Source organism: Sitophilus oryzae, unplaced genomic scaffold (assembly GCF_002938485.1).
Source record: "Sitophilus oryzae breed Bouriz unplaced genomic scaffold, Soryzae_2.0 scaffold_54_pilon_pilon, whole genome shotgun sequence".
Taxonomy (NCBI): Eukaryota; Metazoa; Arthropoda; class Insecta; order Coleoptera; family Curculionidae; genus Sitophilus; species Sitophilus oryzae.
Window position 1 is genome coordinate 727766 of NW_022147140.1, and position 72089 is coordinate 799854.

General features: G+C 36.1%; 5 protein-coding genes across 5 annotated transcripts; 1 reads left to right on the plus strand and 4 right to left on the minus strand.

The window, feature by feature from the left end:
- Positions 1 to 3640: 3640 nt before the first annotated feature.
- On the minus strand, positions 3641 to 4072 carry LOC115886984. Its single transcript, XM_030906312.1, has one exon. It carries the CDS (start codon positions 4070 to 4072, stop codon positions 3641 to 3643), a length of 432 nt encoding a protein of 143 aa, XP_030762172.1.
- Positions 4073 to 5624: 1552 nt separating this feature from the next.
- On the minus strand, positions 5625 to 15398 carry LOC115886957 (GDNF-inducible zinc finger protein 1-like). The gene is made up of 5 exons (XM_030906285.1): positions 15173 to 15398; positions 14836 to 15049; positions 11431 to 11652; positions 7513 to 7722; positions 5625 to 5852 (listed from the first exon to the last, which is right to left on the minus strand). Exons 2-5 carry the CDS (start codon positions 14886 to 14888, stop codon positions 5651 to 5653), a joined length of 687 nt encoding a protein of 228 aa, XP_030762145.1. The 5' UTR covers positions 14889 to 15049; positions 15173 to 15398; the 3' UTR covers positions 5625 to 5650.
- A 37002-nt stretch (positions 15399 to 52400) lies between these two features.
- LOC115886985 lies at positions 52401 to 54499 on the minus strand. The gene is made up of 2 exons (XM_030906313.1): positions 52521 to 54499; positions 52401 to 52469 (listed from the first exon to the last, which is right to left on the minus strand). The coding sequence occupies exons 1-2, from the start codon at positions 54135 to 54137 to the stop codon at positions 52401 to 52403; spliced, it is 1686 nt and encodes a 561-aa protein (XP_030762173.1). The 5' UTR covers positions 54138 to 54499.
- Positions 54500 to 67619: 13120 nt separating this feature from the next.
- LOC115886987 lies at positions 67620 to 68285 on the minus strand. Its single transcript, XM_030906314.1, has one exon. The coding sequence runs from the start codon at positions 68283 to 68285 to the stop codon at positions 67620 to 67622; it is 666 nt and encodes a 221-aa protein (XP_030762174.1).
- Positions 68286 to 69747: 1462 nt separating this feature from the next.
- LOC115886988 lies at positions 69748 to 70815 on the plus strand. The gene has a single exon (XM_030906315.1). The coding sequence runs from the start codon at positions 69748 to 69750 to the stop codon at positions 70813 to 70815; it is 1068 nt and encodes a 355-aa protein (XP_030762175.1).
- Positions 70816 to 72089: the final 1274 nt, after the last annotated feature.

The window sequence follows — 72089 nt, forward strand, 5'->3', positions numbered from 1 at the left end:
TGGGGTAGGGCCCGGAAACCGGTAGTGAGAGCAGGTTGAATTAATTTCTATATTAGCTGTTCAAGGCAAGAAACTTTTATATAATTTTATTATAATATTACTTTATTATAATATTACCATACAAAGGTAGTTGGTAAATTGAACAGGTCAGCACACTCAGCTACAGGCGAAAAAATACCCAGCTACAGGCAAGAAAATATTAATAATAATAATAGCCCCCGTATACACATCGGGACAGGTCAACTCTGTGTATAGGATTTTAACGTGTAAGACAGTGATGTAGGCAGCTTAATGGCAAATCAAATGTATTAAAAAGAGAAAAAAGTTGGGTGGGTATGGGTGGGAACATTTCTTCTGAGCGGTATTGCCAGATTTTGCATCAAAATTTCAAACCGCATAAGTAGACGTTTCAAAAAAATGTGGCATCTAGGGTTGGATCTGGATTTTCAACAATTAGTTACTCATTTTACTACAACTGTAATAGATTACATTTAGCTTAAATATATTATCTTCATTTCAGTAGTATACATTTTTAACATAGTTTATTTTATTCTAATTTCTTTAAGACTACGATAATATACTGGTCGGCAAGAGAAAATCTTGGGTCGTTTATTTTAGTCATCATTTACCTACATATCTAGAAGTGAATCGCTATGACAATCTTGTAAGTCGGGGAGAGAAAATTATTACCTATCCACTTAATCCGGAGCTCAACTTCATACGCTGGGGAAAATTCTTGCTCTTTTCTCTTTGTTCATTTATACAAACACAGAGTCTATAGACTCTGTGCACGACAATCGGCACCCAAAGCCGTGTGTACATTATCGGTTATATCATTAAATAAACTAACCAAAAAATATACTGTATTACGTAGTAAATAGTGCAAATTCTATTGTCGACCTTCTAATCAGTATTAAATAATAATGGAGTGAGCTAGTGTGAAGTGAGACATTAAATGATTGATCTTTTTGTTAAATTACGTGGTATAACTTAACACAATGATGAATCGTTTAATGTTTCATATACACCTCCATAATTATTTAATCTGTAATCATACTGATTACATTGTTCAACAACAGAATTTGCGCTTTTAGTACGTTTTGGAATTAATAGATTATCTGTCTTATTATGCAACTAAGGATATACGTGTCTACGTAATAGTGCATCAGCATCTCTCTCAATATATCGTATTGTACTGAACACGTTGACACACGAGAATCAGCAACCAAAGCCGTGTGTACGCTTCATTAAATAAACTAACCAAAAAATATGCTCTATTACTTAGTTACGTACATCCTCAGTTACATAATAGGACCGATAATCAATTAATTACATAATGTTGTAAATATCACAAATTCTATTGTCGACCGATCCGGATTAAGTGGATAGGTAATAAACTTCTCATTTTTCTCCCGTATTTTATAGTCTTTTCTCTTTCAGTATATCGTATTGTACTGAACAAACGTTGACTTTATTCTTCATACACACGACAATCGGCATACAAAGCCGTACGTTGTACGTTTTATTAAATAAATTAACCTTTTTGTTTATTTATTGGTTCGTTTATGCTTTATTTAATGATTGATATTATTTTGTCAAGTTATACCACCAAGTGCTATAAACTAGTACAAAATTAAAAAACTTAATTTTAAGTAAAGTTCTTTGAAATATATCTGTATTACTATTATGAATGAAAACTCTTATCCATTTTTAATTTGGAATTATATTAATTGCCATGTGTCATGTTTTTATTATTATTGTCAATTTTCTGCGGATAGCTGATAAATTAATCTATTGTCAATTCAATATGATTATATTATGATGTTCAAATACCATTTTGTTATTCATAAAAACGGCCTTTTTATTACTTCTCTGTCATACTGATCCATCAATAAATATTTCTTACGTGTTGCAGCAGACCAGCAAAATTTATTAATTTTATGGTCCTTTATATTTACTCATCCCTGATTCCATCCAATTATGGCCGCTGATGAAGCGGGAGGTAGACGTTCGCTTTCGGTCATAGGCGTACTGAAAACTAAAATTTCTTATCCTCGTATTCAGAATTATAAATAGCAATAAAAAGGATAAAGATAAGTAAAACTTTATACTGATAAGTTTGCTGTACCAATATTAAAAAAATTGGTAGTAGGAAATATTATTTCATAATATTATGACATGATAATGTTATAATGTAATACTATAAAGTAAAGTAAAAGATTTGAAGTTAACATCTCCTTTTTGCTGCCAGGGCTAATTTGGACGGGGCCTACTTTGTTTACGCGGAATCCGAACAGCGGTCCTCGGTCAATGACCGAGCAAGTGTCTAAATCGACTCTTACTCACGAGATATCCGATCTCATCCGGCCTTGAACCGGCGTGAATGAGCAGTGTGTGTCAAAATATTTTACACTTTTGCCTTTATTGGACAACAGCACGATACAGAGTTTCGAACTGGTCACCCGTCTATCCACTAGTATCGCCTTACGTCGCTTAACTTCGGTGTTCTAATGGGAACCGGTGTTTCGACGTAGCTGGACCGTTGGTTGCCCGTAATACTATAGCTACAACCGTTATAACACTAGTTATACCACCCCGCATAAATTCAGTATTATTATAAATAAGTAATTTATTTCACACCCCTTAAAGTGTAGCACAATTAGAATCATAAAAACGATGCCACTTAAAGTTACATAATGTTTATAATGTTAATTTTAAAGGTCGTTTTACATAAAAATTGTTTATCTGTTTTTATTTATGATACAAAACCCGCTTGATCATAAAACTTTTTGATCATGTCGATGAGTTTTTTTATATTGAGTATGTATGGGGCTTAAGAAGCAGCGTGGTGAAGGCGTTGTTCCACTGTTTGCATCTTAAACATTGTCAGCTGTCATAAAAAGATTATTATTAAAATTCTAATAAATTAAATTTTTACAGAATTCATAAGCAAAACTTTTAAACTAAAATTGGCTGTAATACTAAATCTAAATGAAAATAAAATATTAGTACGCCTATGACTCAAGAGTTTGGTTTGGTTTGGTGGTGACACGTGCGAAGAGATATGCATGGCTTCCACATTTCGAGAGGCGGGGTGAGACAAATCAAGTGGTGGGAGAGAATATGGCCGTAGATGCCAGGTCTAGGAAATATTCCCTAACATTAAGGTTTCTATCCAGGAAATACCTTTTTAGAAAGCATATTTTTGGACACAATTTAGTGTGTGTATTTAATTTGTTTTCTCAAACTTGGCATTTCTAAAAGTATCATCAGATAAATATTTTAAAAGAATATTTTTTTGTTGGTTGATTGACCGTGCCAACCAGGCTTCAGGAAATTTTCAAAACTTCATCTGGCAACACTGACAGTATCGAAGTCCTAGAACGGTAGACAGAAATCAAATCAGTCGGATTTTGAAAGGGGTTGGGTGTACATCATTCTACAATATATTTACGATTTTGAAGGTTATCCATACATCTCGAGACGTTTAATCTTTTAACAATAAAAATAATTAAACGTCCGGTTGTATCTATACTGCTCATGTTTTTGTTGCTGTTTCAGCATAAGTTAAAACAAGCATTAAAAAAATGACTAAAAATCAACTTTAAAAAAGGACAATTAGCAAAATAATTATAAAAAATTAAATCAAAGGTTCAAAAATACCTCCCTGTTGTGCTTCGCAATAGCCAAGACGGTTATAAAACTCTGACCTAACTTTAGCTAACATAACAGCGGGGATATTTTCTAACGACTGAACGATTTTTAATCGCAGCTCGTCAATATTCATGGGTCGTTCATGGTTATGGCCATAAATGGAGTTTTTTACATATCCCCACAGAAAGAAGTCATTGGGCGACAAATCAGGAGAACGTGGTGGCCAATTAATTGTGCCTTGTGTGGAAATTAGCCGATTGGGAAATGTGGTTTGAAGGAACAGATTTACGTTCCGCGCGTTATGCGCAGGACAGCCATCCTGCTGAAACCACACTTCCTCAAAATTGATTGGCAAATTTCGAACTGCTGGTACAATTTGGTTTTGTAGCATATCCAAATATTTGGCAGCTGTTAACATACCATCAATAAAAAAAGGCCCAATGATATGATTTTGCAGCATGCCAGCCCAAACATTTAGTTTTTGTGGATATTGTGTCCGCAGTGCCATACTAAGGTGCTTATTTTCTCGAGACCAATAACGTACTATCGAAGGATTGTGGTAGCCATGTAAGGGAAACGAGCTTTCATCTGAGAATAATATATTTTAAAAATAAAATTATTCCGATCGGCTCTTTCTCTTACAGCCTCGCAAAACTCAGACGTCTGTTACAATCTGCGGGAAAAATTTCTTGCGTGGTACTGATTTTGTAGGACTTATATCCATGCCTTTTTAAAACTCTGCGCACCGTTCGAGCATTGCAACCAACTTGTTCGGCTATATTTCGGCTTGAACAAGGTTCGCTTGTTTCGACAGCGGCACAAATATTAATTTCCTTGTCGGGAATTACCTTCTCTGCGCCTTCCTTATTGTCACAATTTCTGCACGCCGCAATGCAGCCTGTTTGCTCAAATTTATGAACAATGTTGCGTACAGTTGTGGCATAAGGCACAGGGCGATCTTGAAAGGTGAACACATAACGCCCAATGACCTCTTCCACACTTGAGGAAATGTAAAACCATTTAACGATATGCACCTTCTCTTCGGTCGTATAAATAGCCATTTTTGAAACACTTAACGTACACACCGAAACAGCTAGGCGAAAAGAATGATGCAAAAATAGTTTGGATCTCAGGTGATCTATTTCCTTTCCCCACCTTTTCATCTACATAAAGGTGCGTATTCACTATCCGAACGAACGAATGCTACTATCCAACGAGCGAACGTCCAGTCTTGTTCGCGCGGTTCTATAATTCTCATTCGTTTGCGAACGTCTTTGATATACCGAATGGAAACAGATGAGGGAGCGAACCGAATGGCGAACGGCCGCATGCATTCGGTTTGCTGTCCAAATATACCGAATTTCATTCCTTTGTTCTTTCGGATAGTGAATACGAACCTTAACATAAAGCACCGCCCCTCTCAATGCGTTCTCCCACCATGCTTATGCTTTACTTGCCCACACCCGTAAAAACCGGCAACACTGTATCGGTCGCACCGGCTTCTCGCCGGCCCCTTTGATGCTGTCTCTCTGTCTGTCAACCGGTCATTTATATTATTCTCTGTCTTACACGTTAAAATCCTATACACAGTAATCAAATGACCAGGTCGGTATAGCGTTTAACGCCTTGGGAGTAGCAAGGTACAGCTTGCCATACTAGAACCGTTCGGTATACAAGGAAGGTAATGTGGCTAGCACTACGCTTCAACCGCCTATTATTACCGCAGTATTGTGAATCCCAAGTACTCATTTAAGGCTGAGTCGACCTAGGTACCCAAACTATTTTTATTTTAATAAAAATAGTCGGCTGATGAAATGCCGGGTGTGGGATTCGAACCCACTACCTTGAGATTGGTAGACGAGAGCCTGTACCTCTACGCTACCGGGTACCTAGGAAAATAATATTATATCATATATATTAAAAGAAAATATTATTTATTAATAAAAAGTAGGTATTAAATTCATCATTATCAATATTTCTTATATTACCAATTAATTTACCTGGAATGAATACGACGCTTGAGGTGACGTTTTAAGTCGTATTTTCTGGAAAACTTTTTATCGCACTGTGTACAAACAAACATCTGTCGTTCTTCCGGTGCCAAGTGAAGTTTCTCGTGTTGCCTAAGTGTTGAAATATCTCGTGTTTGGTAGCTACACGTGGAACATCTATGGACATTTTTCTGCGATTCCTTCATTCTAATAAAAGAATTTCTTAATATTACAGCTTATTGCTTGAGCCGAAAAAATTTGATATCATGATCTATAAGATTTTCTCCAATGTTTTTCACAAAATATGCGAGCCGAGAGAGCACTAAGGTTAAAATGTTTCATAGATTTACAGATTTTATTTATGTTTCATAGGTTTCTAGTTTTTTAAATAAATTACTCAAATCCCTATTCCAAAAATAACATAATGCTGTCATAATCTATACTAAGTGAAGGGTCCAGGGGAAAAACACGATAAGCGCCATTTTACTAATTTTACAGAAGAGCACTGAACGGCCGGCGGCTATCAGGTTCTTTCCGTGTATTCCATATTTCTACTAGGCATATATCATAGGATTTAACAACTTATTTCCCTGCAGAGTTTATACATTTAGTAGGGACCAGTTCTTCTAACAGTGCCATACTCTATACGGAGAATCGGCTACCTCTCGCATCTACTTGCGATGTGTGTCATCAGTGTTTCACAAGTACACGGGACCTAAAGTTTATCGCCGAATCCGAACGGCACTATTTGAGAGGCTGTACAGGGTGGGTCAAATGGGACGCTTTCAAAGGGAAACACCCTTTTCTATAGGAAATAGACAAAAACTAATATCGGTGTCTGGAGCTCAATTCTGATCAAAAACATGATGGTGAAAACTGCAAATCGATATCTGGTACCATTTCGGAGTTACGGGGTGTTTCTCAAAAATGTGCGTTTTTAACAAATCTTTGTAACTTTTTTGTTTTTAACAAATCTCTGTAACAATTGCTGGTCACAGTTAGAATTTTTTGCATTACAGCCGGCGCGGCGCCTTTTAGAGCCTGCTTATTCAAAGTGGGCGAATTTTTATAAACTCTATCTCTATATCAAGAACAGGTATCAAGCAAAATATCAAGTGTGCTATATTTTTAAACGGTTGTAGAAAAGTTTAAACTATTTTCAATTAATTAAAAATATACAGGGTGTCCCATATAAAAAATCATTTTTTCTGTTGATAACTCTTAAATTATTAATTTAAAAAAAACTATATTTAAACCATTAAATTCTATGTAAAAAGGTACTTTGGAAATATTTTCATAAAAATACAAAATTTTCTATAGCAAAAAGGTTACAGCAATTTGTTAAAAATGTACATTTTTGAAAAACACCCCGAGACTCCTAAACGGTAACAGATATTGATGTGCGGTTTTCACTGTCATATTTTTGATAAAAACTGAGCTCCAGACACCGATATTAGTTTTGATTTGGTTTGGTTTGGTTTTATTGGAGATAGATTGCTTGTTTATTGGAGATAGACATCCTATAGAAAAGTATGTTTCCCTTTAAAAGCGTCCAATTTGGCCCACCCTGTACAAGGCAAATATAGTCAAGGTGATTTGTCATTGCGTTCCTTGAGGTGGCGGCTCGCTAGACGCTTTATTTAGATAAATAGACATGTTTATTTTAAATTAATAACGCGACCGTACTAGCTGGGGATCGACACACTACCGCTGAAGCTACGGCCGGACACCAACCAACCAGTTAGACCTACTGTAATATTGTAAAATCCTAAAATTAAGAAATAGGCGCTTATCAAGTTTTTCCCTTAGACCCTTCATTTGGCTTTTGTATCAAAGTTTTTATTTATTATGTTAATAATAAATTTACCTGGTATCAGTATGATCATCCGTAAGATGACGTCTTAAGTTTCTCTTTAACGTATATTTTTTCTCACAGTGCGCACAAGCAAACATCTGTCGTTCTTCCGGCGCCAAATGAACAAGATTGTGTTGCCTAAGACCCGACATATCTCGTGCTTGGTAGCTACATGTGGAACATCTATAGACCTTTTTTTGCAATTTATTCAATTCTTTAGCCCTAATAAAAGAATTTTTAATATTACAGTCATGTAACTCTAAAAATCGGGGTTGATCAAACATAACCTCACACATCTACCCATTAGAAGTCACAGACGATTGCTAAACAAAAAGGCATCTGCTGGATTTGTGTCTATGAAAGGAATGCGGACAAAAAACATTTAAATAAACAGCAATATATTTTATACGTCGACTTGACGAGTACGTCACCGCAAATCGCTCCGCCCACTCATTTTATTGGCCACTTGCAAATTTGTCGAATTTTTATTGATGGGACGCGTCGTCTAATTTTTTACGAAAAACATCGAGAGAATATCGTTTCCCCTCTCACGGATACCGCGTAGCTACAGAACGGACAGACGTACTGTACGTGCAGATATTCAGGGTAGATGCAGTCCGGGCATAAAATTAACGTTCAAAAACGTTTTTAAACAAAGGCTATACTTCTAGACAAAGACATTCCAGTCTGGTTCGAAAATAGTCGCAAAAGGAAGAACAATTTTATGGTGTGACGTCACGTCCGAATACACCCTTATCCTCAATATCTGATCGCAGCCAAGATTTTTGTTAAAAAAAAAATTGAACAGAATCATCCATATATTATGTTGACATTATAGCTGCGAGGATATTATTAGAGCCTTACATCTACGAAAGTTTACAGTGTCGCAGAAGTTTTAGATAAAAGATTAAGGTTTCCTATATTTGATAAAGTATTATTTTTTAATTTTATATAAATGTCACAATACACCAAAACACTTTACTTTTAAAAACTGGACGTGTTTTTCACTAACCATGATACCATTATTAACAGATGATTAAAACTGTGATGTAAGATTTAATCATCTGCTGCATGGTTAGCGAAAAGCGCGTAGTGTTTAAAAGTAAAGAGTCTCAAAACACCAAAGGTTCCAACCCCCAACCCCCATCTATAATTTATATAAATGTGCCAATTTTCAGCCATCTAGATGAAAAAAATTGTCGTTAATTTCAACCAGCCGATTCTCGGGGCAGACGCCAAAAATAACTGATAAAAGACCGTTTGTCACTCAAATATCTATCTATTATTCATGAATTTACAGTTGAAGGTTGAAATTTTTGGTGTTGCAACAGCAAAATAAAACATTAAATCACCACAATATACCAAAACGCTTTTACTTTTACACTGGACGCGCGTTTCGCTAACCATGTAGCATGTTACAATCTTTACATGAAATCAGAAATATGTTGGGCAAACTAGAAGATCAATATTAACTAGATTTAAAGAACATATAGCTCAGATAAGACACGGTAGACCGAATAAATCTTGCGTTGCTGAACATATTGTTATTACAGAACATTGTATAGATATTAATAATTTAAAATTAGTTAAACAAGTCTCAAATTACAGGCAATTAGATGCTTATGAGAACGTCAAAATTAACAAATGTAAAGATAGTATGAACAGAGACAATGACCCAATTCCTTCCAGTTCTCTGTTCCTACTGCTCTAGTTTCGGTAACTAATTGTTACGCCCGGTTAGTTTTGACTCGCTTGGTTAGTTTTTGCCACGCCCACTCAGAACCAACTGAGCAAGTATATAAACGCTCAATTTTGTAGACATTAGTTTAGTTTTAATCATCTGCTGGTTATGCTAACATGGTTAGCGAAATGCGCGTCCAGTGTAAAAGTAAAAGTGTTTTGGTGTATTGTGGTGATTTGGTGTTTTATTTTGCTTCATAAATTTAGATTAATGTAAATAAATAAATATTTTATATGCAAAGTTAAATTTTGCCGCAAAAAATTGCCTTGTGTGATGCAAACTACGAATAATTCGTCGATATACCGGGTGCGTTTCAAAACTGTTTCACCCCTATAACTTCTTTATTTTTTCAGATAAAAAAACGAGATTTGCATGGTATGTTAGTATATGACATAAATTAGGATTGATTGACTCATTCAGTTTTTTTTCGGTTACTGCCTTTTTCACCGGAAATGACTACAACTTTTAATTTTTAAATGGCCCCCTCGGTATTTTTTGCTTTATTCAAAAGAAAATGAAACTCTGAATAATATGACATATCATATGTCAACTTTTAAAATTTTCGCTTAAAATAATCGTATTTTAAATTTCAATCTAGAGTGTCATGGCTGTGTTAAAATCACTAATTTTTAATCAAGGAGCATTGGAAAAATAGATTTGATCATCTAATGTTTTTAGTATCTTGTCCTGGCCGGTTAAAGAAGATCCAAATCGTATTTTTAAGCATATCTCATTTTTTTCAAATGGAACGAGGGTGGCTTATTAGCAATTTGGAAAAAGCATTTTTTACAAATAATTTAGTACCACACACTTGGTATTTCGAGTCAAATGGTCCTTATGAACCGCATATTACCATTCCAAATAAACATCATCATTTTCTATCAAATAAAGTAAAAAATACCGATTGTGCTATTTAAAAATCAAAAGTTGTAGTCATTTCCGGTGAAGCAGGAAGTGACCAAAAACAATTGAATACGTCATTAAATCCTAACTTATGTCATATACGAGTACTAACATACCAAATATCGTTTTTTATCTGAAAAAATACAAGTTATAGGGGTGAGCGACTTTTGGGACGCACCCGGTATAGCGGGTGCACAGCTATATTCCACAGATTCCAGATCATAAAACAGGAACAAAGTGGCTGATGCTGATGCCTGGAATAATATTAAATCAAAGTTTAGCGTGGAGTGTTCGGTTGTCGAATTAAAAAAAAGAGTCTTTGATGGCAACGTTTCGCCAGTTGTTTAATAAAGTGAAAGCTAGTTTGAAGTCGGGTGCTGATAGGGATGAAGTCTACAAACCTGCGTGGTTCGCATACCAAATCATGGCCAATTTCCTACAACCAGTTTATTCTCCAAGAGACACAATAAGTACAGGGTGGCTCGAATTCGACGCTCATCATTGGGATTTCGGAAACCGTAAGAGATACAGGATCGGTTAAATGGAGGCAAAGTTGCGCAATTTGATGCTCAATAAAATGCCGTATTGCATTATGAAAAATTCGGAATACTTCCGAATATATTCGAAAAAAAAACGGAATTTTAAATTTTGTTTTCTATTATTTCCTGGCTTTATTTGTTAAGATAACTTAAAATGAAAAACACATTTTCGTGGCCACTTTTACTGCTCTGTAACTCTGTGTGATTAAATATTGACTCTGACGTTTCGGCTTCTGGCGACCATCATCAACTTAATTTTTTTTAAATACGGACCTGATTTTTTTTCAATTTAATTAAATCCTTTCATCACTCTTAAAACACTATATATAGACACTTTGATATTTGGCGACGTTTCGTACAGAAAATTCCATCACCAGAACATTTTATGCAAAAAAAAAAAATGCAATACGGCATTTTATTGATGATCAAATTGCGCAACTTTGCCTCCATTTAACCGATCCTGTATCTCTTACGGTTTCCGAAATCCCAATGATGAGCTTCGAATTCGAGCCACCCTGTACAGAGATAAGTCATACATTTATGTATTATTTCTTGCAACAGCACTGAAAATCAAGACGTCGCGCGGCGGCGTTGCTCTACTACGGGAAATATTTGTCATTGGACGCATTTTTACAAATAACGTAGCGTGTGGGAAGGTGGCCGAAGCCGCAATACATAATTCGAATGTTCGCAAATTCACCAAAAGGACGTAGTGTCTGGGACCGACTTTACACAAAATAAATTTACCTGGAATCAATATGATTATTCTGAAGGTGGTGTTGTACGTTGGTTTTTGATGTATATTTCTTGTCACAATGCGCACAAGGAAACTGCTGTCGTTCTCCCGGTGGTAAATGAATTTGCTGGTGTTTGTCAAGACTTTTCCTAAATATTGTTTGAAAGTCACATAGGGTACATATATAGACCTTTTTCCTTCCATCGAACTTTTTACTTCGAACTTCTTTCGATCTAATAAAAGTAATAAAAATATTTAAATATTACACTCTTATCAAACAGGGTTCCTAAAAAATATAGCCTCACGAATAATAACATAATAAGTAAGAAACGGCTAAAGACGAAAAAATTTAGAACTAAATCACCCCATATGCTGATATTATTTTACCCATATGCTTATAGTTACCCTCCAATATATTTATAATAAATGCCCTATTTTATGTCCAAGAATCCAAAAATGAAATAAAATACCAGGTGTTCCATAAGAAAAAATATAACTTTGGTATGGATGTTAGTTCTGACACACCCTGTACATTTCAAAATAATTTTAAATTATGCATATTGCCTTCCCACATATTCATAAAATATTTTGTTTCTACATCTTTCCGTTTTCGTATAATCAACTGAGGCGAATGAGGTGCGCCACCCTGTATGTATAGGGTGGTCCGAATTGTATTCGGGAAACGTCAGCAGCATATTATGCAGATAAAAATAAGTAAAAAAGTTTGTTACAGTTGAGGGTTGGAACCTTTGGTGTTACACAGCGAAATAAAACACTAAATCACCACAATACATCAAAACACTTTTACTTTTACACTGGACGTGCGTTTCGCTAACCATCATCAGCAGATGATTAAAAACTAAAAAAGTTTTAGTAAAAGTGTTTTTGTGTATTGTGGTGATTTAGTGTTTTATTTTGCAAAAAAGTTTGTATAAATGTTGTCCTAAAATGCTTAGTTTCGGAGATACAGAGTGAATAAGTTTAGTTATCAAGTTACTAGTTATGAAAAACATGATGGTGAAAACCGCACATTGATATCAGTTACCGTTTGCATCAAAACATTATATTCCTTGATCTAGCCACAGCGCGAAAAACTGACCAATCAAATTCGATGTTCTGTTTCCAGGGTCAGAATGTTATTGTGTGCGAAAACATTATGACCCTTGATCTAGCCACAGCGCGATTCTGCCACGCGCTTTAGCATACAAAATACAAGTAATACGTGTTTTATCACTCTATTACCTAGCCGATTATTATAAAAATAAGTGAAAATAACTGATATAGAAACGTTAAATAATGGCCAAATACTACTTCCAACAACTTTTACATATTTGGATGTAGGTGAAAAAATAGAGCAAATTTACTATGTGAAAATGATATAAAAAACTGGATTAAAGAATAGCTTTTGGAGAAAATGTACAGCCGAAGGAGTTTTATATGCCATTTACAAATCAAAAGCTAAATGAAACTATGACTGAAGCTCCCGAGTTTTCAGATAATATGAGTTCAGATATTAGTCTACTAGCTACCCAAATTTATGTCTACAGCACAAGAAGCCACAAATCATCCGTGTATGCATTCCATTTCCTATTGGTCGAGATATTTTGAGGTTAAGGTTAGGGCATTGTTTATTGTTTTTGGTTATTTGGCGGGTTGGTTAGCGTGGTTATTTGGAGGGTGTTAATTCATTGGTTTTGTTTTTTTAGATAGACGTGAATTTAAGGTAATAGTCAGTTAATTTCAAATTCAAACACAAAATATAAAATAAACACCGAAATCGAAAATAAATAATAGGTTAGGTAGAAACGTCAAAACAGAAGGCGCGCGCAAACGGATGATTTGTGGCTTCTTGTGCCGTAGAAATAAGTGGTACCCAAGAATGATATGACAAATTGTCAAGGCTTCAGTGAGCACCAATCAGGGGAAAATATTAATGATGTTTCATTTGAGTCACTTATTAATATGTTGAAGGAAAAAAAATGCAAAATTTGGTACTACTACCCAAAGTTATAATAGATTTGTTACAAGACTTAATTAACGAAAAGTGCATGGGAGAGTTTTTTAAATACAGCTGGAAGCATCAGTCCGCTGAAGTTTAAGAGGAAATCAGTAATTCACGTACAACCAACGTCTATTGCTAGACGAAGACCAGAAATTGTAAGGGAATGCAAAAGAGCTTCTTTATATAGGCCGCCCAGCAGAATACGAACCCAAGAAAAGACCAAAACGGCGACACAATTTGGCTGATAATGTCAAAGCAAATCGCCCTAATGCTATAAAACATGGCGCTGCGCATTGAGCATCGTCTCATACTTAATTATTAATATTGTGCGTTTTTAAAATATTTTTTTTAATAAAAACTGGTTTCTTAGGAGGTATTTATTTATTTAAATAATTTTTTACCATCAAATATTCCAAATAAAGTATATCCTGCTTAATGGTGCTCGCTGTATTGTATGCAACATTCTGACCCTCGATTTGGCGCTCAATACCATTATGACCCCGAAAATAGAACAACACATTTGATTGGTCGGTCGTTTGCCATGCCGTGGCTAGATCAAGAGTCATGTTTTAATGCTAATCGTTTCACAGTTACAGTATTTCAAAAATGTGCATTTGTAACAAATTGCTGTAACGTTTTTGGTATGAAAAATTTTGTATTTTTAGGAAAACATTTCCAAAACACCTGTTTACGTGGTATTTAATGGTTTACATATATTTTTTTTAAATTAGTAATTTGATTTAGTTAAGAGTTATCAACAGAAAAATTGAATTTTTATTTGGGACACCCTGTATATTTTTAATTAACTCAAAAGAACTTCATCATTTTTTCGAAGCAAAATTTTATGATTAATTTAACAAAATATAGTAACATATAACAGTCAAATACATAACTATTATATCTACCTACCATGTTTATTTTTTGTCAATAATGACATGTATTGACTATTTCCTTTCTAAATATCTTGAGAAAAAAATGTCTTAACTTAAAAGTGGCTAAACAATTTAATTAAATGTAATACGACATACCTCGAACCTAGAAAGTTATAGTGGAATCAAATAATAATACACGTAGGCCACCAGCATTTATCGGACATCACAGGTGCTACTATCGCACAAAGGAACATTTCAAGTCTCATTATGCAATTAAGGTCTTAACTGTTTGGTTTTAATTTAAAAATAGATGCAGTTTTTTGTAAATAATTCAAAACTGGTTGTTTAAAATTGTTCAAATTTGACATGTGTATTCAGCATACTCAGACCTTTAATAACCTATTTACGACTTTGCTGTGAAATCAACAGGGGAGCCAATATTTGGACAGTTCAAAATTTGCATGCAATTTTCTATGTTTCCAATGATGATCACCACCCTGTATATGATTTAGGTATAATTTTTATACTAAGAATATATTTACCTGGAATCAACATGATCATTCTGAAGGTGATGTTTTAAGCCCAGTTTTGACATATTTTTTTTCACAGAGCTTCACTAAACATGCCTTTCTTCCAGTGCCAAGTAAACATATCGTCTAGGTTTGACATATGGGTATATTACCCCGACATATGTATTGTTTGGTAGTTTGGTAGTTACATATGGAACATCTGACCTTTTTCTGAGATTTCTTCAGCCTGATAAAAAAAGGTAATTATTGGAAAAACTGGGAATCGTCCGATTTGCACAAAAATTGGTATACGCCCTATTTTGAGGTTGTAGATTACGAATCTGTCTATTTTTTTCTGGCGGTCTCTTACCGTTTCTTCAGAAAAACGGAAAATTATTTCAACACTGAATTTTTCTTAGTTTCTCATATATTCAAAGTTCGGTGCACCCAAAGTTCCCGCACATATTTTGTTAGGTATTCAATAAACACTCAGATTTTTGCAATTTTCTCTTACTTTTTTAACCAATTCTATGCACAACAGGGGAAAATTTGCTAAAATAAATTTGTAAACAATCTGAAAATGTTGGGTTATGTCGTTATGTGTTTCTGACATCTGACAACTGACATATATCTGACATTTAAAATTTAAAGTAACGTTGCCAATGCTAAACCTAAACCACAGAATATCTAGCTACACAACAGAAATATACTCGAAATGAAAGAGCTAAAATTGCACAAATAGAATACTAGATGGCGCGACAATATCATAATCAGAATATGATTAGAAATTTTGAACTTTCGGTTTTGGATCGACGGCTCGTCGACGGCCTTATAGCTCGGCTAAATATGCACAGTTGCCAGATTCAAAAAGACTTCAATTGGCATCCCATTCTTTTTGTGTATAATGCAGTATGTGTTTCTTTCTATTCTTCTTTTCTTGTCAGATACACTTATATTAATTATTCCTTTGGCTATTAAAATAGTTTTAAGTATATTATTACAAAACATATACATTTTTAATATACACTATACCTTATAATGTTAACTAAGAAAATACCTTTAATTACTTTTTAAAATTAATAATATACAGGGCGATTGATAGTGATATTTATTAATGCTGGAACGTTAGTAATGAAATATAAGTTTAATAATAATGGAAATAATTTATTAAAATGCAGTACAAAAAGTGTTAACTCACTAAAATATACTATAATAACAAATTTCTTCCGTTTGCCACGTTATTTATATAGATCTAGGTAGATTTTAAAAAGTGACACAGGTACAATTAATAATATATTAGTTCGGCATAAAAGTTGCTGTCACGACATCGAACAATAAATTAAAATTCGTAAAATAAATTAAAATTATTAATTAAAGAAATCTTTATAAAGAAACGCAAGTATACCAAATTTGGGCCCAATCGAACTCCAGGAAATTATATCATAATAGTGTACTATATTATGGTACCACTTGATATGCTTTAAGGTACCATAATATTGCAATGTCACAGAAGATCCGTAATATACCAAATTTAAGAACAATCGAACGCCATGAAATGGTATCGTAATATGGTACTATATTAAGGTACCACTTTATATATATCATAGTACAATCATATTACAATGTAACCGAAGATACGTAGTATACCAAGTTTAAGCCCAATCGAACGCCAGGAAATGGTATCGTAATATGGTGCTATATTAAGGTACCGCTTTATATGCATCATAGTACCATCATATTACAATGTCACCGAAAATACGTAGTATAATATAATAATATGAAGTTTAAGCCCAATCGAACGCCATGTACGTAATATAGTACTATATTTGGTACCAGTTGATATGCTTCATGGTACCATAATAATGCAATGTCATCAAAAATACGCAAGTATATATCAAATACGAGCTCAATCGAACGCCAGGAAATGGTATTGAAATATGGTACTATATTCAGGTACCACTTTATATGCATCATAGTACCATCATATTACAATGTAACCGAAGATACGTAGTATAACAAGTTTAAGTCCAATCGAACGCCAGGAAATGGTATCGTAATATGGTACTATCTTATGGTACCTCTTATTATGCTCCATGGTACCATAATATTACAATATCACCCAAGATACGTTGTATCCCATATTTAAGCCCAATCGAACGCCATGTACATAATATGGTACTATATTATGGTACCAGATGATATGCATCATAGTACCATCATATTACAATATCACCGAAAATACGTAGTATACCAAGTTTAATCCCTATTGCCGATATGTACCTAATATTGCTATGTCATCAAATATGGTACTATAGAAGGTACCACTTTATATGCTCCATGGTACCATGATATTACAATGTCACTGAAGATATAGTATACCAAGTTTAAACCCAATCGAACGCCATGTATCGTAATATAGTACTATATTATGGTATCACTTGATATGCTTCTGAAAAAAACGGCGTCCAGTTGGAAGGAAAAGGACGATCGATGACATTTCCCATATAAATTTACATATAAAATGACAGTGATATTCATTTCATAGCTATCGTTAACGCCGTTTTTTCCCGATTATACAATATGAACTTGGTATGAACACAATCGAACGTCAGGAAGTGGTATCTTAATAGTAGAACAATACTTATTATATTGTCGCCGAATTACAATGAAAATTCAGGATTCAATTATACAATCAAACGTCAGGAAGTGGTTGTAATTTAGCTCATAAGATTTAATTCCAACTAACATGGCAAACTGAAAAAAACAGCTCTGATCTATTTTAATATGTTTAAATGATGTAGCAAATTTGAAGGTAGGCTTTATCAGGAAGTATTCGATATGAATTACACAATGGCAACACTGCACAAAATTCTTTTAAATTTTGTTTGTAGAAAACTGTTTTCTTTTAAATTTATTGCCCTCTATTATGTAGTAGCGAAACTAGCACATCAAAATATCTGATTTGGAGACAGACTTTTAAAGCCTGTCTCCTTTTGCTACCTACAATTTTATACATGTAACGAGGCTTCTGTTGCGTAGCTAGATATTCTGTGCCTAAACCCATTGATAAAAGAAACAAGTTTAGTAAGGTAAGTGGAAGTGCCCATAAGGATAAAGCCCCGTTCTCAGAACTGCGACTGTCGCCAGCGACACGTCAAGAGAACCAATCAGATTTGTACAAAATTCAAACAGCTGTCAATTTTAAATTTAGTACAGCTCCCATTGGTTGTTTGAAAAGTTTTGGCTTAATAATAGGGGTTTTCGGAAATAAAATCCTAGATTAGGTAGTTTACTAATCAGCTGTTCCAAGATCAGTGCTGAGAGTAATCAGCTGGTAGTTTAATTACGAACGGTTGGATCATTAGATTAACCGGGCAGAAACCGGGTTAACAATCACATTTAAATATATTTCGTGGTAAAGGTGTGGATCCGGTGGCTGACCTTGAAGCCCATATTTGCTGCATTTGATCATCGATACTACGCAAGCGCACATCGTCGATGTTGCCAAATTGCAGTTTATTTTTGAATTATTTGCAGTTAAAAATTTTTTTTTGAGTGTTATCAATAATATAATAATACAAATTCTATAATTAATTTTATAATTTCAGATTTATCTTGATATCCAAAATTAAGGTAAGAAAGATAATGAAGATTGTGAAATGAAAGTATTATGAATATATAAAATTGTAATAATAATAACATATTTATTTATATATTTACATTAAAATTAAAAATGATCGTTTACGTATTTTTCTTAATGGTTTTAAACTTATTAGAATTATTTTTATTTCTTCAAGTTATTTAATTTCTAGTTATTTACAGGCAACAATAGTTTTGATTATATGTATTGATGTATCGAAGTACTACCACGACGAGTCTTATAGTCCTATAATGTTACTAATATAATATTACTTTGATTATAACGTTTGTATCATAATTTCTTAAAAATATCAAGTTAGTGGATCAATAGCAATTTTAGACATATATTTTATCGAAGAGTGTGCTGATAAGACTAAAATAAGCTTTATGTTTTATCTTTTTCTCTTTAGAAGGGAGATGGTTTGTGTCGTAGAATACATTACAGTATTTTATATCGTATATTTTGATATTCTTTTCTTAATTTACTGTAATTTCTTGTTTCCAATAAAGCCAAATCTTGACAATATGGTGAAGGTTGAGTTTTGATCTTATTAGTTTAATACCTGTGTTTATACAAAACCAAATTAAGACTTAGTTAGTTTGTGATTTATATTAAGATCTTTCTTATAATATTTGTTATGTCTTAATCTTAATACTATATTATAAAATAAATGTTAAAATATCTTAATTTTGCATATCCTATTCCATCCTTCCATTAGGAAAAATATGGTTTATAAATCATATATGCTATTCTAAATTAGGTGTAAGAATAGAGAAAATTAAGGTAGCAGAAAAATTAATGCAATATATGTATAAACAGAATTAAACAAGGTAATTGTTAATGTTGCTGAAGCTGATTCTACAATTTTAATTACGGAGGCTAAAAGGCCTTTTAAGGCCTCCGTAGTTTTGATGGAATGTTAACAAAAACTATTATGAACATGACATGGAGCTACAGCATTTAAAAATTAAAAAAAAAAGAAAAAACTTGGGCACATCCCTTTTAATTTCCCGAATTTTTAATAAAGCCCTTTTTAAACGTTGCATAATAATCTAGAGCAATTAGATTAATTATAGGAATCTAGAGTTTTATTTCTATTTAATTTTATTGACTATGAAAATACATAATAAGCGTTCACGTGTTGTGCGAAATATTAAAATAATATAATAATATACCGGTACTATGATCGAAAAAAATAGCGTCAGCGATGACTATGAAATGAAGATCGCTGTCATTTTTTATGTAAATTTATATGGGAAATGTCCTCAATCGTCATTTCCCAGCCAACTGGACGCCGTTTTTTCGATCATACCAAAGGATCACACGGTATATATTGACAAAAAAAACACTGAAAAACACATATGAAGGAAAATTAAAATTATTTGTTTTCTACTGAAAATAATTCCGAAATAACTTGCATTCCGGCAACATCGACGATGTGCGCATGCGTAGTATCTGTGACTATATGCAGCAAAAACTCGTTTCAAGGTCAGCCACCGGATCCACACCATTACCTATTTCGTAAAAAGAGATAAATTAAACAAATAATCTTAATATCCCTTTTTAACGATTGTATAAGATCTATTTTTGGTAATGGTGTGGATCCGGTGGCTGACCTTGAAACGAGTTTTTGCTGCATATAGTCACAGACACTACGCATGCGCACATCTTCGATGTTGCCAGATTGCAAGTTATTTTGGAATTATTTTCAGTAGAAAACAAATATGTGCTTTTCAGTGTTCTTATGTCAATATATACCGTATGATCGAAAAAACGGCGTCCAGTTGGCTGGGAAATGACGATTGAGGACATTTCCCATATAAAATGACAGCGATCTTCATCAGGGGGGTGACAGTGAAATAGGAAAATTGGAAACAGTCATTAGTGTCATTCCTGTCATTCTCCTCACGACAAGTATGGCCGCCTAGACAAGGACAGCATTGTTTTTGTCTAACTATTGTCTAACTTCACAGTTTAGAATTGACAGATTTCAGTTTCAGAGACAACTTCAGATTTGTTCTAGAACAAATTCGAAAATTGTGTCGAAAATATTCGACGCCATTTTAATTCATTCCGTTTAGTTTCGTTTTGGAAGTTCAATTTAATATTTCGGCTGAAATTTATAATTATAAAGGTAATAAAGTATATAAAATATATATTACATGAAGAATCCTGGAGAAAATGACGTTTCTGCCGTAGTAGGTATGTCCCATGTATATGAAAAATAGGTAGTAAATAAACACTGTTTTTACATTTTTTAGATGCAAGAAAATGGTGTTATAATCTCTTTGATCGGCGATTTTTTTGAAAATGGAAACAATTTACAGCAAGGTAAGATCATTTTTAACTATAGCCAACATCATTTATCTCCAATATGTGCGATTTATTGTCAATAATGCAATAAATCGGACTGATAATCTGATTATGTTATCCGACTAAAAGTCTCTTTTTGCTTCTTTTTGATTTATAAGCCAGGTCTCTTTGGGAATAATGGACGCTTTTTTAAACAGTATATTTATATTTTATACCTATTGATATTTTTAGATTGTTAATTTTAGTATAAAAAAATTTGTTTTTCTGTTTTCAGGTTTTTGTATAAGGCTCCCGTTTTCATGTCCCTGTGTCCGTTTTCTGTCCTTGAAGTCTGCGAATACGTGTGTTTATTTACAAATTACTGTAAGTCATGCTTATACCTTAACTAATTTACGTTAAAAGTACATATAATTAACTAATTGGTATTGAAACAATACAATCCTCTATATTTTTATGTTTATTTAGTCACGTTGTTCCATACTTCAAATAAATATATGTGAATAAATTATTTTTTGGTTTTATTTATGAAAAGAAAAAATACAAAATACATTTGAACTGAAAGAGGGCCCGCCATTGAATAACCGGAAACGGAAATGAAAATTAAGCCATCATGTCCTTATCATGTCAACCTGTCAATTGGAAAATTAGTTCTCCAGACGACAACGAAGGCTTTCGGTGGCGTATCGTGTTTCCACGATTTAACACAGAGTTGACACTTCTTTCTAGTTAATTATTTTATGATCTTCATTTCATAGTCATCGCTGACGCTATTTATTTTCAATCATAATACGCGGTATATTATTTATATCTCTGTTTATATTATTATTTTAATATTTCGCACAACACGTGAACGTTTATTATGTATTTTCATAGTCAATAATATTAAATAGAAATAAAACTCTAGATTCCTATAATTAATCTAATTGCTCTAGAATATTATGCTACGTTTAAAAAGGGCTTTGTTTAAAATTCGGGAAATTAAAAGGGATGTGTCCAAGTTTTTTTTTTTTTTTTTTTTATTTTTAAATGCAATAGCTCCATGTCATGTTCATAATAGAGAACAACGGCATACGGTCGAGTCGGCCGCTCCTGGCACGTATACGTAGACGTAAAGAATCTTTTACGTGTATAAAAAATAGAAAATATAAGAAATGCGCATGTGTACGTAAACGTTTACGTGTTTGTACGCCGATTCGACCGTATGCCGTTGTTCTCTAATAGTTTTTTTAACATTCCATCAACACTACGGAGACCTTAAAAGGCCATTTAGCCTCCGTAATTAAAATTGTAGAATCAGCTTCAGCAACATTAACAGTTACCTTGTTTAATTCTGCTTATACATATATTGCATTATTTTTTCTGCTACCTTAAGATTTCTCTATTCTTACACCTATATATGATTTATAAACCATATTTTTCCTAATGGAAGGATGGAATAGGATATGCAAAATTAAGATATTTTAACATTTATTTTCCAGACAAAGCATAATATAGTATTAAGATTAAGACATAACAAATATTATAAGAAAGATCTTAATATAAATCACAAACTAACTAAGTCTTAATTTGGTCTTGTATAAACACAGGTATAAAACTAATAAGATCAAAACTCAACCTTCACCATATTGTCAAGATTTGGCATTATAGGAAACAAGAAATTACAGTAAATTAAGAAAAGAATATCAAAGTACACGATATTAAATACTGTAATATATTTTACGACACAAACTATCTCCTTTCTAAAGAGAAAAAGATAAAACATAAAGCTTATTTTAGTCTTATCACCACACTCTTCGATAAAATATATGTCTAAAATTGCTATTAATCCACTAACTTGATATTTTTAAGAAATTATGATACAAACATTATAATCAAAGTATATTATATTAGTAACATTATAGGTAAAATGTTACCTCTATCTCATTGACGTGTATATTGTTCTATAAGACTTGAAAGAAATAAAATAATTCTAATAAGTTTAAAACCATTAAGAAAAAATCCGTAAATGATATAATTTTTAATTCTAATGTAAATATATAAATAAATGTTATTCTTATTACAATTTTATATATTCAATTTTATATATCATTCCTTAATTTTGGATATCAAGATAAATCTGAAATTATAAAATTAATTATAGAATTTGTATTATTATTGATTAACACTCAAAAAAAAAAAATTCAACTACAAATAATTCGAAAATAAACTACAATTTGGCAACATCGACGATGTGCGCTTGCGTAGTATCGATGATTAAATGCAGCAAATATGGGCTTCAAGGTCAGCCACCGGATCCACACCTTTACCCTATTTTTATCCTATTTGTTTTGCTTTAAGTATACTTTTTAGTTTCTGTAAGACTATTTTTTATAAAAACAAAATGTGTTTTATTTTAGGCTGGTAATGGTGTGGATCCGGTGGCTGACCTTGAAACGAGTTTTTGCTGCATATAGTCACAGACACTACGCATGCGCACATCTTCGATGTTGCCAGATTGCAAGTTATCTTGGAATTATTTTCAGTAGAAAACAAATATGTGCTTTTCAGTGTTTTTTTGTCAATATATACCGTATGATCGAAAAAACGGCGTCCAGTTGGCTGGGAAATGACGATTGAGGACATTTCCCATATAAAATGACAGCGATCTTCATTTCATAGTCATCGCTGCCGCTATTTTTTTTCAATCATAGTACGCGGTATTATTTATATTATTATTTTAATATTTCGCACAACACGTGAATGCTTTTATGTATTTTCATAGTCAATAAAATTAAATAGAAATAAAACTCTAGATTCCTATAATTAATCTAATTGCTCTAGATTATTATGCTACGTTTAAAAAGGGCTTTATTCAAAATTCGGGAAATTAAAAGGGATGTGTCCAAGTTTTTTCTTTTTTTTTTAATTTTTAAATGCTGTAGCTTCATGTCATGTTCATAATAGTTTTTTTTAACATTCCATCAAACCTACGGAGGCCTTAAAAGGCCTTTTAGCCTCCGTAATTAAAATTGTGTAGAATCAGCTTCAGCAACATTAACAGTTACCTTGTTTAACTCTGCTTATACATATATTGCATTAATTTTTCTGCTACCTTAAAATTTCTCTATTCTTACACCTAATTTATGTGATTTTCTTAGCATATATGATTTATAAACCATATTTTTCCTAATGGAAAGATGGAATAGGATATGCAAAATTAAGATATTTAACATTTATTTTCCAGACAAAGCATAATATAGTATTAAGATTAAGACATAACAAATATTATAAGAAAGATCTTAATATAAATCACAAACTAACTAAGTCTTAATTTGGTCTTGTATAAACACAGGTATAAAAATAATAAGATCAAAACTTAACCTTCACCATATTGTCAAGATTTGGCATTATAGGAAACAAAAAATTAGAGTAAATTAAGAAAAGAGTATCAAACTACACGATATTAAATACTGTAAAGTATTCTATGACACAAACCATCTCCCTTCTAAAGAGAAAAAGATAAAACATAAATAAAGCTTATTTTAGTCTTATCACCACACTCTTCGATAAAATATATGTCTAAAATTGCTATTAATCCGCTAACTTGATATTTTTAAGAAATTATGATACAAACATATTATAATCAAAGTATATTATATTAGTAACATTATAGGTAAAACGTTACCTCTATCTCCCATTGACGTGTATTGTTCTATAAGACTCGTCATCGTAGTACTTCAATACATCAATACATATAATCAGAACTATTGTTGCCTGTAAATAACTAGAAATTAAATAACTTGAAAGAAATAAAATAATTCTAATAAGTTTAAACCATTAAGAAAAAATCCGTAAATGTAAATATATAAATAAATGTTATTAACATTACAATTTTATATATTCAATTTTATATATTATTCCTTAAGTTTGGATATCAAGATGAATCTGATATTATAAAATTAATTAGAGAATTTGTATTATTATTGATTAACACTCAAAAGAAAATATTCAACTGCAAATAATTCGAAAATAAACCGCAATTTGGCAACATCGACGATGTGCGCTTGCGTAATATCGATGATCAAATGCAGCAAATATGGGCTTCAAGGTCAGCCACCGGATCCACACCTTTACCCAGGTTTATTTATTTGTTGGAACACGGTAAAGGTGTGGATCCGATGGCTGACCTTGAAGCCCATATTTGCTGCATTTGATCATCGATACTACGCAAGCGCACATCGTCGATGTTGCCAAATTGCAGTTTATTTTCGAATTATTTGCAGTTGAAAAAATTTTTTTGGAGTGTTAATAATAATACAAATTCTTGTAATCGGGAGATTAATATATTTAACAGAAATTGATATTTAAAATATAATTCTAACTAGCTTGACAAACAATGTCTTCTCTCTGGGCCGAAATCAACAAACTCTCACATTCAACTGTTTCCAAAGCCTACTACTCCGCTACTCGCAAACATCAGCGGACACGGGGTGCAGGCACGGCGTGAAAACGACTGCCTATCATAAGGATCATAGGCGTCGATAACATTCTATAATTAATTTTATAATTTCCGATTTATCTTGATAATATAAAATATATAAAATTGTAATATATAAAATTGTAATATATAAAATTGTAATAATAACAGAGAGATATGGAAGTGGTTGAATAATAATAACATTTATTTATATATTTACATTAGAATTAAAAATTATCATTTACGGATTTTTTCTTAATGGTTTTAAACTTATTAGAATTATTTTATTTCTTTCAAGTTATTTAATTTCTATATAGTTAATTCCAGCAACAATAGTTTTTATTATAAAATTATGATTGTATTGATGTTTATGTATTGATGTTTTGAAATAATACTACCATGACGAGTCTTATAGAACAATACACGTCAATGGGAGATAGAGGTAACATATTTTACCTATAATGTTACTAATACCTATAATATAATTTGATTGTAATGTTTGTATCATAATTTCTTAAAAATATCAAGTTAGTGGACTAATAGCAATTTTAGACATATATTTTATCGAAGAGTGTGTTGATAAGACTAAAATATAAGCTTTATGTTTTATCTTTTTCTCTTTAGAAGGGAGATGATTAGTGTCGTAGAATACATTACAGTATTTAATATCGTGTATTTTGATATTCTTTTCTTAATTTACTGTAATTTCTTGTTTCCTATAATGCCAAAGATCTTGACAATATGGTGAAGGTTGAGTTTTGATCTTATTAGCACTGAATATCTAGCTACGTAGCTAGATATTCTGTGTTATTAGTTTTATCAATACAAGACCAAATTAAGACTTAGTTTATGATTTATATTAAGATCTTTCTTATAATATTTGTTATGTCTTAATCTTAATACTATTTTTGCTTTGTCTGGAAAATAAATGTTAAAATATCATAATTTTGCATATCCTATTCCATCCTTCCATTAGGAAAATTTTTAAATAAAAAATAATGTAATTATTGAGGGGTGGTTTCACCCTCTTGGAACTGGAATTTCGAAAAATCCCTTCTTATCGAACCTCTACACCCTAGAATCAACCTGTATGCCAAAATTGAGCCTCTTAACGTTGAGTGGTTTGAACCATAAAATAATAAATACAAGAAGAAGTGTCAAGTCAATGTTAAATTATGGAAACAGCGTGGCTGCCTGGATAACTAATTTTCAGATATGGCGGCTGGGACATTTGACATGACATAGACACGACAATTTCAATTTTATGAAATTTATTTCCGTTTCCGGTTTTTAATGGCGGGCTGTTCAGGAGGTTTAAATGAGGGTTAATATACTTTTTACTCTTTCTAGTAGTAAATAATACAACAAAATTACTCAAAAATATTTATTTGGAATTTAGAACAATGTAAATATGCAAATCAACACAATTAAAGAGCTATAAACACATAAACTACTGTATCAATATCAAATATTTAATTAACATCAGAGATGCTATGTTAAAGTGAATTAGTAAAGTAACAGTGCACTGACTTACAGAAACTTGAAGATAAATAAATGTTTTCACAGCTTCACGGGCGTAAAACTAAATAACTGGAAGTAGGAAAAAGAGAACAGGAACCCATGCAAAACCTGGAATCAAAAAAAAATGTAAAAAACATAAACATAGGTACATAAGACTTTTGTGAATTAAATCAAACAGGACTTGAATGAAAATAAAATGAATAAAAAAATATGATACATATACATCTAATACCTCATTTGTATTTTAAAAATAATCTACATACATAGATTTATTGCATTATTGCTATGAAAATACATAATAGGTACACCTATGTGATATGTAATTACGCATTTCTGTTCATCTTGTAGATAATTAATGTAGGCTAATAATAGTTCAATAGTCATAATTTACCTTGTATAACTTGCTTTCAATTGCTCAAAATCACCGATCAGTCTTTAAAGTAGAGATACGGAAAAATCCTTGGCAAAGAATATCCCAAGATCCTTGTGTCTAAAGCTAAAAAAATATAAAAACAGTTAATATATTACCTATTTTTATATACAATATGGCCCATACCTACTACACGCAGAAACGTCGATTTCATCATTTTCTTCATGTCATTAATATCACATATACTCTATTAAAGTGTTAACAAGGAACATTATATCAAAAAACATCTTTGCACTTATAAATTTCAGCCGAAATATCATAAACAAACTTCCAATCAAATCTAAACGGCAAAAATTAAAATGGCGTCCGACCTTGCCAGAGGCCTCGGGAGTTGACACATGGCTGACACACAGACAAAAGAAGACGACGCCGACGTGCATAAAAATAATAAAAATGTTGCGTAACAGAAATTAACTACCCAGAAATCATATAGAAATATTCAGATTTTTGTCTAGGACAGTCTAGAAGGCCATGCTTTCTGCCTGGGTAGAACCGCGCCAGAACTGTTTCCAATTTTCCAGTTTACTGTCACCCCCCTGGTTTGAACCATAAAATAATTAACTAGAAAGAAGTGTCAACTCTGTGTTAAATCCTGGAAACACGATACGCCACCGAAAGCCTTCGTTGTCGTCTGGAGAACTAACTTTCCAACTGACAGGTTGACATGATAAGGACATGATGGCTTAATTTTCATTTCCGTTTCCGGTTATTCAATGGCGGGCCCTCTTTCAGTTCAAATGTATTTTGTATTTTTTCTTTTCATAAATAAAACCAAAAAATAATTTATTCACATATATTTATTTGAAATATGGAATGAAATAACAACGTGACTAAATAAATATAAAAATATAGAGGATTGTATTGTTTTAATACCAATTAGTTAATTATATGCACTTTTAACGTAAATTAGTTAAGGTATAAGCATGACTTACAGTAATTTGTAAATAAACACCATTTTCTTGCATCTAAAAAACGTAAAAACAGTGTTTGGTAATGGCAAAGAGTAGATAAGACAAGAGACGACAGTTCGCGCGGTACCTTTCATGTTTGAGTGGTGGGGAGAGTGACCTCGTCCATAAAATAATTAACTAGAAAGAAGTGTCAACTCTGTGTTAAATCGTGGAAACACGATACGCCACCGAAAGCCTTCGTTGTCGTCTGGAGAACTAATTTTCCAATTGACAGGTTGACATGATAAGGACATGATGGCTTAATTTTCATTTCCGTTTCCGGTTATTCAATGGCGGGCCCTCTTTCAGTTCAAATGTATTTTGTATTTTTTCTTTTCATAAATAAAACCAAAAAATAATTTATTCACATATATTTATTTCAAATATGGAACAACGTGACTAAATAAATATAAAAATATAGAGGATTGTATTGTTTCAATAACAATTAGTTAATTATATGCACTTTTAACGTAAATTAGTTAAGGTATAAGCATGACTTACAGTAATTTGTAAATAAACACACGTATTCGCAGACTTCAAGGACAGAAAAACGGACACAGGAACATGAAAACGGGAGCCTTATACAAAAACCTGAAAACAGAAAAACAATTTTTTTTATATTAAAATTAACAATGTAAAAATATCAATAGGTATAAAATATAAATATACTGTTTAAAAAAAGCGTCCATTATTCCCAAAGAGACCTCGCTTATAAATCAAAAAGAAGCAAAAAGAGACTTTTAGTCGGATAACAGAATCAGATTATCAGTCCGATTTATTGCATTATTGACAATAAATAGCACATACTGGAGATAACTAATGTTGGCTATAGTTAAAAATGATCTTACCTTGCTGTAATTTGTTCCCATTTTCAAAAAAATCGCCGATCAAAGAGATTATAACACCATTTTCTTGCATCTAAAAAATGTAAAAACAGTGTTTATTTACTACCTATTTTTCATATACATGGGACATACCTACTACTGCAGAAACGTCATTTTCTCCAGGATTCTTCATGTAATATATATTTTATATACTTTATTACCTTTATATTTATAAATTTCAGCCAGAAATATTAAATTGAACGTCCAAAACGAAACTAAACGGAATGAATTAAAATGGCGTCGAATATTTTCTAATTTGTTCTAGAACAAATCTGAAGTTGTCTCTGTAACTGAAATCTGTCAATTCTAAACTGTGAAGTTAGACAATAGTTAAACAAAAACAATGCTGTCCTTGTCTAGGCGGCCATACTTGTCGTGAGGAGAATGACAGGAATGACACTAATGACTGTTTCCAATTTTCCTATTTCACTGTCACCCCACTGGTTTGAACAGGATCGTGATTAATCAGTATGTCAGTCACAAGGATTTTATATATTAGTCTATGATATTAGTATAGTTTTAGCAATTTAATAATAAAAACACAGAACCTTTCCGATACATTACAATTCAACACATTTAATCAACTATAAATCACAAATAATACGTCAGGAAACTTTAATAAACACAGACAGCATTGAAACGAGCGTGCTGAAGTGTCTCATCCATGCCCTAGACACTCCATGGTAATTTTATAGAACTACAAATTTAGTTTCTTCCGCATCGCCAGACGGTGCAAAAGATATATAGTATAGGTTTCTAATTTATATATGAAGATGACAGTCTCTATGTTAACTACTGTCTATAGTCTAGTTTTTGTTAGAGATAGGCGGTTATTGGTAAAAAACCGGTTATAGGTTAACCGGAATTATCTTTAAAAAATAATAACTTGGCAAAATTAACCGACACAAATTAACCGGTTATTCAAATAACCTAACCTAGCAAAACCAAATATTTAGTTTTCCTATAGGTTTCCTTACCTCTACACACCATAGGTCTACTTCAAATTTAGATAATAAACTTAGTTAAATCGCATGATTAAATAGAGATTGTAGCAATGTAAGTATGTATATGTACAAAATGAATTTAAATAAAAATGCTAACCTCACTTTTTTGAGTAGACATGGATATGATATTAAAACTAGTAATTACTTAACGTTCAAATAAACCACACAACTCACAAGTTCTACAATCTACAACCAATTTATTTTAATCAAATACCAAAGAAAAATAAAAGAGATTAAAATGAATAAATAATGAAAGATTATCTTCATTCATTACTTGAACTTCAATTTTGTATTCTTAGTCTAAGCTTCAAGAGAGACTTCAAACTACAAATAAAATATATTTACGGTGAAACGTGGGTGAAACTGGGCGAAACCATGGAAAACTTTTGAAGAACCGTTGAAAATCCGTTAAAGTTGGTTAAAATTTAAATATAGAATTTAGAGAATCTATTTGAAGTTCGTATCACTTGGCTAGCTGGTGGCTAGAAGTAGTCTATGGCATTAGTACTTTGTTTTACGGCCTGACCTGTCAGGGCCATTCGGCCGTTGTTTTGATTATTATCAGGGTTCGCCTGATGCCTGATTTAATTTTGATATTTGATGTCATATATTTTCGTTTTGGGAGCGGGAGCGGGATCTCCCGTTATCGTCAAAATATCGGGAAGATCCGTGCCGTTCGCTTCTTCGAAATTTACTTTCAACACTCTACAACAGTGCAAAGCGTCTATGCTTTCAACACTCTACAACAGTGCAAAGCGTCCATGCTTTCAACACTCTACCACAGTGCAAAGGGTCCATGCTTTCAACACTCTACAACAGTGCAAAGCGTCCATGCTTTCAACACTCTACCACAGTGCAAAGCGTCCATGCTTTCAACACTCTACAACAGTGCAAAGCGTCTATGCTTTCAACACTCTACAACAGTGCAAAGCGTCCATGCTTTCAACACTCTACCACAGTGCAAAGCGTCCATGCTTTCAACACTCAAATACTACATCAGTGCAAAGCGTCCATGCTTTTAACACTCTACAACAGTGCAAAGCGTCCATGCTTTCAACACTCTACCACAGTGCAAAGCGTCCATGCTTTCAACACTCAAATACAACATCAGTGCAAAGCTTCCAAGCTTTCAACACTCTACAACAGTGCAAAGCGTCCAAGCTTTCAACACTCTAAATATTACTAATACATTACTAAATTATTACATTACTAACAGCATTCACACACTCACACATTACTCACAGTGCAAAGCGTCTATGCTTTCAACATATTCACTCACACAACCACACACCTACACTAGTGCACACTGATGTTACTGCCTTCAGGCTTCATCAGTACGGAAAGTAACCAGGAAGCGATGAAACCGATCCCAAAACACAAAAAACCAGGAAGCAAACGATACAATGAGGCACCGTGTGCAACCCAGGGGATGGAAAAGAAAAATTGATGAAGTAACGAAAATAAATGATGGAAAATAAAAAGAGCAAACAGGGCCTAAAGCCCCAATTTGCAGCCAAGAACCAGAGTCGCCCAGGATTGTGGGCTTCGTCCAGAACAGCCGCGGAGGTAGCCAACAGCAACCCGCCGCAATACCCTTAGACGTGGTACCAATATGAACAAGAAAGAAATAGTGAGGGAAATGTATAAAAAACAAGAAAAAGATTAAACGGCTCAGCCCTCAACAACTCGCAACCGTATACACCAGTGTACACACCTATACACGCATGACCATATTTGTGACAACCGTGCAGTAAAGACATTTGTGGTATCATCTCTATTTTTGTACGAAATGATACGAACTCGCTGTCCACGACCTAAAAATATAATTTATATGTCTATACACTCCACCGTAAGAAAGTTATTGGCATTTATTAATTGTGGAAACCTGTTCCACAAATATTATAATTTTAGAATGGGTATTTGTGCTACCACAAATACCTTGCACCATAAAAGTGTGTAATATAGATACCACAAATATACAAATTTCAACTTCCTGTAAAAAGGACTCCACAACTATTGTCAAATGTGAGTAATTATCAATTAACCTTTTAATATAAAATTTTTAGTAATTTGCGTGTAGCTGCGCTGATTCAGAATTAGTGTTTGTGGATGCTACATATTGCTATTTGGAATCAACATTTTCGTTCAAGCAGCTATATTATATTATCACATATTTACCGAAAAAAATCGTAACGTACCATACGATCGAAAAAAAAACGGCGTCAAAGACGGCTGGGGAATGACAATTAATAATTATTATTATGAGCGAGGTCAAGCCCTAGATCTCCATTTACTTGGCCCGTACTATTCTCTACTTTTTCATGGCGCTTACTGCCAATTGACTTTAAGAACGTTGTAATTTATTTTTATATTAGTAAAAATTATATTTTAATAATGTAATTTAAAATTCGAGAAAAAAATACTTTTTGGAAGTAGATTTGTGAGTCTGGAAACATTCAATCATTTTTTAGATGTTAGAAAATTAGTATTAATTTTTGATAAGTTTTATGTCAATTTTTAGAAACTGGCGTCTAGAGATTGACCTCGCCGAAACTAGCAACTATTGTCATTCTCCAGGCGTCTATGACGCCGTTTCTTTTTCGATCAAACGGTATTTCTAACCCAGTGTTCACAAATATTTAGCCAATACAACTAACGATATAAAAAAAAACTTTTACTCAGTGTAAGTAGGGTTTCCAATTATTTAAAATCCCGGAATAAGAACCTATAATCTCGGAATCGCGGGGATCAGAATGAGAAATTTAATCTAAAGAAAGATTTAATAAAAATGCAGCTACATAATATATCAAAAAGAAAATGAGGAAAGAGCTTTATTAAAATAAAATAAACAAAGTAATTTTCCATATGTAGTTAGTAAAAAAAAATAAAATTCTTGTTGCAAAAAAAATATAGCAAACACGGAAATATAACACTTAGATATTGACGTTCGGCTTACAACGCTTTCAGATGGACCGTCCGCGCGGATGTTTTTTCAAGATAGCTCATCCGGACGGAACATATGCGATCCATGTGAAATTATGTTCATTTAAATTCATGGAACTGGTGGACGGTTCGCGCGGACGCTCCGCTCCATCTGAAAGCCCTGTAATGGAACTCGCCGACGGTACGCGCGGACGCTTCGCTCTATCTGAAAACGCTGTAACAGCGCTTTCAGGACTCAGCGCGACCGTACGCGCCGAGCGTCCGCACGGATATTTTTTCAAGATAAGATAGCCGTCGACGATCTCATCCGGACGGAGCATACGCGCGACCCATGTAAAACTGTTCATTTGAACTAGTGGAACACGCGGACGGTACGCGCGGACGCTCCGCTCCATCTAAAAAGCGCTGTTAGTATAAATAAAATATGATATTTGAAAGACTAACTCGAATCATTTTAGATTGGGCATTAAAATTTTCGACATTTTCGGAATCACAGGATTTAATATCGGTATTTCGGGGATAAATATACACCGGGCACCCGGTTTGGTAACCCTAAGCGACCGACTATCATATCATTTAGAATATGTTCGGGATTTTCCTCTCGGTACATTTTAATATGGTATGGTAATAATATATAACTAATATACAGTATGTCTCCGGATTGTCTTTACAAGAGGAAAAACATATTTATTATTAATATTTTGAGAAAAATGCATTCTTAATAAAAATTTTTGCTTGTTCTAAAATGGATAATCCCGTTTGAAAATGATAAACATGAAAATATCGTTGATTTTTCTAAGCCCTAAAAATGAAACCGAGTTTTTATGGTAATATAATTTAGATTTCATTCTTTGATAGATGGGTATTATTAATTTTGATTAGTGACATATGTTTTGCTATTGTTAAGGTATCACATTTTCCGATAACCATTATCATCCTTTCCGTGGCATTCAACTAAATAAATTTTGTGTTTCTTTATCATTTTAAAACGCATAAAATATGACGTTAATTAAAATTCTATCAATAACAACAAAGAACGAAAACCATAGAAACGCGTTTTGATTTTTAAGACTTTCAAAAAATTCAACCATATTTTCAGTTTTTTTTAATTTTCTCTAAAACGGTATGGAAATTTTGAAAAGTATAAACGGGATTAACCATTTTAGAACAAGCAAAAATTTTTATGACGAATGCGTTTTTCTCAAAATATCAATAATAAAAAAGTTTCTCCTCTTGTAAAGACAGTCCGGGGACCTAATGTATAATTAACCTTTTAATAATATATTATGATATAAGGGTGTTCCTCCATGAGATTTAGAGGCGACTCTTGAGTTATTTTCCGCCAAAACGATTCTAGGAACCTTGTCCACTCTGTATCTCAGTTATCAAGTTGATAGGTTTAGGAATTAGTTTCCTGTGAAGTTTTTTTCTTAAAATTAACCAATAATTTCCCTCGTGAACCCAACTATATCATTAAGAAACACCCTATATATATTTTTATTAAATATTCTAGGATTTATTATGTAGTTCTTTTGGCGCATTTATATTTATACAAAGGGGAGTACCTGAAAAGACAAAGATAAAACCGATCAAAATTGAATTGTTTTTAAATGGAGAAACTCATAGCAGATATTGATTCTAAAAAAAATTTTTGATTTGATTCTAATCAAATTTTTTTGGAATTTTTCATTTAACGTACCATACACTGATTCAATTACTTTTGAATTATTCATGTTTGAACATTATATTTTTTTAGTATTTTTTAGATTTGTCTATACCATTAAATATTGACAGCCAAACCAGGTTGTGTCTATGTTCTTATATCATTATTTAAAAGTCTTTCATAAGGCACATGAACTGCTTTTCAAAATCTGAAAATGTCAATTTTCAAATGTAATTAATTAAAAACAGTACACTTATTCATAATATTAAGTTAAATGAATAATACTTATTTTTAATTAAAATCATAATATATCAAAATACGGGGTGCTCCATTTAAAAAGGCATTTGTGTTTGTCCATGCGCAGCTAAATGATTGAAAATCTACCTTATACAGGATGGCTCCTCTCATACGCCGCGGAAGCTCCAAGGAGAACGGTAGTTTATATCGAAATGAGATTTTGGCATCAAAGATATGTTTTTTCTAACGGAACACCCTATATATTAATTGATTTTTGGATTCTAGCAAATAAAAAATAAATGTGAGTTTCATTAAAGAATCTAAGGATTTTGACATATTTCACATTTTTTTCTAACGGAACACCCTATATATTAATTGATTTTTGGATTCTGGCAAATAAAAAATAAATGTGAGTTTATTATAAAGAATCTAAGGATTTTGACATATTTCACATTTTTGAAAACGAAGAATTTTAAATTTCGATAACAGCTACCTAAATTTTTAGTTGATCTTGTATAGCCTGATATTTTTTACAGTAACTATTGTATGTTAAACCAAATTGAAATTTGACTCGAAAAGTTATACAGTGAAACCAAATTAATATGGAACATTAGCCACTTTTAAAAGCAAGTTACTCCTTTATTTTAAAGGAACATCAACATATTTTCCGGTGTTCAGTTGAAATTTGTATATCTTCAAAATATTATTAAGGTTGCCAACCCCTTAGACAAAGATTTTCTTAGATATTTTATTTTTTATGATTTTACGTCAGTAAATCTTTATTATTTGAAGAAATCTAGGGTGGCTGTGTGATACTACCTTTTGTTAATTTAACAAAAATTAAAGATTGTAGAGTAAAATACTCAACGGTCATAAAAAGATGAACGTTTAAAACATATTTTAATTATGACAGAATTAAAACTAGACATAAACCTATAATTATGTGACAAAAATGAAATCAAATGCTCAAAATGCTTCCTTTCCTGTTTGCATACTACTAACTGCATAAAATAATTGTCTTTTCAAAAGGATCTTTTCATTTAAAAAGGCATATGTGGAGTTCTGCCTAGAAGAGCAGCTACAATGATTTCTCTCATGTTGTCGACAATAGTTGGTCGAGTTTTGTAAACACTGTCTTTAACATATCCCCATAAAAAAACCAGACTTGATAAAATCAGAAACATTTAAGTATTATATTAATTGGTGAATGCACACTGCAAATACAACCTAACTTAACAACACCAACTAATAGAATCATATCAATTCTCTCTGATGTAGGATAAGTTTGCATTTTCGGCAAATTTCTGAGAATTTTTTTTGTTTTAACTGACACAAAATGATAACTAGTTGTTAAAGTTTGATTAATTAGACAGCTATGTTGAAGTAACGTCAGACATATCAGAGCCATCTGGATTTTATCTAGGTGGCTATTTTACACCTAAATAATAAAGATCTACTTAGATCAAATCATGTAAATGAAAATATATAGGAAAATCTTTGTTTGAGGGGTAGGCAACCTTAATAGTATTTTGAAGAGACATGAATTCTCCATTGAATATCTGAATAATACATTGGGTGTTCCATTTAAAATAAAGAGTAACATTCTTTTAAAGGTTGACCAGTGTTCAATATTAATTTTGTCTCACCCTGTATAACTTTTTGGATCAAGTTTTAATTTGATTTAAAAGTACAATAGTTAATTTAACTATATAGTAGGCTATACCGGGTAAATTCAATTTAGGTAGCTTTTATTGTAATTTAAAAATTGTTCTTTATTTCTAGAAAATCTTAAATATGTTAAAAACCTTACATTTTAGTCATATACTTCTGTTATAAAACTAACCTTTATTTTCTCCCAGAATCCGAAAATCAAATAATATATAGGGTGTTTCATTACAAAAAACATAACTTTGATATGTAACTTTTTGGGGACACCCTGTAGAATCTCTACATTTTTAAAAAGTGCTCTGAATTAACCTACATATGCCTACAAAATTTCATTTCAATACAAACTGGCGTCCTCCTTAGAGCCTCCGCGGAGCTATTATAAAGACGCCACCCTGTCCCATTCCCAAATATTTTTTAAAAATTTGCGATGCAACAGAAATATACAAAAAGAATAGAAATTAAATATGGTGTGTATTCTGAATCGGTACGTTTCGGGAATGTACGTATCTAAACGCCGGGTTTACCACAAATATGAGTGTGTATAAAAATGTAGATGGCGCTGCGATACAGGGAAGTTTAGGTTACCACAATTCTGAAAGTGTGTGATACCAATAAATATTATGATTTGTGGAGACTTACACACGTAATTTTTCGGATCGAGCCGACCAGACTAATTTTGACCCGAGGATATCGAATTTGCTATCAAAAAATTGTGGTATACGCGTGTATGTATACCATAATTGAGACGTATGCCACAAATACTACTACTGCACACACAAGGTGTCACAAATATGGTCACACATACACCAGTGTAGACACGCACACTCACACACTCACACAACCACACACCTACACTAGTGCACACTGATGTTACTGCCTTCAGGCTTCATCAGTACGGTAAGGAACCAGGAAGCGATGAAACCTATCCCAAAACACAAAAAACCAGGAAGCAAACGATGCAATGAAGCACCGTGTGCAACCCAGGAGATGGAAAAGAAAAATTGAAGAAGGAACGAAAATAAATGATGAAAATAAAAAGGAGCAAACGGGAGCCTAAAGCCCCAATTTGCAGCCAAGAACCAGAGTCGCCCAGGCTTGAGGGCTTCATCCAGAACAGCCGCGGAGGTAGCCAACAGCAACCCGCCGCAATACCATTAGCCGTGGTACCAATATGAACAAGAAAGAAATAGTGAGGGAAATGTACAAAAAAGAAGAAAAAGATTAAACGGCTCAGTCCTCAACAACTCGCAACCGTATACACCAGTGTACACCAGTGCAGACACACACACTCACACACTCACACAACCACACACCTACACTAGTGCACACTGATGTTACTGCCTTCAGGCTTCATCAGTACGGTAAGGAACCAGGAAGCGATGAAACCGATCCCAAAACACAAAAAACCAGGAAGCAAACGATGCAATGAGGCACCGTGTGCAACCCAGGAGATGGAAAAGAAAAATTGAAGAAGGAACGAAAATAAATGATGAAAATAAAAAGGAGCAAACGGGAGCCTAAAGCCCCAATTTGCAGCCAAGAACCAGAGTCGCCCAGGCTTGAGGGCTTCGTCCAGAACAGCCGCGGAGGTAGCCAACAGCAACCCGCCGCAATACCATTAGCCGTGGTACCAATATGAACAAGAAAGAAATAGTGAGGGAAATGTACAAAAAAGAAGAAAAAGATTAAACGGCTCAGTCCTCAACAACTCGCAACCGTATACACCAGTGTACACCAGTGCAGACACACACACTCACACAACCACACACCTACACTAGTGCACACTGATGTTACTGCCTTCAGGCTTCATCAGTACGGTAAGGAACCAGGAAGCGATGAAACCGATCCCAAAACACAAAAAACCAGGAAGCAAACGATGCAATGAGGCACCGTGTGCAACCCAGGAGATGGAAAAGAAAAATTGATGAAGAAACGAAAATAAATGATGGAAAATAAAAAGAGCAAGCAGGGCCTAAAGCCCCAATTTGCAGCCAAGAACCAGAGTCGCCCAGGATTGTGGGCTTCGTCCAGAACAGCCGCGGAGGTAGCCAACAGCAACCCGCCGCAATACCCTTAGCCGAGGTACCAATATGAACAAGAAAGAAATAGTGAGGGAAATGTACAAAAAAGAAGAAAAAGATTAAACGGCTCAGTCCTCAACAACTCGCAACCGTATACACCAGTGTACACCAGTGCAGACACACACATTCACACACTCACACAACCACACACCTTCACTAGTGCACACTGATGTTACTGCCTTCAGGCTTCATCAGTACGGTAAGGAACCAGGAAGCGATGAAACCGATCCCAAAACACAAAAAACCAGGAAGCAAACGATGCAATGAGGCACCGTGTGCAGCCCAGGAGATAGAAAAGAAAAATTGATGAAGAAACGAAAATAAATGATGGAAAGTAAAAAGGAGCAAACGGGAGCCTAAAGCCCCAATTTGCAGCCAAGAACCAGAGTCGCCCAGGCTTGAGGGCTTCGTCCAGAACAGCCGCGGAGGTAGCCAACAGCAACCCGCCAGAATACCCTTAGCCGAGGTACCAATATGAACAAGAAAAAATAGTGAGGGAAATGTATAAAAAAGAAGAAAAAGATTAAACGGCTCAGCCCTCAACAACTCGCAACCGTATACACCAGTGTACACCAGTGCAGACACGCACACTCATACACTCACACAACCACACACCTACACTAGTGCACACTGATGTTACTGCCTTCAGGCTTCATCAGTACGGTAAGGAACCAGGAAGCGATGAAACCGATCCCAAAACACAAAAAACCAGGAAGCAAACGATGCAATGAGGCACCGTGTGCAACCCAGGAGATGGAAAAAAAAATTGATGAAGTAACGAAAATAAATGATGGAAAATAAAAAGGAGCAAACGGGAGCCTAAAGCGCCAACTTGCAGCCAAGAACCAGAGTCGCCCAGGATTGTGGGCTTCGTCCAGAACAGCCGCGGAGGTAGCCAACAGCAACCCGCCGCAATACCATTAGCCGTGGTACCAATATGAACAAGAAAGAAATAGTGAGGGAAATGTACAAAAAAGAAGAAAAAGATTAAACGGCTCAGTCCTCAACAACTCGCAACCGTATACACCAGTGCAGACACACACACTCACACAACCACACACCTACACTAGTGCACACTGATGTTACTGCCTTCAGGCTTCATCAGTACGGTAAGGAACCAGGAAGCGATGAAACCGATCCCAAAACACAAAAAACCAGGAAGCAAACGATGCAATGAGGCACCGTGTGCAACCCAGGAGATGGAAAAGAAAAATTGATGAAGAAACGAAAATAAATGATGGAAAATAAAAAGGAGCAAACGGGGCCTAAAGCCCCAATTTGCAGCCAAGAACCAGAGTCGCCCAGGATTGTGGGCTTCGTCCAGAACAGCCGCGGAGGTAGCCAACAGCAACCCGCCGCAATACCCTTACCCGTGGTACCAATATGAACAAGGAAGAAATAGTGAGGGAAATGTATAAAAAACAAGAAAAAGATTAAACGGCTCAGCCCTCAACAACTCGCAACCGTATACACCAGTGTACACCAGTGCAGACACGCACACTCACACACTCACACAACCACACACCTACACTAGTGCACACTGATGTTACTGCCTTCAGGCTTCATCAGTACGGTAAGGAACCAGGAAGCGATGAAACCGATGTGTGCAACCCAGGAGATGGAAAAGAAAAATTTATGAAGAAACGAAAATAAATGATGGAAAATAAAAAGGAGCAAACGGGAGCCTAAAGCCCCAATTTGTAGCCAGGAACCAGTCGCCAGGAGTCGCCCAGGATTGTGGACTTCGTCCAGAACAGCCGCGGAGGTAGCCAACAGCAACCCGCCGCAATACTCTTAGCCGTGGTACCAATATGAACAAGAAAGAAATAGTGAGGGAAATGTATAAAAAAGAAGAAAAAGATTAAACGGCTCAGCCCTCAACAACTCGCAACCGTATACACCAATGTACACCAGTGCAGACATGCACACTCATACACTCACACAACCACACACCTACACTAGTGCACACTGATGTTACTGCCTTCAGGCTTCATCAGTACAGTGATGAGAACCAGGAAGCGATGAAACCGATCCCAAAACACAAAAACCAGGAAGCAAACGATGCAATGAGGCACCGTGTGCAAGCAGGAGATGGAAAGAAAAATTGATGAAGTAACGAAAATAAATGATGGAAAATAAAAAGGAGCAAACGGGAGCCTAAAGCGCCAACTTGCAGCCAAGAACCAGAGTCGCCCAGGATTATGGGCTTCGTCCAGAACAGCCGCGGAGGTAGCCAACAGCAACCCGCCGCAATACCCTTAGCCGTGGTACCAATATGAACAAGAAAGAAATAGTGAGGGAAATGTATAAAAAAACAAGAAAATAATTAAACAGCTCAGCCCTCAACAACTCGCAACCGTATACACCAGTGTACACCAGTGCAGACACGCACACTCACACACTCACACAACCACACACCTACACTAGTGCACACTGATGTTACTGCCTTCAGGCTTCATCAGTACGGTAAGGAACCAGGAAGCGATCAAACCGATGTGTGCAACCCAGGAGATGGAAAAGAAAAATTTATGAAGAAACGAAAATAAATGATGGAAAATAAAAAGGAGCAAACGGGAGCCTAAAGCCCCAATTTGCAGCCAGGAACCAGAGTCGCCCAGGATTGTGGACTTCGTCCAGAACAGCCGCGGAGGTAGCCAACAGCAACCCGCCGCAATACTCTTAGCCGTGGTACCAATATGAACAAGAAAGAAATAGTGAGGGAAATGTATAAAAAAGATGAAAAAGATTAAACGGCTCAGCCCTCAACAACTCGCAACCGTATACACCAATGTACACCAGTGCAGACACGCACACTCACACACTCACACAACCACGCACCTACACTAGTGCACACTGATGTTACTGCCTTCAGGCTTCATCAGTACGGTAAGGAACCAGGAAGCGATGAAACCGATCCCAAAACACAAAAAACCAGGAAGCAAACGATGCAATGAGGCACCGTGTGCAGCCAGGAGATGGAAAAGAAAATTGATGAAGAAACGAAAATAAATGATGGAAAATAAAAGGAGCAAACAGGGCCTAAAGCCCCAATTTGCAGCCAAGAACCGGAGTCGCCCAGGATTGTGGGCTTCATCCAGAACAGCCGCGGAGGTAGCCAACAGCAACCCGCCGCAATACCCTTAGCCGTGGTACCAATATGAACAAGAAAGAAATAGTGAGGGAAATGTATAAAAAAGAAGAAAAAGATTAAACGGCTCAGCCCTCAACAACTCGCAACCGTATACACCAGTGTACACCAGTGCAGACACGCACACGAAATTTATACAGGGTGTTTCATAAAATATGACCATTGAGTAATCACGATTCTGCTTAAACTGCTTGACGTTTAAAGCTGATTTTTGGCAAACGGATTGACTGTGGGGTGTAGAGGTTCGATAAGGAGGGGTTTCTCGAATCTCAAATTCCAAAAGGGTGAAAACGCCCCTCAAATATTACAATATTTGTTATTTAAAAAACGGTTAGTCTTTCGGGAAAACGCTTGGACAAGCATAATTTATTTGGTTTTTTTACATATTTTGAAATTTTTTAAAAAATTTTACAGGTTGTTCCAAAAAGTTGGGTAATTTCTTAACCATGATTCTGCTTAAACTGCTTGACGTAAAAAGCTTATTTTTGGCAAACGGATTTTTCGAAAGTCAAATTCCAACGAGATGAAACTACCCCTCAAATATTACCAAGTTATATAATAATATCGCCATATTGTTTTTTCTCATGTTGACATAAATGTGAGAAAATTTTATCCAGTTTGTATGTTAATGGAAATTCTTGCTTTGCTTTATCATCACCATTACAAATGATTAATTTGATGCGAACGAAGTCGCTGGTACACGCTAGTACGATATAAAATTAAAAATGTATATTTGAACTTTATCGATATTCAAACAATTTTTGTTTGAATAATTATGCAGTAATTTATTAAGGTAATTAAATCTAGAAAATGGAAACCGGACTTTGTTTTGTCGGACTATGTTTTAAAGTACCGAGTGTGTCTCAAACGCGGCTCACCCCTCTAACTTTTTTATTTTCCTAGTTAAAAAAAGAGATTTGGTATTTTAAATTAGGATTGATTGACGTATTCAATTGTTTTTGGTCAATTCCTGTTTCACCGCAAATGACTTGTAATTTTTTTATTTTTTCACAAAAAAAACGAGATTATTTGGTATGTTAGTATATTATGACATAAACTAGGATTGATTGACGGAGGGTATTCAATTGTTTTTGGTCACTTCCTGTTTTACAGGAAATTACTACAACTTTTGATTTTTAAATGACACCCTCGGTATTTTTTTACTATATTCATCTATCATATGTCAACTTTGACATTTTCTCATATGGATTATTTGAAATTGTAACATGCGGTCTATCATTACAATTTGACTCGAAATATCAAGTGTGCGGTACCAAATTATTCTTAAAAAATGGGTTTTCCAAATATCCTAATGAGCCACCCTTGTTGCATTTCAAAAAATTGAGATATGATTAAAAATACGATTTGGGCATCTTTTTACCGGCCAGGACAAGACATGAAAAATATTAGACGATCAAATCTATTTTCCAAGGTTTCTTGATTAAAAATTAGTATTTTTAATACAGCCATGGCATTCTAGATTGAAATTTAAAATACATTTTTAAAGCGAAAATGTCAAAAATTGACAATAATATGTCATCCTATTCAGAGTGTCATTTCATGCGATATTATTATATAACTTGGTAATATTTGAGGTATAGTTTCATTTCGTTGGAATTTGACTTTCGAAAAATCCGTTTGCCAAAAATACGCTTTTTACGTCAAGCAGTTTAAGCAGAATCGTGGTTAAGAAATTACCCAACTTGTTGGAACACCCTGTATGATTTTTTAAAAAATTTCAAAACATGTAAAAAAACCAAATAAATTATGCTTGTCCAAGCGATTTCCCGAAAGACTAACCGCTTTTTAAATAACAAATATTGTAATATATGAGGGGCGTTTTCACCCTTTTGGAATTTGACATTCGAGAAACCCCTTCTTATCGAACATCTACACCCCACAGTCAATCCGTTTGCCAAAAATCAGCTTTAAACGTCAAGCAGTTTAAGCAGAATCGTAAGTACACAATGGTCATATTTTATGAAACACCCTGTATAAATTTATAAAAAATCTTAAAATATGTAAAACAACAAAAAAATATACGTGTTTAAGAGTTTTTCCGAAAAACTCACCGGTTTTTAAATAAAAAATATTTTAATATTTGAGGGATAGTTTCACCCCCTCAGAATTCGAGTTTCGAAAAATCCCTTCTTATAGAACCTCTATACTCTAAAGTCAATGTGTTTTCTAAAAATCAGCTTTTTACGTCAAGCACTTTAAGCAGGATCGTGATTAATCAATGACCAGATTTTTCGAAACACCCTGTATACTATATGTATACTATTTTTAAAAAATCTTAAAATATGTAAAAAAAAACAAAATAAAATATACGTGTTTAAGCGTTGATTGATAGATGTATATTCAATTGTTTTCGGTCACTTCCTGTTTCGCCGGAAATGACTATAAATAACTTTTGATTTTTAAATGGCACCCTCGTTATTTTTTTACTCTATTCGATAGAAAATAATACTCTGAACAGAATGACATATCATATGTCAACTTTTGACATTTTCGCATATGGTTTATTTGAAATTATAACTTGCGGTTCGTAATGAAAATTTGACTCGAAATACCAAGTGTGTGGTATCAAATTATTCGTAAAAAAATGCTTTTTCCGGATATGCTAATGAGCCATCCTCGATCCATTTGAAAAAAAATTAGATATGATTAAAAATACGAATCGGGCCTTTTTCTAACTGGTCTGGGCAAGACACCAAAACCATTAGACGATCAAATCTATTTTTCCAAGGCTCCTTTAGATTCCTTTAGCTCCCAAGATTAAGAATTAGTGTTTTTAACATAGCCACGGCACTCTATATTTACTTTTAAAATACGATTTTTTATTAAGCGAGAATGTCAAAAGTTGACATATGATATGTCATTTTATTCAGAATGTCATTTTCTATCGAATAAAGTAAAGAAATACCGAGGGTGCCCTTTAAAAATTAAAAGATGTAGTCATTTCCGTTGAAACAGGAAGTGGCCAAAAACAATTGAATACGTCAATCAATCCTATATAATTTACGTCATATACTAACATACCAAATCTCGCTTTTTATCTGAAAAAAATAAAAAAGTAATAGTGGTGAGCCACTTTTGAGACGCACCCGGTATAGAACTAATTTAGTAAACTCTTCATAAACAAGTTAAGTCGTATTTGCCTATATGTCGAAATCTATCGGTCAACTGCTGATAACATCAAAGTTTCTATTCGATTTGCATAGTGGAAGTTAGATACCTACACACAAATTTCAAGCCAATTAGTCTAATGTGACATAGAATAAGCCATCAGAGTACATGGAGAGCTCTTTAGCGCTTTGATAGAAATTGCATCGCACAAACACGAAACTCAGTCTAAAATCACCAGGTCGAAAATTATATTCTAGTTATATGAGAGCGTTCGGAATTTATAGTTAATTTAGATAATTACTGGTGCTCTTTGATTAGACAGTTTTGGTTTGAACGTATATCTTTATAAGGAAAATTTAGATATTGACAGAGTTGATTTAAAACATATAAAATTATGATATTTAGGATGTGAGTGAATAAGTAAGAAAAAATTTATTTATTTAAAAAAAATCGAGCCTCCGGATTTTTTCTGTATTTAGTGTCGTAACCTAAGGTGGTAACCATCAGATATTAAGAAATTATACCGTGGAAAAATTTGTGGTGAACAGACAGTTCTAAAAGGTTTTCTAAAATATAGAGAAACATTTAAGAAAAAATCCACGATTTTCAACATCTTTTTTTTTGAATGCTGACTTAAGCACAGTTTAAAGAATATATACATATACAGTTGGCTCACTCTAAGGAATTCTATTGTTATTTCGACTTCAAAGGCGGCCCGTGAACCTTCGAGATGACAAAAAATTTGTACGTTTAACGGGTGCAGCGGAAGTGCTATTTTATCAGTCAGAACGCTGGCCGTATACGAGGGTTCAACTAAAAATACTAAGGAATTTTAATATAGCAAGTAGAAAAATAAAAATACAGTACTAGTTTTATTGATTAACAATTTTAGGCGTCTTTAACAATTGATCAATATTTATTTACTTTCTTCTTATTATTATTTAATAACATATCTCATTGTTTACAAATAAAAATACGATATGAGTGTGATACTCGATAAATACGATTAAAAAGTGTATCCATATTATTAGCAAAACTAACACATACATCGCAACGTGTTATACATTTTTTTAAGAAATACCCTGTTACGTAGACTAAGGCATTTCCTTCAGGACTTTTTAAATTAATATAATCGTTAGTGAAGACCATAAGCGGTGTATATGTAGGAACAGCACAAACGTTATTACAGGATAACTACCTTCATCAAAATTGAAACCGCGAATTGTAATACGGTTATAATTTTCATATGTGTGGGATCCTATAAATCCTAAGGCACTTTTCCAGGCTCCACTCCTACAAGTTATTTTCCTTATCAGACTCTACTTATACATATTATGGTGAAGATATTAATATTAAAATATTAGATTATGTTCTATCCTAATTCTTTAGAATATGGAATTTTCAATAGGGGAATTATTATTAATAATTATTATAGGAACCTCATATAAAAAATTATTCTAAATAAATATAATAAGTTAATTTTTTTTGGTCTAATACTTGCCAATACTTTAATTATTATATACGTAATATCCTATACTATATAAACGGTATATGTTTATCTTTCCTTCATCTTTTGGGCACCTAAATATAGATAGATAAGGTTTTTTCATCCTTCATCTTTTGGGCACCTAAAGAACGATATATTGTCTGTCATTCTACTTTCACAACCATCCACTGCACAAATATTTCTAGTAGACATTTTATTCACAATTCGAGCAAAACAACTAAAACACTATTTTTGGTTCACACAATGCGTCGGACCGAAAACAAAACTAAAATAACCTTGGAACGCTGTGTACACGTCGAGCAACGGATGTAGACTGACGCAAGTCTACAACACAGGCGGGGAGCGGCGGGAGGAATTTTGATACGGGCGAAGAGTGAGCCAACTGATATATTTATATTCTTTAAACTGTGACTTAAGACTTAAGATATCAGTTTTTTTGAAAATAATTTGTGATTTAAATCTATATTCCGAAATAGAGAAAGATCTAAGTCATTAAAAAGATTTAAGTCTTTTTGTTAAACGGCATTAAAAATATTTAAGTCTTTCTATAAAAGGCTTAAATTTTTTTATATATTTTTATGATACATTTTTAACAGCAGTATTAGTTTTTTGGGTTTCTGATCATGAATCTGACGTCGGATTCGCAAAATTCAAAATGGCGGATCAGATATGGCCGACGCAAATTTAAAAAAAACACGGTTCCGAACAAAATCAGTATATGGAAGTTTTTTGGTTTTTGAAATATTTTGAGAGGCGCTTGTAAATTTTGTCATATAAACCCACTATTTTATTCAGTAAAGTCGATTGTGTTCTGGAATTTACATAAAAAAGGCGTTAAAATCGCACGGTACATAACGAAAAAATAATAATGGCTTCCATAACTATTTTCCATCATGACATTTATTTTTATGAAATGTGAAATTGCATGAAGAGGTCGCTGCAACTAAAGTTTAACAGTAGGGCTGTGTCGATACTACCTTTCAGATACCGATACCGATACTTTCGATACCTAAAATCCGATACCGATACTGTATCTGAAATTCAGATAAAAGTTTTTTTTTACTACACTTTTATTAAAAATCAAAACTCGTTACTTACTTAACTCGTTTAAGATTTAGCTATAACAGCTAACAACCTCAAAAAAAGTTTATCTCAACCTAAGAGCTAAAAATTTTTCTTTAAAAATATTAATCTCTGGACATTTTCTGATGTTAGTGAAGTTCTTGTAGGTTTCATAATATGCCCTGCTTCGGAAAAAGTTTGTTCGAGAAGACAGATCCAGCTGGTATTGACAAATAGAGGGCAGCAAGTTTTTTTAGTTTTGGAAATCTGGTTTCCTGTTTCCAAGAATCTAATGGGTCAGTTTCAAGTTTTTTTGTCGGTTCATGTAAATATAGTTTAATTACTTTGTCCAGATCATAGTTTGGGTTTGGATTTGGATTTGGACTCCACTGACTTTTTTGTAAAAGTTATTTAGTAGCCTAAAAGAAAGTAAAGCATATTTAATACGCACTGTTTTAGTTTTAAAACTTTATATATACCTGCAAAAGGCTTAGATTAAAATTGGGAATAAGTGAACCAGAGGTTCCTGGGGCTTCATCAAAGTTCGTATTTGTATTTGTATCCGTATCAGAATCAGACATCTGTTGTGATTGTAAAGCATGTAAAGCTAGCGTGCATTATCTTTTAATACATGTATTATTTTCTGAATTGCGGTTTGCTCATTTTCGTTTTCACTAGTGAATAACGATTTGACACATGAAAGTATACCAAAGTGTCTGACAGATACTTTGGTATCTGAAGTACTAGGTATCGGCGAGTATCGGAAAATAGTCAATATCGGCCGATACCCGATACTGAGTATCGGTATCGGCACAGCCCTATTTTACAGTTTAACGAAAGTTCCACATGTTGGTGGATAACACTTGGCTGCCACGAACCCGCGACTAGGCAGCTTCGTAACAGATAAGTCGCATTCAGCAGTAGGCTACTTTATAGTAACACATTTCATAGTAGGTAACTCTTTTAGTGGCAAAAACTACCCAAGACACTGCCCATTAGCCCATCTGCTGTAAACCTAAGACTTTTTATAGGTTCTTTAGTATTGGAAGAGGTGGAATCCATATTTTGGGCCATATTTATTTAATTAAAACTAATCCCAGCTACTTAAATATCAAATTACCTAATAAAACTAAAGCAATAATTCAAAACAATTCAAACATAACCTAAAATAAAAGATCTCGCCGGCCGGCTCCGGTTTCCGGTTGTCAAATACCCGCACATGCCCATTTAAGCAATTTTTAAACGTTATCAGAGGCGTGGCTAACGTCATTCAAGGCCTGACTGTTTTGACAGTTCTACTGTAAGAGTCTCAATTTATTTTTCTTTGGTTCAGTGAAAAATAAATAGCCTTACTGGCGTACAGTAGTAAACTTATATCTCTCGGGCGCCACCTCTGTTCTTTATAGTGGAAGAGGTCCACGTTTCGCCAATACGGGTAGCTTTTATACAGTGGAGATACCAGGGAGTGATGAAATGAAAAGAAATAAAACACACAGTTAACTATAACATAACATTAAGGCTTTATTTAATTATTTAACTATATGCTAAATACCCCAGGAAGTTTCACGACTTTAAATTGTAATGAAAGTGAAAGAAAATTTATAATTAAAGACTCGTAGAATAAAATTTACAACAACAATCGAGCACCTCTAGAGTTTTGACCGTATAATCTCGATATGCAACTCACTGTCCGATTTAATCACGCGAATTCAAAGCGCGTTTTTGACATGACGCTCTAGTAAATAAAACGACGCGAGTTTCTAACCGGCGTCCTAGTAAACACGGACATGTACGTACCGGAGCGACATACTCTTTTATAAACCGACTTTCTAAACGTCGGCGACGTCGTTACAGACGTCCCGGGATAAACAAACGCGAGCCCTGGATCGTTCGCAGTAGAACGAAACGGCGTCCTGTGGGATAATTACGCACCCGAGCCCTGAATCGTGCGCAGTAGAACGAGACGGCGTCCTGTGGGATAGATAGGCACGCGAGCCCTGGATCGTTCGCAGTAGAACGAAACGGCGTCCTGTGGGATAGATACGCACGCGAGTCCTGGATCGTTCCGCAGTAGGACGAAACGGAGTCCTGTGGGATAGGTACGCACGCGAGCCCTGGATCGTTCGCAGTAGAACGAAACGGCGTCTCGGTTAGTCGCCTGGATAAGCACAGTCCACACCGCCCGGTCAGGACCACCTCGGGATGTCGGCGAGATCCCACGGCGCTCCTGATGAGAATACGGGAACTACAGAACCAGTCGCGGGATAGACGAGATCCTGCCTTAGTTCCAAGAATATTCGCGCCCGTATATTTGTTGTACTACCTTAACCGCTATCTGTCTCCCTTTTAACCAAAAGAAATCGGTCTTCGCGTCCACGGGATCCGGACAAAATGCCTCAACCTTGCACGTATTTTTACTTCTATAGTAGGACAGTTGACACCTTGAGCGGATACAAGTCTGGTTAAATTTTACGTACGCGCGTTTCGGACCAAGATGCCTCTACCTTGCACGTATTTTTACTTCTATAGTAGGACAGTAGACACCTGGAGCGAATTTAACTATCTCTATCTCCCTTATTCTATAACGCGTTAAGGCAGTAAAACAAACCGTATTAACAATAAAAAGAAAACGACCTACTCTCGATCACTTTGGCGGCTGGACTTACCTTCTACAGAGCGGCAACGGCGGCTGGCAGCAGGGTACTTGGCAGGGCACTCCGGACTCGAACTTCACTGTTCACGTGCGACCACACAACTAACTACCTGGCGCTCTCGCTGCCAGGGTATACTCAAACGACCCTCCCCTCCACTCGACCGGTACTGGTAGGGCCAGCTTCTCGGCTGCCGTACCGAACTATAGCGAGTAACGCCGATCAAAACTCTATTACAATATGGTCATCAAATATCTAACATACTTAAGTCAACAGTAAGAACACTAATGAAGTTCATTACCATAATGAGTTAACAATAAAATACATTGCCTAACCTTGTTTACAGAAAAGGTCCCTATTATTTAAGTACAGTATACGGGGTGTCCCAGAAATGAGTCCCAAAATTTATGAACTTCATTACACTCCCCCTACTTCGGTTAAAAATATATGAACATATATTTTTGTCAGCTATGCTGAAATGAAACTTCCTGTTAAAACAGCTTTTGTTTGACCAAAACTTAAGCTAACGCCCAGTATATCTCTTAAAGTCTAATAAAACAACAACAAATTCGAATGTTTATTGAGCCAAACTTAATCTAATAAAACAAAACAAATTCGAATATTGTTTGTCCAAAACTTAAGCTAACGCCCAGTATATCTCTTAAAGTCTAATAAAAACAACAACAAATTCGAATGTTTATTGGGCCAAACTTAACCTAATAAAACAACAATAAATTCGGATATTTACTGGGCAAGATTTCATCTAACAAAATAACAACAAATTCGAATGGTTACGGGGCAAACTTAATCTAAAACCTTGATATATCTGGGACCTGGTATCACTTTGATTATGCTTACAACTAAAAGAAAACAACCATAAACTCGAATGTTTATTTGTCAAGTCTTAATCTAAACTTTTGTATCGTAATCATGATTAAGTTACTAAAATAAAACGACCGCAAAATCAAATGTTTATTTTCAAAATGCAAAACTTAACTAAATTACGCAATATCTTCGGTCTTCTTCAACTTGAAGATCTTCCTTCGGCGGTGTCTAGAGCTTCGACGTGTCGAGCTTGCTCCAACGGTGTTTGCGGCTTCGGTGAGTCCCTCGTTGTCCAGCGGTGTTGAAAGCTTCGGTGGGTCCCTCGTTGTCCAGCGGTGTTGAAAGCTTCGGTGAGTCCCTCGTTGTCCAGCGGTGTTGAAAGCTTCGGTGAGTCCCTCGTTGTCCAGCGGTGTTGAAAGCTTCGGTGAGTCTCTCGTTGTCCAGCGGCGTTGAAGGCTTCGGTGAGTCCCTCGTGGTCCAGCGGAGTTGCGAACTTCGGTGAGTCCCTCATGGTCCAACGATGTTGAATGGTCCTGCAAATGGCTCAGTCATGGAGACCCGTACACCTATAGCACAACTGAATTAGTTCAACTCTTCAGGCACGCAGAACAATTGGTCGCAATATAATTTCATATTTAAAAAAAAACGACCAGATGAGAGATACTACAAAATTCCCTTAAACAACAAGTAAAGCTTCTCAACCCTCTTTCTGTTTCCCTTTTTAATTTTAATCCCTTCTTCTTTTTTTTAAAGAAAAGCAAAAAAAAAAAACCCTTAGAGAAAGTAAACAAGAAATGAAAACTTAGAATCTGATGACATGTAGACTGAGGACATTGTGACGACAGACTCCTGTTGCTGGACGTCCGGCGTTGGTTTTCAGACGGGCCAGGACATCGGGCTTTTCTGCGTGTCACTTCTCCACTTCTTCCCTGGCAAGTTGTTGCTGTCTCCGCCTAGACTGGCTTCCAGACACATGGGAATGTGGGGGAGTTGGTTAGCGTCAGTGTGGCCTGCAGATAGTTCCTGGCAGTGACTCATGAGTCATGAGTCGTTCTAGTCTGAAAAATTCAAAGTAAAATCAGTTCTACAACTTCATCAGTCGGGAAGGGGTTTTTTTTTTAGATACTGTTTAGATGACTGTTGATCCTCCTCTTAACCAACATCCATCAGCCCAGGATTCAGGTGATTTGAACAGGATGGTATACATCTACATTTGCAATCCTGTGATCGCATGCCGGAGTGTTCCACATCTGGAACAGAACAAAAGAAATCTTCTTTGACATACACCACGGTAGGTGGGGTTTCCACATCGCCAACAAACATTCTTCTCCACTGGAACTCGATCAGAGTTTTTTAAGCAATACATCTTTGGAGTCAGAAAACTTGTTAGTTTGACGTCTGCGGAACTCTTCTACAGGACTCTGTAGACTCGTTTTTATCGGAAGGCGACTGCCTTTAGAAACGGAGGCTTGACATTGGCCTTTCCTCAACTTCTCGGTGTTTGTTCAACATTTTTCTTCGGGTTTACTTGTAAACCTTCGGCGGAGCTTCGGATCTTTAAACTTGACATGACATTACAAGACGAAACCACCGATTCTGCACTCACCAACTTAGCATTCAATCGGATCTGTCGGGTTCGTAAATCAATCTGGAAGTCATGTTTGCCCAGAATATCCATACCAATAATCATATCCGAAACTAAGTCTTTTAGACTGTGGAAAACCTCATTCAGAGACTGCTCTCCTACTTGGATTTTCATCCTAAATGCTGTGCTAATGGACTCCGTGGCACCATTAGCAAGTCTCGCTCCTTTTACCGTGGGTTTGACAGGAATTGCCTTGGAAGTTTGGCACTGTTCTGTCAATTTCTTTCCAATATAGGAATGGGCAGCTCCAGTATCCAGGAGTGCCAAATAGTCGGTGTTCCGGTAGCGAATCTTCACAACAGGACGAATTTCTTGACGTATGATTTGTGGTAATTCTTCAACAATCTCCGTTGGTGAATAATGTTGTTCCTGGGATATTTCTGTGCGGTTTGGTTCCCGCTTTCTTGGGCTCACACATGGACAATTCCTAGAAAGAACACCTGTCTTTTTGCATCGGGAACAAAAGATTTTGGGCTCGGATGTGCACTGTCTGCGGAAGTGTCCTGTCTGTCCACATCTCCAACAGATTGCTTCTGAAGTCTGTTTTGCAGAGTTCGGCGCTCTATACGGATATCTTGAAACACGGGGAGTAACAGACACATGTCTCTGTTTACTCTGAGACGGCGATTGGCTCTGGATAACCATCAGGTTGCTCCTGGCTCCAGCATGCTCATTTTCCAGCCTGTCTCGCCGAGGCGTATTATTCGGTCGGGCTTCGACATCGGACGGTGCATAAGTACGGGACGATCGCTGCAGTTCCTGATTAAGCAGTTCAAACTCCTTGGTTATTCTTGAGAACGATGAAATATCGTGAAAATCTCCTCTTCGGACATACTGACGAAATTCAGGTAACAAATTTCTGTACAACCACTGCAATTCTTGATTCAGAGAGATGCTGCCATGTCTGCGGATCAACGTTTGAAGATCAGTGATGTACGCCGTGACAGACTCGTTATGTCTTTGCACTCGACGACTTATCTTCGCCTCTAGGTCCACCTCATAATTTACTGGATAATAAAAAATTTTAAATTCTCCAGTAAATTCTTCCCAGGTCCTGTAATTTACTCGGTTATTGCGGTACCAGAGCGCAGCTTCTCCTTGCAAAACTTCTGGCAAATGTGGCAATAAACGATCCGGATGTATATTCTGTGCTATACAAATTTCTTCCAGTCTCTCTAAGAATGTTACAGGGTCCGAGCGACCATTAAATGTCACCCCCCATTTGTAAACTTGTATAGGATTAGTATTAAAACTATTTGACATACCTGGATTTATCGGCAGAGGGACAGGCTGTGAAGTAGAAGTATAGACCACCGGAGAAGGCACTACACGTCCAGCAATGTATCCACTCGAGGTTGCTGTCACTGTAGTTGTCACTGTCGTAGTGGTCAGGGTGGCTGTAGAGCTCACTGTCGGTACAACAGCACTATTTCCAGGAAATCCAAAAGGCTTTGAGACCGGCTGAGGACTCACCTGTCCTTCTCTAATGAATCTCACTATCCTTCTTCGCATCTCCTCAACAGTCCCGGTACAATCCAATCCGAAAAAAATCCGAAAAAAATCTTCCTCAGTTTCCATATCGCTCTAGATTTCACTAGTCTTTAACTCAGAAGCACTGAGACTTTACTGTCTCTAGAGGTACTTATGCTCGACGGTTGTTACTTTCTTTTCACCTCCTCTCACACTGTTTCCATAGCTTTCTCGCTTTTACTAGCTTTACCCGGTTTTCCTGGTACTTTTGACGGTTCAATCTTCAAAACAATCAAGTCCCTATGCTTGGGCGCCATTTTTGTAAGAGTCTCAATTTATTTTTCTTTGGTTCAGTGAAAAATAAATAGCCTTACTGGCGTACAGTAGTAAATTTAAATCTCTCGGGCGCCACCTCTGTTATTTATAGTGGAAGAGGTCCACGTTTCGCCAATACGGGTAGCTTTTATACAGTGGAGAAACCAGGGAGTGATGAAATGAAAAGAAATAAAACACACAGTTAACCATAACATAACATTAAGGCTTTATTTAATTAATTAACTATATGCTAAATACCCCAGGAAGTTTCACGACTTTACATTGTAATGAAAGTGAAAGAAAATTTATAATTAATGACTCGTAAAATAAAATTTACAACAATCGAGCACCTCTAGAGTTTTGACCGTATAATCTCGATATGCAACTCACTGTCCGATTTTATCACGCGAATTCAAAGCGCGGTTTTGACATGACGTCCTAGTAAATAAAACGACGCGAGTTTCTAACCGGCGTCTAACTTAACGGCGTCCTAGTAAAGCACAGACAGGTACGTACCGGGCGATATACTCTTTTTATAACCCGACTTTCTAAACGTCGGCGACGTCGTTACAGACGTCCCGGGATAAACAAACGCGAGCCCTGGATCGTTCGCCGTAGAACGAAACGGCGTCCTGTGGGATAATTACGCACCCGAGCCCTGAATCGTGCGCAGTAGAACGAGACGGCGTCCTGTGGGATAGATAGGCACGCGAGCCCTGGATCGTTCGCAGTAGAACGAAACGGCGTCCTGTGGGATAGATACGCACGCGAGTCCTGGATCGTTCGCAGTAGAACGAAACGGCGTCTCGGTTAGTCGCCTGGATAAGCACAGTCCACACCGCCCGGTCAGGACCACCTCGGGATGTCGGCGAGATCCCACGGCGCTCCTGATGAGAATACGGGAACTACAGAACCAGTCTCGGGATGGACGAGATCCTGCCTTAGCTCCAAGGATATTCGCGCCCGTATATTTGTTGTACTACCTTAACCGCTATCTGTCTCCCTTTTAACCAAAAGAAATCGGTCTTCGCGTCCACGGGATCCGGACAAAATGCCTCAACCTTGCATGTATTTTTACTTCTATAGTAGGACAGTTGACACCTTGAGCGGATACAAGTCTGGTTAAATTTTACGTACGCGCGTTTCGGAACAAGATGCCTCTACCTTGCACGTATTTTTACTTCTACAGTAGGACACGAGACACCTGGAGCGAATTTAACTATCTCTATCTCCCTTATTCTATAACGCGTTAAGGCAGTAAAACAAACCGTATTAACAATAAAAAGAAAACGACCTACTCTCGATCACTTTGGCGGCTGGACTTACCTTCTTCAGAGCGGCAACGGCGGCTGGCAGCAGGGTACTTGGCAGGGCACTCCGGGCTCGAACTTCACTGTTCACGTGCGATCACACCACTGACTACCTGGCGCTCTCGCTGCCAGGGTATACTCAAACGACCCTCCCTCCCACTCGACCGGTACTGGTAGGGCCAGCTTCTCGGCTGCCGTACCGAACTATAGCGAGTAACGCCGATCAAAACTCTATTACAATATGGTCATTAAATATCTAACGCCTTTAATTCAACAGTAAGAACATTAATGAAGTTCATTACCATAATGAGTTAACAATAAAATACATTGCCTAACCTTGTTTACAGAAAAGGTCCCTATTATTTAAGTACAGTATACGGGGTGTCCCAGAAATGAGCCCCAAAATTTATGAACTTCATTACACTACCGAAGTGGTCCAGAATTAGTAGTCGTAAACAAACCAATTATTTTCATTAGTTTCACAACAAATCTGTGTTTTTTATTTCTATGCTAATAAAATTATACTAAATAATTTTGAGTGAATAGTGAACTATCTAGATCCGATTCATAACATCGTACCCGCGAAAAAATACATACTTTCGGTAAAAATTATAGCAAGACCGGCGATGCCGGCTGTGTATCCGGGCTAGGAAGAAATTGGGGAATTTATATAAAAACATAATTAATAGTGTTAGTGTATAGTGTTAAACCAACGTAAGTGACGTGTATTTTTATGTAAAACAGTTTTCGTTTCTTTATTTTTACTTTGTGAAATAAAAAATTCCGCGACATTGTTCTGTGCCTGTGCCTTGAAGCAGCAATTATAATAAGTCCTCAGGATCTGTCTACATTCTCTTTCCCAACAATATTAACTGTAACTAGGTCACGTCCAAAACCTACAGAACATGCTGTGCCTACAATTTTTCCACATCAACCCTCTAATGGAGCCTCTGTGCATGTTCCCATAAAGAGAAAACGTCCCGATGAAAACAAGATTTGGAAATTCAGGATGAAATAAATATTGAAAAGTATTATTATTATTATGAAATATATATTATTATTATGAAATGGCAATATATTTTAAAGAAATTAAATGAATTTGTACTTTATTTCAGTATTTTATATAAAAAATGAAATCTTTATCTTTTTATTTACGATTTTTACTTGATGAACATCGAACTACAAATTATTTAATGTTAATAGTTAATTCTATCTGATATCCACATTTTTTAAATATGTTAGGAAAATTTTTACAATTATTTTTAATTAAACTTTAAAATGTATTCTGCCGTTATCATATACAATACATTTTCTTAACTTGTCGATAAACATATAGTTTTCAAATTTTTTAATATTTGGAAACTTTTTATCACAGGTATATTATTACTAGTTGCTAAATACTCGCTAACGCAATTTTAGGACACGGTTTTTATTATCTAGATTTTATTTTGTTCATCTTATGCTGTAGTTTATTTCATATTAATATTCGTGCTTTAGATCTAAATTTTAATGCTATTCAATTACTTTAACGCGATAAAAAGTTAATGTTATTTTTTAATACCTTTCTGTATAATATTTTTCATATTTATATCTGGCAAAACTATCAATAAATACTATTATTTATGCAAAAACTATATGCAGTACCACATATGGCACAATACAAAAACCCGACTAGTGCGGTGACGTCACAAATCGATGTCTCTGGCCTGTATGTCATGTTGGTTATGTCAGAGGTTATTTAGAAAGAGCGCTTGGTGTAATTGAACCGCAAATTACGTCAGGCGGTAACGTTATTAGCGGGTGTTGTGTTAAAAATTGACTCGCGCATATCGTAACCATGATAAGGTACGCGTAAATACTGGATGACGCTATTCGGTTTTCCGATATCTCTCTAATAACTGTGCCGGTCAGGCGCTGTGCCTGTGCACAATTTTAGAGGCCATAAGTGGGTGTGCTATGTGCGCAAACTAGTCACCTAATTAGTGCCCGATTCCGAAAATTGGAACCACGAAAAACAATAAAGAAAAAACAAAGATTATAATCTGTATAATCTGTGGCAGCAGTTACATATCTGCCACTATAAATGCTAGTTGGGTTTTTTGAGGTTAGAAAAAAAATGAGACATACTAGCTCAATTCTGATGGGGGTTTTGTTTTAGGTTATAGTATTATACATAAGAAAAACTTTTTTTGATTTTTTCCTACTACATTTTGCTGAATTTTTACGGATTTGCACCAAGTTTTAGAGATTAGAAAAAAAATGAGATGTGATAGCGGATTCGTGCTCAGCGTCGAAAAATACTATATGGTATGATGGTCTGATAAAAAGTATACCTCACTTTTCTTTTTTGTGTGACTGTGTTATTGCCGTGCTAGTGAGTCTGTTGTCTTTCAAGTGAATCCCCGATTCCGTTATGTAGCCCGAAAGATGAACAAAAGAAATTTATCTCAAGTATATTGAAGAGTACCTTAAAATCCCCCAGTCCTTAGCTTATTCCATCGATATATTACATAGTGATCAAAAGATATCACCATCTTTTTAATAGACATTCGATAACACCTATCTGTAATGGATACATATAAAGTACTACAGAATCAGTTAAATTTTATATAAAAAAACATATTTCTGTGTTCGTAGTTGTTCTGAAAATTAGTCGTTTTATTTTATGTGGTTTTAGTCTCATCTTTATCTACAATAAATTAATAATATTGTTACGTTTTTCGTCGGTTCCGTGTGGATAGAAAGTCACAATTTATTTAAACACTATTTATTTAACACTAATGAACAAAAATAATAACGATAAAAGACTTATAGAACTATTTACAAACGATTTATAACTAAGAATTTATTTTGAATTTTAGCGCGTCAACTGTATATTTATAACTGCCCCCTGTAGGCCACGGCCGCCGGCTTTTTATACCGGCAGGTAAAGAACTCTAGAATTGTCCATAGATCGTTAGGTGCGTAGAAGGTTTTCGAATGTTCTCGTATGTACTCGTCCATTCCAGTGGGACTCGATTCTTCTCGAACGAATGAATCATTGCGGTGTCTATGCGATGTTAAGGTCATCCGAGGGCGGGCCATATTGTGAGGTTAGGTCGAGTCCACACCGGCCCGCAACACTGCCCCCTTCTTAGGGCACATGCTCGTCCCGAGATTATACGGTGAATGAAGGTATTTGCAAAGCTGGCCCCTGGTACATTGCGAAGTCTGGTAGAAATAGCAGTCTACAGTTTTCTCTCCCGATCTCAGCTTTGGGTTGTAGCAGCAAACGAGGATCTCGATTCCCGTAAATCTGAACAAGACTTCAATCATGTTCCGGATTGTACGCCAACTCAAACCATCGAGTCCACACGCCAGCTTCGGAATGGCTAATCGTGCAATGTTGTTGTTTAGCAGGGCTTCTCTCAGTTCAATCAGGGTCTTCCATAGATTGAGATAAGTCGGCTTACTCGGGGACCATTCCTTGGTGACCAGGTAGAAGATGTGCCTTGCTTGACCATGTGCATTGTCGGTTAGCCTCAAGACGCTTCCAACCTCTGGATCCTGTCGGCGTAGTTCTCCGACACGCCCAAACTTCTCATTGAACGTCGCAGCGATTCCTCTGGACATCCGCAAATCTCGAGCCACACAATGAGCGAGCGAATAATCAGGAGGCACGGAAAAGAGGTCTCGTTGATCTTCTTTGGTTACACCATAGCGAGCCTTCTCACTGCTGTTGTATCGGGCCATGAAATCGTCAAAGGACATCTCCGAATCAGGGGGATCAAAGCTGCAGGTTCTCACGGTCCCAGCACGATCTTCTATTTCGCCTTGGTAGGGGCTCAAACGGTTGAAATGGACTACCCTCGGTTTTCCTTTTGGCAATTTTCTGATACGGTATACGACGTCATTAATTCTATCCATGACTTCGTATGGCCCTTCCCACGAGGATTGTAGCTTCGGAGATAACCCACGACGTCTCTGCGGGTTATATAGCCACACCAACTTCCCTGGTTGGTATCCTCCATGCTCAGCTTGAATGTCGTAGTGTTCCTTCATTCGGTCACTAGCACTTTGAATATTTAGGCGGACTCTCTGATGAATGTCGTCCATCCTTTGACGTAGTGTGTGGACATAATCTTCTCCGGCGACTTCTTCTCCCGGTCGGCAACCAAATTCAGATCACAAGGTAGGCGCACTTCCCGTCCCATAACGATGCTGGCTGGAGTTTGCCCTGTAGATTCTTGGATGGATGAACGGTAGGTCAACAGGAACAGGTGAAGAAATTTGTCCCAGTCTCTTTGGTGGTCAGAGACTATTTTGGCCAGATAACGGTTGATAGTTCTGTTCATGCGTTCAACCATCCCATCGGATTGTGGATGTAGAGCAGTCGTCCTGGTCTTTCGGATGTTCAGGATTTCACAGACGCCTTGGAACAGATTGGATTCAAAGTTTCTTCCCTGATCTGAATGAAGCTCCATGGGAACACCAAACCTGCAGATCCATTCTTTAACAAGGGCATCAGCAACGGTGGACGCTTCTTGATTTGGCAACGCGTAGGCCTCGACTCATTTGCTGAAGTAATCCATTAGTAGTTATTAGTCCATTATTAGTACCACAATGTATTTGTTGCCATCGTTCGTCTCCGGAAAAGGACAAGCCACGTCGATCGGTATTCGTTCGAAGGGACTGCCAACATTGTACTGGCGCATAGGGGCTTTACCACGCTTTTATGGCCCATTGAGGGCTGCGCAAGTGTCACATTTCTTATACCAGGCCCTCACATCTTCTTTGCAGTTCACCCAGTAGAACCGTTCACGCAGCTTGCCAAGTGTCTTGGTAACACCAAGATGTCCACCGCTGGTTCCATTGTGAACTTCCTCCAAGACTTCTGGGACCCTCTTCTTTGGAATGACGATTTGCCTTCTCTCTTCTTGTCCCTCCGGTCGCTCGATCACACGGCGAAGTAGTCCGTTATCTATTACCAAGGAATTCCACTGGGCCCAGTACGACTTTACGTTCGGCGAATATCTGCAAACTTCTTCCCACGTTGGTCTTTGGCCTGTGTTTTTCCAGTTAATTACTAAACCTAATTCTGGGTCACTGGTTTGGTCATTTGCAAAATCTTCGGGTTGCCAACTATCATTAACCACAGTTGTTCTTAGGAGTTGCACTTCTTTCTCTTCTGCTCGGGAACAATGCGTTACAGTCCTTTAGGGCAAGGTCTTCTGGAAAGTGCGTCGGCATTTCGATGGATTGCCCCAGCTCGATGTTCTGTGTCGAAGTCAAATTCTTGTAATCGTTCAATCCATCTAGCTACCTGCCCTTCAGGATTCTTAAACTGCAACAGCCATTTCAAAAGCAGCATGGTCTGTTCTTAACAAGAACTTTCTTCCATAGAGATACTTGTAGAAGTGTTCCACTGCTTTAACTACTGCTAGTAATTCTCGTCTGGTTACACAGTAGTTCCTTTCCGGTTTTGACAAGGTCTTACTAAAAATAACCAATGACTTTTTCTGACCATCCTGGATCTGGAGACAGAACAGCGCCTAATGCAACATTGTTAGCGTCGGTATCCAATATAAAGTTTCCGTTGCCAAGAGGGGTAGCTAAGTATGGGCGCACTAGTCAGGGCCTTCTTCAATTTTCGAATGCCTCGTCAGAATCTGAGTCCCAAGAGAAACGCCTCGCCTTCGGTAAGTCTGGTCAATGGTTTTGCGATGGTGGCGAAACCCCTGTACATAACGTCGATAGTATGTGCATAGTCCCAAAAAGCTTCGTAGTTCATGTTTATCTTTAGGTATCGGCCACTCTTCCACTGTCTTGGTCTTCTGTGGATCTACCACAACTCCTTGGGAGGGACTACATGGCCCAAGTAGTGTACCTTTTCTTGACACAGATGACATTTCTTGGGGCTAAGTTTCAAACCAGAACTCCCTAGTCGCTTGAAAACTTCTTCCAAATTCTTCAGATGATGGTCAAAGGATTTCCAACCACTATGATGTCATCCAGGTACACTAAACAGGTAGTCCAGGATAGTCCCTTTAACACAGACTCCATTAGTCTCTCAAAGGTAGCTGGCGCGTTGCACAATCCAAAAGGCATGACGGTAAATTGCCACAGTCCGGAGCCCACCGAGAACGCTGTCTTCTCTCTGTCTTTCGGCGCCATGTCGACTTGCCAATATCCACTCTTCAGATCTAATGTAGAGAATATCGTTGACCCCGCCAGTGTGTCTAGAGTATCGTCTATCCTCGGCAGGGGATAGCTATCCTTCTTGGTAACATTATTGAGCTGCCGATAATCAACACAGAACCTGGTGGTACCGTCTTTCTTCTTTACTAGTACTACCGGCGATGTCCACGGGCTGTTAGATGGTTCGATGACACCCTCTTCTTTCATTTCTCGAAGGATTTTGTCAGCTTCTTCACGTTTGGCGAGCGGAAGTCTTCTCGGATTTTGTTTGATTGGTCGTGCATCTCCGGTGTCAATTTTATGTTGTACTAAATTGGTACGACCTCTATCTCCTGCTTCTCCTTTATCAAACACGTCTTGATACTTGATTATTAGGTTTCTCAATTTTCTACTATTTTCGGGAGATAATCCTTTAACGTTTACTAACTCCTTCACCATTTTGTCCGGAATTTTTGAAGTCGAAACTTGGAGGCTTCCACGCTTCGAATGACTGAGGAGCCGAACAACAGTACCCTAAAAGGGTTCCCTTCTTCAAGGATACAGAATAATAATTTGTGTTCATTACTCTCGCCGGTACAGTTTTCTTCGCTCGTAGCAGGGCTTTTCCAACAGCGATCCCCCGTCCTATTTCGCTGTCATGGTTCCTTGGCTCCAACAGAATAATACTCCCATTATTCATTTTATCTTCCAGGCAACCATCCAAAAATATCTCACAGCGCTCAGGGATCGAAACATCTTCTGCTACCACCACGCGAAGCGTCTCCTCACATTTTCGATGTAGAACCACTTCTTCTTCATTTATTTTCAAAATTCCCTGTTTGAAGTTTAGTTCAAAACCTCTAGTGGCCATGATGTCCATTCCGAGAATAAGTTCATCTTCGATATCTGCTACTACCACTGGATGTTCAAAACTGGTGCTCCCAATAACAAAATTAAGGTTTACTTCTCCATGGACAGCAGCAGAGCCCCCCGTAGCAGTACGTAGTCGCCATTGTGTTGTTTTAACCTTCTTCGATGTTTTAAGAATGTCCGGTCTGATAATAGTTTTCGTCGCTCCTGTATCCAACAGCATAGTCCGGAACTCTCCATCAACAAAACCATCCACAAACATGCTGTTGAATTTGTGTTGTAGCGAGGCGACTCGAGCAGTTTTCGTTGGGGCATGTTGGGTACAGGTCGACGTGTGCCCCTTCATTTCGACCCTTAGTAGTTTTCCGACCTCGACGAAGCCGGTTCTTCGTTCTTCTCCTTACAACGGCTTCGCACGTGTCCTACCTGTCCGCAGTTCCAGCAATAATCGGTCCCTTCTTGCCCATGTACTGGTCCATTATCTTCCGAATAATCCCTTCCACGGATTCGTCAGAACATTCGTCGATGGCCCGTACTCTTCCTAAAGACCGAGAACTTTGTTTCGCGGCCTCAAATTCTAGGGCACGTGCTAAAGCATCCACCAAGTGCGTTGGGTGGGCTAGGAGAAGTGCTTGTCTTGTCTCGTTGTCACGTAAGTCGTCGGAGAATGCCTGTACTGCCAACCGCTCCATAACATTCTCTGGCGTAGCAGGGTACGCAAGGCGAACGAGGCGGGCTACGTCGGCTTCAAACTCCTGCAGAGACTCATTTGACTTTTGAATGCGATTTTTTAGCTGGGAATGACATGTTCCAAATGAGCTTGGCCGTACCTCATTTCTAAATGTCGTACCAATTGCTGATAATCTCCCTGTTCCGATGGTGACAATGTCTGCAGAATATCAGTCGCATCTCCTCGCAGTGCGACAGTCAAAGCGGTAGCCTTTTCAGCGATTGTCCATCCGTTCGCTCTCGCAACGGCCTCAAACTGGCAAAAATAATTGGCCCAAGCGGTCTTTCCGTCAAACTGTGGAGGCTTAATAACTGACTTTGAGATATACTTATTTTCGACTAGTTTCGGTGCCTCCGATGTTTCTTGACATTTTGGTGAATTTGCCTTTGCTATTTCTTGTTTTAAAATTTCGATTTTTTTCTGTTAACATCGTCCTCAATCTGTGCTATTTTTGTCTTGTGTATCTATTATCTTTTCTTCTAATTCCTGGAGTTTTCTATTATCTTGTTGTATAAACTTTGTTCTAAATTCAATATTTTATTATTGAAGCTGGCCTGTATGTCTTTAGAATTTTCTGCGATCTTATCTTCTAAATTAACTTCCAAGTCAGTTATTTTACTATTCAAATTGTTCAAGTTGTCGTCTAATTTTTGAGAATTCTCTGTCATTTTATCATTCAAACTGTCTTTTAATTTTTGTAAGGACGAGTCAAGGTCACCTTCCAGCTCAAAGCAAAATGTTTCAGGATCCTCACCTTCCTCCACCAAAACGTCTCTCAGTCTGGCTTGCAAAATGCTTTTCTTTCCATCTGTCTCGCACTCTCTCTCTTCCAGTATGCATTTTAATTCCGACACTTTCAAGTCTTTCAACAATTTTTTCAGAGCCATGGTCAGTCTTTTTATTTTTCTTGTCTATCACACACGCCACACTTGACACCAATTGTTACGTTTTTCGTCGGTTCCGTGTGGATAGAAAGTCACAATTTATTTAAACACTATTTATTTAACACTAATGAACAAAAATAATAACGATAAAGACTTATAGAACTATTTACAAACGATTTATAACTAAGAATTTATTTTGAATTTTAGCGCGTCAACTGTATATTTATAACTGCCCCTGTCAGGCCACGCCGGCTTTTATACCGGCAGGTAAAGAACTCTAAATTGTCCATAGATCGTTAGGTGCGTAGAGAAGGTTTTCGAATGTTCTCGTATGTACTCGTCCATTCCAGTGGGACTCGATTCTTCTCGAACGAATGAATCATTGCGGTGTCTATGCGATGTTAAGGTCATCCGAGGGCGGGCCATATTGTGAGGTTAGGTCGAGTCCACACCGGCCCGCAACAATATGATAGATACTTAGTAAGAAAATCGCCTAATTGATAATACAGGAAAATTAATATTAACATTTAAAAAGGTACTTAAATTGAATTGAGTATCTTGACTTAAGGGTAATTATATTGATTTAAGTCATTTTACTGACTTAACTGGCATATCATCATGATTTAAGTCAAAAATATAGACTTAAGTCATAAAACTTAAATAACGTTATATCGATTCAAGTCTTTACAAAAATGACTTAACTTGAAATAAAACGATTTAAGTCAAAGACTAAATCGACCTAAATCGTTTGAACTTTATGTTGAATTTGACTTAAGGCTTAAATAATTCTGATTTAAGAAATGACTTAGGACTTAAGCCTTAAGTCTTTTTAAAACTGACTTGTCGCAGCTCTGTACATATCACCTCTTAAAATATTTGCACTTATTTAAGACACCCTATATATTACTACCTATTACTTCATATACGACCAGTGGCGTAGCTACCTAGGGGCTAGGCGGGGCAGTGCCCTCAAGCTCAGGGGGCCCTCGAATCCTTACCAGAAGTCTCGATCGAACTGAACTTTTGGAAATTTCTCCCATTTTCAAAATAAATATGTCAGGTTGCAACCCCACTTTAATCATGACAACTCAGTTGAGAGGAATTCAAAAGTTAGGCCTAGGGAATTCCCCTAAATTCTTTCTGTAGGTTGGCAGTGTTGTCAGTTTGACGGATAGTGATATGTGCGTTTCATTATTGTAAGGAAATAATGAGCAAATATGGAGTGCTAGAATGCGACCTAACGGAAGCAATGTTATTATTCTTTACAATTCCTGTCACTTCTGCAGCAGCTGAAATGTAATTTAGCAAATTAAAAATAATAAAAAATTATTTAAGAAATAATATGGGCCAAACTTGACTCCGACATTTATCGCTAATAGCAATTGAAAACAAAACCGCATCAAGCCTGGATTTAAACGACGTCATTGATACTTTTGCGAAAACTAAAGCTAGGAAAAAATTGTAAATATAATTGTTGGTAGGCCCGACCTTTATATAATAAGCCTTTTCGTTTTATTAGCCAAACCTACACCAAGTATTAATTGTAATTTATGTTGTTACTGTTTAATATTTTTATTACCTGCTCTGCAGTGCACAAAAAAACCTTAAGTAGCTTAGCATTTTTTAAGTATTTGTATATTTCATATTTTTATTTGATAAAACCAGTTTAACATAGCATATGGGGCCCCATTTTTTAATTTGCCCCAGGGCCCTTGGTTATGTAGCTACGCCACTGTATACGACGTAAGTCTAATGTCTACTACTGCTTACAATGTACGATATAGTTGTTAAATTTAAACACGTACTTTCAGATGAATTATGAGTATCGAGTCAATGGAATCAACGAGCAGTTTATTGAGCATAAAACGAATGGAAGTATATTTGCGAACGTTATAGGGTGGCTGCTACCGCTTCGTGTTAAATTTTCCGGTCAACTGGCCACATTTTGTGTGAAAATCGTTCATTAGTCAATATATCTTTAACCCCTAACTGCTATGATGCGGTTATGACTGCTAAAGGCTATACTGGGTGACCCACTATTCCGAAATAAATTCGTACTGTGTTCTATGCAAGAGTTTTTCATTAGTAATACCACAAGATTTTAAATTATTTCTGGAAATTTTTTCATTCAAGAGTTCATGGGATTGTGTTGAAATTTCAACCATTTAAATTTTGCTAGAGATTTGTACTATAATTTACAAAATGTTTTCAATCTCTAAAGAATCTTGAGATTGGAAATTAAAAAAAAAAATATATATATATATATATATATATATATATATATATATATATATATATATATATATATATATATATATATATATATATATATATATATATATATATATATCAAAGTTGTATTTTATATATACAATCAAAGTTGTATTTTTTCTAATGGAACGCCCTATATATTAATTGATTTTCGGATTCTAGGGAAAAAATAAAGTTGAGTTTTATTAAAGAAGCATATACCTAAAATCTAAGGATTTTGACATATTTCACATTTTGTGAAAATGAAGAGTAAATTTTAAATTTTGATAATAGCTACCTAAATTTTATTTGACTTTTTTTGTTATTTGCCTGATATTTAATTACAGTAACCACAAAGCAAATTGTATGTTAAAGCAAATTGAAATTTGACCCGAAAAGTTATACAGGGTGACTCAAAATTAATATGGAATATTAGTCACTTTTATAAGCAAGTTACTCCTTTATTTTAAATGGAACACTCAGTATATTTTTCCGGTATTCAATGGGGAATTTATATTTCTTCAAAATATTATTAAGGTTGCCCACCCCTCAGACAAAAATTTTCCTTGATATATTAATTTTTATGATTTTGCGTCAATAGATCTTTATTATTTGAAAAAATCTAGGGTGGCTGTGTGATATACCTTTTGTTAATTTAACAAAAATTAAAGATTGTAGAGTAAAGTACTCAACGGTCACGAACTAATAAAATCATATCAATTCCCTCTGATGTAGGATAAGTTTGCATTTTCGGCAAATTTCTGAGAATTTTTTTTGTGTTTTAACTGACACAAAATGATAACTAGTTGTTAAAGTTGGACTAATTAGACAGCTATGTTGAAGTAACGTCAGACATATCACAGCTACCTAGATTTTATCAAATAATAAAGATCTACTCAGATCAAATCACGTAAATGAAAATATCTCGGAAAATCTTTGTTTGAGGGGTAGGCAACCTTAATAGTGAAGAATTTTGGTTTTTCGGGTTATTAGGCCGTCGTCGGTTAGAATTGCTTCCTAACGTTTCGCTAGCACGAGTGGCTAGCATCTTCAGAGGTGTGTTTGCTCCGATTGCTCACACTAGACTGATGCCTCCGCGTCGGCGTAGCGCGTATTTATGCGTCGGTGGAGGGGGCGTGGCTTGTTCGGGTGGTAGTTCTTCCGGAACTGGTCTACTTCTCTGTGCTGCTACTTTGGTCCTAGATATAGCTGGATGCCAAATTCTGTTAAGGTAGAAAGTTTCTTCCTTCCTGTTGAAATTATTTGGATGTTTGTGAATTTCAACAGCTTCCCTGACCAGACGAGGATGATATCCAGATGTTGTGGCAATGACTTGGGTGTCTTCGAATTGGATTTTGTGATCACCATCTCTTAGAGCATGTTCTGCTACGGCTGACTTCTCTGTTTGCCCTAATCTGCAGTTTCTCTTGTGTTCCGTAAGTCTCGTTCCTACTGAGCGTTTGGTAGTTCCAATATATACGCTACCGCAGGAACAAGGTATACGGTAGATCCCTGCAGAGGATAATGGTTCTCTTTTGTCTTTTGCTGGTCTTAAACAGTCCCTTATTTTTCGGGTAGGTTTGTATATGGTTTTGATGTTATGCTTCTTGAGAACTTTACCAATCCTATCGGTGACCTGGGAAACATATGGAAGGAAGGCCTTATTAATGATGTTTTCCCTGTTCATTGGCGTCAGGTCTCCTCTGCCTAGGTGCCAGCGCCGCCTTTTTTTCTCTGTCATTATAGCCATTGGCAAGAAAGGCTTTATTTAAATGGCTTAGTTCCTCTTGGATGTGTTCCTTAGCACAAATGCGTCTTGCCCTATTTGCTAATGTTCCGTTAATCCCCTATTTTTGGCTTGGATGGTGATTTGACAGTTTGTGCAAGTACCGGTCTGTATGAGTGGGTTTTTGATACACCGTGTGATCCAAATGGTCGCCATTTCTTTTGACAAGCACATCGAGGAAGGCCGGTTGGTTGTTTACTTCGGTTTCCATGGTAAATTTTATGCTCGGGCTCTGCGAATTAAGGTGATGAAGGAAGTCATCTAGGCTGTCACGTCCATGTTTCTAAACAACAAATGTATCGTCCACATAACGAAACCATACAGCGGGCTTCAGAACGGCTGACTCTAGCGCTTTTTCTTCAAATCTCTCCATAAAGAAATTAGCAATTATTGGGCTGATTGGGCTGCCCATTGCGACACCTTCTGTTTGTTCGTAATAATTGCCGTTCCATAAGGAATAGATACCAGTCAGACACACTCGGAAGAGCTCCGCGATGTCAGGTGGGAATGATTCCTTGATTAGATCCATTGACTCGCCTAGGGGTACTCTCGTGAATAGAGATACCACATCGAAGCTTACCATGATGTCAGATGGTTCCAGTTTTATATCTTTTAGCTTTTGGACGAAATGCGTTGAGTCCTTCACATAAACGGTCAACATATTGAGAACTGCTAAGGCTCCGACCGGTACTTACACAAACTATCAAATCACCATCCAAGCCAAAAACAGGGGATTATCGGAACATTAGCAAATAGGGCAAGACGTATCTGTGCTAATGAACACATCCAAGAGGAACTAAGTCATTTAAATAAAGCCTTTCTTGCCAATGGCTATAATGACAGAGAAATAAAGGCGGCGCTGGCACCTAGGCAGAGGAGACCTGACGCCAATGAACAGGAAAACATCATTAATAAGGCCTTCCTTCCATATGTTTCCCAGGTCACCGATAGGATTGGTAAAGTTCTCAAGAAGCATAACATCAAAACCATATACAAACCTACCCGAAAAATAAGGGACTGTTTAAGACCAGCAAAAGACAAAAGAGAACCATTATCCTCTGCAGGGATCTACCGTATACCTTGTTCCTGCGGTAGCGTATATATTGGAACTACCAAACGCTCAGTAGGAACGAGACTTACGGAACACAAGAGAAACTCTCTGATGCTAGCCACTCGTGCTAGCGAAACGTTAGGAAGCAATTCTAACCGACGACGGCCTAATAACCCGAAAAACCAAAATTCTTCAAACGATGGCCGCGAAAGCCTAAACTACTACATTAAACGGCTCTACGGGGAGGAGCTATTCAGATTGTACCAACGCCTGGACAAGACACGGAAGCGAAAAGCTCACTTGCTATCATCGCTTGCTTTTCTGTGCCGCTGCCGAGACCAAAACGTAATACCAGGATTTCTCAAAATGAAGAGGGTATTCTCATCTACTCAGGCAAATCGCCTTTACACCAGGATGGAGAAAAATTTTCTTCGTGAGAGGATTCATACATCTAGACGAGACTTAGCAAAGGTAGACAGGGAATTGATCGACCTATTTTATATCCTTACCGCCAACATGCAACCTGTAGACTGGGACAAGATTGACGGAATAACATACCAAAATATGCAAAATGAATTGGAAAGAACATCAGCTCGCCAGAAGATCAAATATGAAAAACTGCAACCAAAAACCAAGCCGGAATATAGGATATCTCTTGAACCTGCTCGAACCGTGGTGAATCTCACAGATAAGACCCTTACGACATCAGAAGTAACATTATTAGCGAAGGGAGGAAACTTTGCCATAACACCGAAAGTGGTTCCAGTGGAAGACATTATTGCCGGAACAGAAGCTGCCATACGTAACCTTCCTAACAGTATCGCAGACGAAATCCGATTTGAAACGGTCAACATATTGAGAACTGCTAAGGCTCCAAAAAGTAATCTGTCTAGGGAAGAACATCAGGCTCTAAAATCGCTGAATGCTGACAAGGACATTCTGGTCTTACCGGCAGACAAGGGGAATGCTACGGTAGTAATGAAGTCTGAGGATTATAGGTCCAAAATCGAGGATCTACTGGAGCCCCAGACTTATAAGTTACTGAAGAAGGATCCTACTGCCTTAATTGTCAGAAACACCAACAGACTCATCAAGGCCTCCTCACTCCCGGAACATCTGAAATCAAAATTAATTAACTCGGAAGCTCAACCACCACGCCTTTATGGACTACCAAAAATTCATAAAGCTAGTGTCCCACTTAGACCGATAGTGAGTGCTCCAGGATCGCCTACTTACAACTTAGCTAAATACTTGACTACGATCCTACAACCGAAAGTCGGCAACACAAACTCTTATGTGAAGGACTCAACGCATTTCGTCCAAAAGCTAAAAGATATAAAACTGGAACCATCTGACATCATGGTAAGCTTCGATGTGGTATCTCTATTCACGAGAGTACCCCTAGGCGAGTCAATGGATCTAATCAAGGAATAATTCCCACCTGACATCGCGGAGCTCTTCCGAGTGTGTCTGACTGGTAGCTATTTCTTATGGAACGGCAATTACTACGAACAAACAGAAGGTGTCGCAATGGGTAGCTCAATCAGCCCAATAATTGCTAATTTCTTTATGGAGAGATTTGAAGAAAAAGCGCTAGAGTCAAAATTCACAAACATCCAAATAATTTCAACAGGAAGGAAGAAACTTTCTACCTTAACAGAATTTGGCATCCAGCTATATCTAGGACCAAAGTAGCAGCACAGAGAAGTAGACCAGTTCCGGAAGAACTACCACCCGAACAAGCCACGCCCCCTCCACCGACGCATAAATACGCGCTACGCCGACGCGGAGGCATCAGTCTAGTGTGAGCAATCGGAGCAAACACACCTCTGAAGATGCTAGCCACTCGTGCTAGCGAAACGTTAGGAAGCAATTCTAACCGACGACGGCCTAATAACCCGAAAAACCAAAATTCTTCAAACGATGGCCGCGAAAGCCTAAACTACTACATTAACCTTAATAGTATTTTGAAGAGACATAAATTCTCCATTGAATGTCGGAATAATATACTGGGTGTTATGTTTGGTTTGGAGAGTAACATGCTTTTAAAGGTGAGCAATGTTCAATATTAATTTTGTCTCACTGTATAACATTTTGGATCAAGTTTTAATTTGATTTAAATATTAGGATATACCGGGTAAATTCCAATTTAGGTAGATTTTATTGCAATTTAAAAATTGTTCTTTATTTCTAGAAAATGTTAAATATGTCAAAAACCTTACCTTTTAGTCATATACTTCTCTTATAAAACCCACCGTTATTTTTCTCCCAGAATCCGAAAATTAATTAATATATAGGCTATTCCATTACAAAAAATACAACTTTGATATGTAACTTTTTTGGGGACACCCTGTAGAACTCTCTATATTTTTAAAAAGTGCTCTGAATTCACTTACACATGCTCACATAATTTCATGACAATACAAACTGTCATTCTCTTTGGAGACTCCGCGGCGCGGCGTATGAGAGGCGCCACCTTGTATATGAAGATTAAACTTAAGAAGAAAGAAAAATTTAACTTTATATAATCTGAAACATAAAATTAGTTGCAGTATCTCCAAGTGATTTTTTTTAATTTACCGTATTATGTGTATAAGTTCCTATGTTCCCATATCAGATTAGAAATATACGAAAATCTTACTATTTTACATATTATTTCTCGCTGTTCTTATAGTTCGCTAAGTTGACTTTAATTGAATCAAAACTAT

Coding starts and splice junctions, on each gene's coding strand:
- LOC115886988 (XM_030906315.1), top strand. CDS start 69,748: ATGAAGAGGGTATTCTCATCTACTCAGGCAAATCGCCTTTACACCAGG.
- LOC115886984 (XM_030906312.1), bottom strand. CDS start 4,072: ATGTTAACAGCTGCCAAATATTTGGATATGCTACAAAACCAAATTGTA.
- LOC115886957 (XM_030906285.1), bottom strand. CDS start 14,888: ATGTCAAAACTGGGCTTAAAACATCACCTTCAGAATGATCATGTTGAT. Junction 11,653..14,835: donor AATGATCATGTTGATTCCAG/GTAAATATATTC, acceptor TACTTTTATTAG/ATCGAAAGAAGTTCGAAGTA. Junction 7,723..11,430: donor AATAATCATATTGATTCCAG/GTAAATTTATTT, acceptor TTCTTTTATTAG/GGCTAAAGAATTGAATAAAT.
- LOC115886985 (XM_030906313.1), bottom strand. CDS start 54,137: ATGGAAACTGAGGAAGATTTTTTTCGGATTTTTTTCGGATTGGATTGT. Junction 52,470..52,520: donor TCCGATTGAATGCTAAGTTG/GTGAGTGCAGAA, acceptor TCAAGTTTAAAG/ATCCGAAGCTCCGCCGAAGG.
- LOC115886987 (XM_030906314.1), bottom strand. CDS start 68,285: ATGACAGAGAAAAAAAGGCGGCGCTGGCACCTAGGCAGAGGAGACCTG.